The following is a 72,089-nucleotide window of genomic DNA, read 5'->3' on the forward strand; positions in this document are numbered from 1 at the left end:
CGCACAACTTGTAAGCTGCAGCTAGCATGCCTGCCAAACGATCGTTATGTCAGAAGGTTGAATAACTTGAGAAATATAGAGGTTCAAAGTTTCTCACTAAAGCGCCAAGAACGAAATAGTCACATAAACAAAGGACCAATCAAAGTAAACAGTCCCCAACCACACACTTCAGGAAACTCGTAGATGAAAAAGGCTAAAAAAGTAGTGCAGTAAAAAATGCTGCTTACTGCGATAGTGACAGTGCAAAATAAGGTACATGTTTCACAGGGGTGTTATTTGTCATTTCCGCCATATAAAGTTCAGCAGTATTATCGGAAAATAAAAGTTTATTCTCTTCTCTGTATGACTGAAGTAGTGAAGAAATAGAATGTACCTGTAGTTAAGGTATCAATTACAATGGATAGAGAAGACAGTCCATACAATCGTTTATAGGGAGCGTTGCTTTGATTTACGTCTTTATCTCCTTCAGTTTTGAATACCTGCTTCCACCACAAATTATAGACATACGTAATATTGGGGAAAAGGTGTTGGGAAAAGTGTCAAAAATTGCTTTTTGTAATATAAGAGAATGAGCTTTGTGGAGAAATTTTAGCAGGACGAATGGGTGCTATGATCAAAATTTATGTCTTGTATACAAATTTAGCATCTAAAAGATGTTTTATAAAATTTTTTATGCTGTAGCGGAATATATTTATCATATTTTTTATAAAAGCTAGTGGATTATCCTACTTCTATAGAAGATTTGTCAAAGAACTTCAACGCCGTACTATGTACATACAAAGTGTCTCTTTCTTCATAGCCTGTCGCTGTACGGAAACATCATAAATGAGAAGATAACTGTAGTTCACAACTTAGCCTCTGTCTCAGATTTCATTTCAAGAAAAGAGACTTAACTGCTTGCATCGGCAGTGCATTGTGAACTAATCCTTGTTATCAAATTTTGCATCCTTATTACACAGTGTTACACTGTTGCACAAAAAATGTAGTCTGTTGTACTGAAATGTATGAGCTATTCTTTTCCATTTGGTGTGTTTGGTATGCAATCCGACTTCATTTACGATACCTTCCATACAGACAAGCCATTGCAGTGCTCGTTACTCATCATTTAAACAACAAATCACTATACCTAAGCATAAATTGAATAATCGGAAGGTTTAGCCGCTGTAAAGCAACGGAACACTTTTCAATGAAAGAAACAAATTAGATATGCAGAGAAAGCAGTTATATTTATGTTTAGGAGGTTGCCTTAACAGGATCAGTTGCAGGAGAAGAGTTCGGTTCTAAGATTCAAATCAAGTTATTTATTTACTCTGATATCTTGACACATACAACATTAAGCTGACAGACAATAGGTTTCCAACGAAATGAAAATAACCTGTTTTAAAATTTTCTGTGAAACTTCTCCAAGAAAGTCGCCTAAAATGCAGGATCACAAAGCCCTCTAGGAGCTCAATTTAATCAAGTGAGAAAGTATATGTGCGTGGAAGACAGCCTGGGAAACTTTTCTAGGTTTCCTAATCTGTGCAGCTCGCAAATACAAAACGAACTATTCCAAAACAAACTAAACAATAATATTAATCGGGCATCACAGGTTTCTTGGCAAATCCTGTAAATTGTGAGTTACTCGGAAACTGGATAGCGGTAACCCAAAATCGACACTTTCTCCAATGTTGGCAAACGTGCGCTAGACCGCTCTTATCGTCACCAGTTAAAGATAATCCGAATCAGTGTCAGCAAGCGGAAGCCGCACTCTGCACTAGGAACAGAAGTCTCTCTCCCTTCACTCAGGATTGCAAGTCCGAAATTCTCCTCGTCTAAAATCAGCTCCCAACTTTATGGAAAACTCCGTGCGGAAGGGATAACACAGTGCTGCAGCCAACATTACCTACAGAATATTGCTTTATTTACACCAATGCAGGGAATATCAGCAGGTGTTTTCCATTCTTGGTTAACAGAACACATCTTAACGTGCAAGAGCTTGGTATCGGCTGCTACCGAAGTTTCACTTATTGGTCGATCCTTTCAGGCTGAGACCTGGTAGCGGGTAAGAGGCATTTGATAGCATAACGTAATGTGTAGTGCACAGTTACGAATTTTCTCATGGCGTCTGAGTAAAGCCGTGGATTTTCGATCTTACACCTGCATACAAGGGTGGGAATTTGACATGCTCAGTGTGTAAGGTGGCTATAATTTCGCACCTTACAAACACTCATCTACATACTTTGCCGTTATTTACAACCGGAATTAGGTATCATTTGATAGGTTGTACATCGTACATATGTACATTTAAAGAAGACTGACTTGTCACGTACACCTTGTATGAAAGGTGACAGAGTGTCTTTATTATCAAAATGGTGTAATGAATGATTGTCTATACTAGTAGAGGTTGGTCCGCCAGTGGAAATGAAATGGCAGGCGTAACTCAAGCCCTGGGTGGAAAAGCCCGCACAGGTGTGTTGATCCTGCTTAACACAGGAAGTATCTAAGACGGACGGTAGGGGCACCTCAGCACTGAAGCACAATACAGTGGCGGCTGGCCTGCATTGTAGCGAGGCTGGAAGGACAACTGGATAATACTTCGGAAACTCTGAAAATCTTGGACACAGTAGAGAAGAACGAGGAAGCGTTACCTCAGAAATCATGCACGCTGGGTTATTTCCGAGAATTTTTACTCTGAGAAGCTTACCATTGAAAATATTCCTAATTAACTAACGAGGGTAGGTATTTCCTCACAAACTTTCCGCGCTGGAGGACAAAACACTAAAATATGGTTGGTCGGAGGTCGGAAGACTCTGTAGAGAGAGAGAATATTCGGTGGTTTCGAGAACATGATTCGCTTTCTGCAGTTACAGGGGAGAAGAGCTGAGCTTTGCTAGGAAGACAGCGGTGGAGAGAAAGAGGTTTCTTCCGTTTCGAGCGCCGTTGTCTGGTTCAAAAATGGTTCAAATGGCTCTGAGCACTATGGGACTTAACTTCTGAGGTCATCAGTCCCCTACAACTTAGAACTACTTAAACCTAACGAACGTAAGGACATCACATACATCCATGCCCGAGGCAGGATTCGAACCTGCAACCGTAGCGGTCGCGCAGTTCCAGACTGTAGCGCCTAGAACCGCTCGGCCACTCCGGCCGGCACCGTTGTCTGACAGTCACTCAGAATCAGCTTTGTTGCTACAGATGGGCTTGTTGTATTTGATCTCAGGAGATTCTATTGCTAGAACGGTGAGACACTGTACTGTTGCGAATTTATACGATTCTGGATTTCGCCTCCAGGTAGGGAGTCGTCGTTGAGTACGCAGGGTTCAGCGATTGAGAGCACTTCTTCTGCCTATACTCACGTTGAGAGGTTATCTCAACTCCGTCCTTGTAGCTGGGAGTTCGCGTTTCTCGTCAGTAGAACACAGAGAAGACAATATTACATTACACTAGTCAGAGGACCCTCTTCTGCCATTCTAGTGTTTGAATGAGATTTTTTTTTTTTTTTTTTGTTACTGGAGTTCTTCTGTAGTTGCAGACGTGTATGAGAACAATCACTCCGACGCACTAGACGCAGTACATACGGTGATATTGGTAATTGCTACGGCTTATTAGGGCTATAATGCTAAACAGCTATGATCACTTAAATTTTACTTACCCTGAGGTTGCACACCACTGTAGATCATCTTTGGGAGATGTGTCTTCTACTGTTTGGTACGTAGGTGATGTCAGTCATCTCGCAGTATTTATATTTGATCGAGTAGCCATAAAATGGGGCAGATGTGGGCAATTGATCAATCATATTAGTTAGAAAATCCATTTGTATTTCTTTATGTCCATTGAACGTTGATATATAAACATTTATAATATTGAAAGGAGTTTTAATCCATAATAAATGTATAAGCAGAAACAGCATATATCATTTGTAGTTACTAGTTCCCTTAATAAATCATTTATGTTTATGTTGTAATTCATATGTTAAAGAGCAAGGATAAGGAGATAATATCACCATTAAGAGATTCTATGATCTGCTTCTGGGGGTAGTCAGGCAGGGCCAAATCTTCATTTTCGCGTTCAGTATTTTCCGTTGCGCACATTCATTTTACACTCGCCTGGAGTAGCATCTTGGAAGTGATACACTAGGGGCTTACAGTGGCTTGGCGGCACACTGCCTTCAAAGGAGAAAACAGCTTTTGCCAGCGAAGTGCGGAGTAGCAACTGAACGCAAGCAACGTTCGCAAACAGCAATGTGCTGTGGGCCCATGTCCCTTCTCTAAAGCGTCTGTGGCTGAAGTCCTATGGTCAAGCCAGATCACGGTACGAATGCCCGGGCACCCGGGAAAGCTCATTTCTAACGAGAAAATGAGAAGCCCTCTTCCTGTAGCATGACATCTCTTCTCCCCAGAAACACTCAAAAAATTATTATAATAATAACAAATATCTCACTGCGATATGTGGTTGCCATTATGCCCAGTCTCTGACACAGCAGACAAAAAAAGAAAAAAACCACGAACTGCAATATTTTTAATGGCCGTGTCAACAAATAAAGGTTGAGCAGCCGCATCAAATATAGGTAAGATATTGAGATATTGCCGTATCTGTCATGTTCATTGTCAGGAGTAGCTGTTGTTGTGGTGACCATTTATAGAGCACAACTGGCTTGCAATTGGTCGGCGTCATTCCTTCGATGATTATTTCAGTGCCCGTCCTGATGGAGCCATAGGTCTCGCAGGACGTGAACAATTCCGTGCATTTCTCTTTTTCTCAGACCTCGCTTCCACATTCAAATTCGTACTGTTTATTTAATAAGAAAATTCCCATATACAGAACCATGGGAAACAAGTTCAGTTTCATCAGGCATTGAAAAAGCATTGAAAATGGAGGAAAGGGGAGAAAACGCCATATGAAAACAGGGGGAGAAAAAATAGAGCAAATTAATAACTTCATTTACTTAGGAAGTGTAACAATGGATGATATTTACTACTCAACAGAAATTAGGAAAAGAATTGCAATGGCAGAAGAAGGATTCAAGAGGGAACAGAAATTACTTTGCGGACCACTAAACAAACATCTGAGGAAAATTCTTGGCAAATGCTGCATCTAGAGCGTTGCACTGTATGGTACGGATACCTGGACATTGATTAAGGAAGATGAAAGAAGATTGGAGGTACTAGAGGTGTGAATATGGAGAAGACTGAAAAAGTGAAATGGGAAGACCGAGTAAGGAATGAAGAAGCATAAAGAAGAGTTGGAGAAGAGAGAAACACGCTGAAAGTCATCACAAAGAGGATACTGAACTGGACTGGACATTGTTTGAGGAGGAGCTGTTTATTGCAGGAAGGAATGGTGGAGGGGAAAAGGGGAAGAGGAAAAAGAAGATATCAAATTCTGGACAATATCAAAGGAGACAAATGTTCACAAATGAAAAGACTGGCTATGGACAGACAAAAGCGGAAGAGGATTAACCCATGACAAGACCTGCCGTAAGGCAGAATACCATACTACTACTACTACTACTACACTCTGTCTTTGTCTATGAGACTGTGCTCAACAGGTGCCGATTATTACAGCGCCTTTGGAGATCTGCACACCAAACAGTAAACGGACGGATACACTGACCGGTTCTAAATTGCAGGGACCCTGAGACCGAAACTGCACTTAACTCGGCATAACACTTTCTCAGTCTTCTTAGCTTAGAAGACACAGAGACATTCGGAAAACTATTTACGTTCCTACGAGATCGTCTCCGACAGCAGTGCAGTCATGGGCACAATCCGTGAATGCATGACTTAGTCGTAAATGGTTAAAATGGCTCTGAGCACTATGGGACTTAACATCTGAGGTCATCAGTCTCCTAGACTTAGAACTAATTAAACCAAACTTACCTAAGGACATCACACACATCCATGCTCGAGGCAGGATTCGAACCTGCCACCGTATTAGCAGTTCGGTTCCGAACTGAAGCGCCTAGAACCGCTCGGCCACAACGGCCGACACTTAGTGATAATTACACCGACCGTCTCCTTGCTATACGTGGACACAACAACCTCTGCCACGACAGTCAGGTGTTCATAACAATGACAACGAAGAATTTCGTTTAAAGCTCGAAATTTTATCCAGATCAGACGCGGGAACTAATCCGAGAATCTTATATAGAAGGATTACGCCACAAGGAACTCTGATCACATGCCGACGTAAGATAAAATAATCTTTTTGTGGTGTCACCGCCAGACACCACACTTGCTAGGTGGTAGCCTCAGTATACGTCGGACCCGCGTGTCGCCACTGTCAGTGATTGCAGACCGAGCGCTGCCACACTCGCCCCAGTTGTACAGCCGACTTTGCTAGAGATGGTTCGCTGACAAATTACGCTCTCATTTGCCGAGACGATAGTTAGCATAGCCTTCAGCTACGTCATTTTCTATGACCTAGCAAGGCGCCATTATCATTTGCTATTTATCTTGTGATGCCTGTACCGTCAGACCGATGTTCACCAATTATGGATTAAAGTTAAGTATTCCAGCAGCAACGTACCTTATTGGCTATATTAATTACATTGTCCTGTTCCAGACCTCACGCCAGCCTGCGTGAGCTTAAACGCGTGCCTTTCGGCTACCGGTCATAGTGGCTTGGCTGTCTTGCCAAGTCACAACACTTTTCACCCTCCGATATCCTCAATTACGTAACAGGCAACTATTCCATCACCCAAATTGTAGATGATAAATCACTCACTTCATAAATAAGTAAAGCTGTAATTAAATGTCGACTATACATGAAATACTACAGGGCAGTGTGTTACAGTTCACTATATCCCAAACGCCCATTAATGTACTAATAACTGTTTTCTTCGACTCATGTAAGCAAGCGGAAAAAGTACAAAAATCAGCAAAACACATGCGCAATAGTTGTCAAAATTGTACATAGTGTACTGGAGTAATATCAACCAGTATCAACAAACAGTAATCCTGATGGTTAGCGTCTGCTACTTCATTTCCAGATGACGCTTGCAATCATTTGAGATTTATAGAGTATTGTTATTATCATATTTCCACTTAAATTATTTTGCAAACAACATGGAAAGATATGTAATATTCGTAAGCATCGTCAAGAAGTTAACAGGAATGATCACAGTCGAAGAAACAGAAACCATGAAATTCTTCATCCGCATCTCGATAGTTGAGCCATGTTATTTTCTCAAGCAATTACACAATACTCCTTCAGGTTTCAACTGAAAATATTGCATCTATAATTCGGGAATTGGAATCAATACGAGAGTATTTAAAATGTTATATCGGAGGGTTTTGGTCATTTGTATTGGTTCAAATGGTTCAATTGGCTCTGAGCACTATGGGACCTAACATCTGAGGTCATCAGTCGCCTCGAACTTAGAACTACTTAAACCTAACTAACCTAAGGACATCACACACATCAATTTGATCTGGACACGGAAAAGTAAAGTAAGTAATCACACACATCCACGCGCGAGGCAGGATTCGAACCTGCGACCGTAGCGGACGCGCGGTTCCAGACTGCAGCGCCTAGAACCGCTCGGCCACACCGGCCGGCGGTCATATGCATTGTTAGAAACTTAGAGTATCTTTGAGCATGTGGCTGCCAGTCATAGTGGCTTAAAATACTTACTTACAGGTTAGATTTATGGTTAAAACTTGACTGAAAGGAATTTAAACTGAGCAGTAATGAGTTTGGTACACGTCGACTGTTGAAAATACAAACCGTAAACATTTATTTACATGCAGAAGCTAAATTCCCACGGCACGAACATGCGAGAGCCTGAATTTCTGATATCTGTCCGTCACAGCTCGTATCGCTCATGCGACACAGCTGTAGTTCATGTTCAGTTAAGACAACGTGCTCGTCGGACCAATAGCTGGGCACAGGAATGCACCGGTAACAACTGTACCTTATTTGCCTATCCACTTCAGTCAAATTTCATAATTTGTACTCTTGATGGAGGGTATGTGGTTTTGTGCCTCAAGTAGCCATGGGTGTATATTTCCCACGGCAACACGCAACGAGGATGTAACTGCAGTGCAGGTGGAAATGAAACTGTTTCACTCCAAGACACCGAAGACATATGCACTGCATTTCACACATGCATCAACTTCCACGTATTCATTTCCATTTGTAACAGCAGAACAGCCCATTACTTTCTGCGACACCCTAAAACATGGTTCTGGCGCTGCAGTCCGGAACCGCGGGACTGCTACGGTCGCAGGTTCGAATCCTGCCTCGGGCATGGGTGTGTGTAATGTCCTTAGGTTAGTTCGGTTTAAGTAGTTCTAAGTTCTAGGGGACTTATGACCTAAGATGTTGAGTCCCATAGTGCTCAGAGCCATTTGAACCATTTTGAACCTAAACCATGTAACATATACTTCTATTTAATACCAGCAAATATTTCCCACCTAGTCCTCCATGACGGACTCTTTTTTTCTGTTGAATGTAAGGCACTCATAGAAACTATCACCCTAAACATAGAAATTTTTATTAAGTCTTATCGAGTTCAAATATTTATTTGTAGTTTTTCTCTGTTGTAAAGACTTTCTATGTTTGTTCAGTGTCATACCGTTTATCTAACATTTTTGTTTCATTATTTCTTCCATTTTTCACTATAATCTAGTATTTCCTTAAATATCAAATAAAATATATGTTTGTAACTCAGTCCTTACCATTTGCTCCAGTTTCATTGCTGTGTTATTTCTTGTAATAGTGCACTGATGGAGAGAACTTTTCTTAGTGAATATCCGACGGTCAGTGGGAAGAACGTTTCGATCTGAGGAGCCAAATAGTTATTGCCACCACCCTCTAACTGCTTTGGACGAGTTGCTTGTATCTTGGCGAATAAAAAAGTTTCAAGTTTTTACCATGGCAGGTGCTTGCTTCTTTGCGTGCTGTCATTTGCAAAGAAGACTCGTTTCGATATCTTGAACCGTATATTAAACATGAAGATTCTTATGACCACATGATTCCCGATGCACAAGGACAGAAACGTATCTATCTCACGTGACCGTCTGCCGGATATAAAAACCAGTAACTGGAGAACGATATGAGATATCGTTGTGCTATCAGTTTTAAATAAAATTTCGATATATCATCTACATTTCTTTCAGAGCAATGTATGGGCGAAAATTAACCATATGCAAAGTTCACAAAATGAGTTTTTTTCCTTTGCAAACCCTAAATGTTTGTAGAATGCTTTGCCTCATTTTATGCAGCACTGTAACTATAACGAAACATAAAAGAAATTCTGTCCTCTATCGAGCAAAGGTATCAAACTAAGAGATGCGCCAGAATCGTATTTTCCACCGAAAAAGTTTCTTATAAAACATGATCGTTCGGCACTGATGACTGGGAGGCCCCATCAACGGAAATTCGCCCGCCAGGTTGCAAGTCTTATTTCAAGTAACGTCACATTGGGTGACTTCGGTTTCTGTGATGAGATAATCATTAGGACAAGACAACACCCAGTTCACAAGCGGAGAAAAACTCCAACCCGCCGGGAATCGTACCCGGGGCCCCTGTATGGTAGGCAAACACGTTACCACTCTTTTTCGTTAATCTCATGTTGTTCGTTATTGTTTGTTGCGTTTGCTAGGGACTGTCGTTCCATAACACCCATTCAAGTTCGTCGTTGATACATTCATTTTTATTACAGAGGACCGAACACGCTCAGCTACCGTGCCGGCATTCTCTCAGCAAAGCAGGTGGACAGAGATTTCTTAAAATTGAGTGATAAATATTATATTTCATAGAAGCTGGCCAGTCTACACGGACAGAAGTAGGAGCACATTGCGTGACCATTTGATGGACAGAAAAGCCAATTGCTGAAGAACAACGTGAGATATCATCCTGCTCTCAGTTTTAAATAATAGTTCGATATCTTAACTACTTTGATACACCATAGTATATGGTATAACGACAACCTTAAGCAAATCTCAATTCATTATTACCTTTGTAAACTCCTTAAAAATTTCTTGCAATGCTTCATTTGATGCAGCACAGTCGCTATGATGAATAACGAAAATAAATTCAATCCTTTATTGACAGAGGAGGTCAAACTGCATATTTCTTGTGAATCTTCAGGTTTTGGCGCCGCAAAGACTGTTCCATTAAGTTTCGGATGTGCAGCCGCAAGAAATCTCCTTCTTCTAATATTTCGGCTGTATAACGTTCAGCCATCTTCAGAGTGAGCCGCAAGACTGCCGCTCCAGTGCTCGCTTCGTCCCTTAATACTGCTGCACCGAGCGACTGCGCATGCGGCCCACAGATGCAAATGCGCCAGAGACGTTGGTCGGCGGCAGAGACGTGCATAATGCGCGAGTTGTATCTATGACTCCGCAGTTGATCTGTGTTGGCATATCGATATATCATTGTGAGCTGCACTGTGACGACGTCGTTACTCAATAATTTGCTGCAAGTCGGGTGACAAGTAATTTATTGCGGCTATAGCGCGGTCTCTCAGTACAAGTAGCAGCATTAGGCGATCAGTACAGCGACAAGAAAGCCACACTCTCCACAGAATGTAGAGAGAACTTCCGTAGAAATAGAAAAGATAAATTTTGTATCTAATTAATAGTTGAACATTGCGGAAAATAAAAAAATGAAAAAAAAATAATGGTGTGAGGAATGAGCCTGACCTAACAAAGTACCGGTGGGTGCACTTGAAGGCTGGGCTATGGCATCGGTATTTCTAACATCCCTCATGCTCTATGCCTGCACAATAATTAACACGCAGTACCCCCCCCCCCCCCAAAAAAAAAAACTGACTTGGCACTGTGAGCATCGTAGGCACCCCCATTACTGGCAAGGATGACGTCACGTCAAAGAATGCATAGCCAAATACACACATCTACGTCATTTCTCAGAGTTGATCGTAGCGTGTTCAAAAATGGTTCAAATGGCTCTGAGTACTATGGGACTTAACTTCTGAGGTCATCAGTCCCCTAGACTTACAACTACTTAAACCTAACTAACCTAAGGACATCACACACATCCTTGCCCGAGGCAGGCTTCAAACCTGCAACCGTAGCGGTCGCGCGGTTCCAGACTGTAGCGCCTAGAATCGCTTGGCGACACCGGCCGGCTGATCGTTGCGTGGCTGACCATCATTTTAGCACTTGGCTCTGGTTTCTAGTTAAAGAACTATTAAAAATGTTGTCTTCCATTTTGTGTACGTGGAAGCACGCATTCGAAGAGAACTAGTCCCGGTTGGAAGAGAAATGGCATAACTTCAGTGCGATATTCACAATATGCCTAGCACATTAACGCACGATCACGGGCTGTCACTGAAAAAAGGCGTCGTATTCACTGACTTCACACTTAGAGGAGAGGCTATAAATGCAGCGGTCTACTGTCAGACTCCTCACCGACTACGACGCATCATTCAAAACAAATGGTTTGCATGGTTCTCTTGTGGCAGTGCTTCTTCACAATAACGCATGCCCGAATTCTGCTCCACTGATGAAGCACTTGCTTTGAAAGTTTAAGTGAGACGTTTTTGAACATCCTCTTAGTAGCCATACTTGGCCTCAGTTGATTACCTTCTTTTTCCCAATTTCGAAGATTTTATTTGGCGCGAAACATATGGAAATGGCAACGAACTGAATGAGGACGTTAGTGATTTGTTCAACGACTTGGTGGAACTGAGTATGCAGAAGGCATAGGAAAGCACGTGCAGTGCCAAAACAAATGTTCAAGTTGGAACGATAACTACGTAGAAAAATAGTTACGACCTGAAAGTATGTTTTAAAGTAAATTTTCTTTCACTGTCTTGAATAAACGCGCCTGAAGAAACAAACGTTCTCTAATTTTGCAATTATGCTGGTAATTCATTGTGCCACTTTCTTTTTCCATTCTAAATTACCTGTGAGACAAAAACTGTGTGCTAGATCAGAATTCCTAACTGGAGTCTTCCTCTTCGCAGGAAATGTTCTTATCAGTTAAGCCACGACACACGACCCGTCCGCCTCACGCTTCTGCCAGCCTCTGTCTACCACTTTTTCAACTTCTTTATTATGTTATTAATGAGAACTATGAATCATTGATATGATCTTCAACTGGAATAGTAATGTCGTATAATTTATTTGCTAAAGGAAGTGGAAAACAGAAAAATAAAATTCAATGGACATTCAATCAGACATAAGACCTTCCTCATTAATGTTCTTGAAGTGGCTGTGCTGAGAAAGAAAGGAAGAGGATGGCATAGGATGAAGTATTTTGAAGGCATCAGAAATAGGGGAGAACGACATGACAATTACAACAGCCGATGACAGAAGAAAGTGGTTGCATTGATGAGGCACTAGCATTAGAATGTATATGTATGCCACTACCACAGTTTATTTACACCTTTGCTGTTTGTAAGTATTACGTTGGACTGGTGGATGAACTTTTATTATGAGCTTGTGTGTGGTTGAGCGGCCCTAGTTAGCTAATTACATTTTCATACATAGTCTGAATAATTTTTTTAACAAATCTTTATGGACTGAGTGAGGGTAGAGGGTATGTATAGACGATTATTCTCAATGAATGGCTACATGCTGGCCATTTTTATATTCCTCAATGGTACACTGACCTAAATTTAACACTAACGAACATATTATTTTCCAGTTTTACTCACACAAATATATTAAAAACTAATGGCGGCTTTTTTCTGTCTCTTTTTTAGGCTGTAGGTTGTCGATTTTTAAATAAAAATTCTCCTACGTATTGGAAGGAGTTGATTTTAGGTTGGTTTTAAAAACTGCTTTACAGCCTGTTAAACATTTTGTGTTAGTCGGCAAATTGAAAAACATGTTTATTCGACCATACTGATCTCCACTCCCTTAAATTTTGGGTATGCAGCCGCATAAATTCGGTTCCTTCTTCTGATATTTGGACCGTATACCATTCGACCATCTTCAGAGAGAGCCGATAGACTGGCGCTAAAGCACCCGCTCCGTCCTTTTGAGCCCGCCACTGTGCATGAGGCAACAGAATCACGGACGCCGAAGAAGTTGATTGGCGGCAAAAAAGTGTTCTTCGAGAGCGTGACTCGATCCACGCTGGGAAGTAGATGTATCATTTTAAGCTACAATGAGGCAGTGCATTTATAAATTTCTTTAAAGAAGCGCAGGATTCCACGACTTGCACAAGCTGAAATCGCAATCTCTATTAAGGGGCTCCGGAAAGGCTCAAAATCATGAAAAGTTCAATTTTTACTTTTTTGCGTTTTCTGAATCTGCAGACTATTACCTTTTAATAGATATATAATTTATTCAATTCCGAAGACTACAACTATTTTTAAATTTTTTTTGAAATGTGTTCTACATGGGCGTGACCCACTGTGGCGCTGTTAAACTGCTTCAAATGGTGTTATTATTAACGTCCGTGTTCATTAGGTACATTTTAGTGATGTGAGATAAAGTATGTGTTGTGGCTAACCTGTGATGGTTCAATATATATCACTGGTGTGATTGTCGATTGTTTCATGTTTATTTACTCTGTCGTTATCTCGAAAATATTCGTAATTAATTCTGTTTCTTGAGTCTCTGATTTGTTGAAGTATAATAATGAGTAAAAGTAAAGTTATTAGAAATCCTCTGAAGGTTTTTAAGAAAAGGAGAAATGTTGGAAAGCCAAAGTTATGTGTTATTACTGTAAACAATAAAGACGATAACCAAGTGAGTGAACCTAACCTCTTAAGTACACCTGCCCATAGCAGTCAAAGTGGGAAAGAAAATACTTCACAGAAGAAGCTTGGTTCAATGAGTGAAAACTATGAATGTTTTATGGGCGAATCGGATGTGAATGAAATATTTGATATGTCGGTTCTCAAAGGAATTTTTTCAAACTGTGTAAGATGTATTCATTGTAGTGAAGTTGGTCTGGAACTCTCCATAATAAAGCACGTAGGACTTGCTAGTGAAATACAACTGAAATGTGATAAGTGTTCATACATGACCACCTTTTGGAACAGTGTTGCAGTAACTGCAACTGAAGAAAATGGTAGCAAAATCTACGAACACAACATTAGATTTGTTTATTCCTTGCGTTCAGTTGGTAAGGGTGCTACTGCAGGTGCAATTTTCTGTGGCATCATGAATCTTCCAAATCCCCCAACCAAGTTTACGACCTATAATAAATTAATAGGGTCTAAAGTAGAAGATGTCTGTATAGAATCTATGAAGAACGCTGTGGAAGAGGCTGTAATGGAAAATAATGGTAACAGAGATTTGACTGCAGCGTTCGATGGTACCTGGCATAAACGGGGACACACATCTCTTCATGGTGTAGTATCTGCCACCAGTATGTATACTGGGAAAGTTTTACATGTAGCAGTAATATCAAAGTATTGTAGATGTCCACAAAAATATAAAGGTACACATGAAAATAATTGCAAAGCTAACTATAGTGGCAGTAGTGGAGGAATGGAAGTGGCTGGTGTTGCCAGTATATTCCAGCGTTCTGAGGCGTGTGATAAAGTGCGATATGTTAATTACCTTGGTGACGGTGATTCTAAAAGTTTCAGACATGTTCAAGGACTGAAGCCCTATGGTGATGATGTTGTAGTGCAGAAATTTGAGTGTATTGAACACGTACAGAAGCGAATGGGAACAAGACTTCGGCGACTGAAAGCTTCGTACAAAAAACAAAAACTCAGTGATGGTAAAGGGTTGGATGGGAAGGGAAGGTTAACTGACAGTGTAATTGACAAAATATGGAACTATTATGGAATGGCTATTAGGCAAAATGCACAAAGTGTCGACGAAATGAAGAAGGCTGTTTGAGCTCATTTTTTCATACTTCTTCAACCGATGAAAATCCCCAACATAGCTTGTGTCCCAAAGAAGAAGACAGTTGGTGTAAATATAACAAAGGATTGCTAACTGGTGAAGTGTACACTCATAAGCATAGTCTGCCTCATGCAATAATGAAGGTGATAAAACCTATTTTCAGAGACTTAGCAGCACCTGAACTGTTGAAAAAGTGTATTCACGGAAAAACTCAAAACCCCAATGAAAGTGTGAATAGTGTTATATGGTCGAGAATCCCCAAGACTGTATTTGTTGGAATAGAAACACTTCACTTTGATGTGTATGATGCTGTTGCGACTTAAGATAGGTTCTAACATGGTACGAGCGATGCTTGCTTTAGACAAGGAACACCTTCGGGCTGCAGACAGGGCTGTAAAGAGTCTAGAAATACAAGCAAGAGTAAACAGGAGGAGGAACAAGAGGAAGCTGGAGGAGGAGTTTTGCAGAGGATGAAGATAATCCATCCTATGGACCTGGAATGCACTAAAAAGTTAATCCAATCTTTGTCGCTCAATTCCCAAAACTTTTATTTTCTCATACTAATTACATGTTTTCTAAGGATCTTCCAAACATATTTGTTTCAAACTTTCAGTAAATGTTACACAGTACCTTCTGCATAATTTAACACAGTATTTTTCCAAAAAACTGTATATTTTTGAATATATAAATAAAAAATTGCAAAAAAATGTTGTGAATTTTCATTACAATTGAAAAAAAATCATCTTTAATAACTGAACTAAAATTTTGTAAAATCCCTGTGTTAAGTTGTAGTCCATATTCCAATAAATAATCTGTAAAAAGTTCAACTTCCTACCTGAAATACTTTGTGAGGAAAGATGTCATTTATAAGCGTTATTTTAACACTGCAAGTATAGGGCGTTCCGGAGCCCCTTAATAAATTTATGGCCAAAAGAATTTAAGTAGCTACGGAGTTCTGTAGTTCTGTGTTCAGTGCATGATGGCCACGCTCGCAGGGGATCTTGTAAATCCTAACCCACAGTAGCTTCAAAGCAACTGAAACAGGAGTGCTACTGTTTTCAGTGAAGAGCGAAAAATGACTTTCACTTGGTGCTTGGTGAGGATCCATGATAGTTCTGACGACAGGATTGTTACATATAGTAGGAAAGTCATTGATTTCAATCTATGTCTTCTTCCGCGTTCTTTATGTCCTCTTTAGGTTTTATTCCTTAAGTCTTAAGTATCTCCTGTGGAAAATAGTCGTTGGCCCCGAAGCTCTTTTTAATTGTAAATGCCCATTCTACAGAATGTTGTAAACATGAACAATGGGTACTCTGCGAACCAAAGTACTGAGAACACTCATCATCTGGGAAGAATGGTGGCAGATATCTGCACGGAAATAAAATTCCGATATGTAGGAAAATCAAACAAAGTAAAATCTTTACAAATATCAAAATACTGGCTGTAATGGCGGTGTTGTGGTTGGAAGGATCCCAGTTGAGGGATGAAACCAAACCATCTGCGTACTAGACGCTCTGGAGCTATACCTGGTGTTATGATATGATGCACAATTTCGTATGACAAAGGAGTATTCTAGTGGTTATCACATGCAAGCTGACTGCAAATTTGTACATCAGACTGGTGATGAGACCTCTTGTGCGCCATTCATGAACAGCATTCGAGGAAGTATTTCCCAACAGGATAATACTCGCCCACACACCATTGTTGTAACCCAATATTCTCTACAGGGTGTCGACATGTTGCTTGATCACCATATCTCCATATCAGTCTCCTATCGAGCAAATATGGGACGTCAAAGGTACAATTGGTATGAGACTCCACCCCACAAAGTGACATCCATCATCTGTAGAACACAATGCATGCACATTGCATACTTGCATTCACCATTCTGACTGCTACACCTTTATTAATGCAGCAACATTTCACATTTGTAATGCTTATCTAGTGCCTGTATTAGCTTGTGATCTTGGGATTGCTAATCACTTAAATATGTTACCCAGAGAAATGTATTCCGGAAATTTCATTACTCTGCAAATTAATATCGACTGTAGAAGGTACCAGTCCTGATCCATGAATTTAAGTGCAAGGTCATCCTCGTTTACAGCATAACGAATACGAGCCTAGCCAAAATTGAGCCCTATGGAATTCTCTTTGTTGCTGCTCTCCAGTTGTGCAGAGGGTAGCAGTGGCCTTAAGATGAATCAGTAACTGCTCGTGTCAGTGATGGTGAGGCTGCCCACAGGGGTAATGGCTGCAGCACGAGCAGGGCAAGTGCTTGCAGTGCTGAAAGGTTGGAGCTGCATGTGGCTGGTGAGGCGCACACATCCGGCGCCGTTATTGGACTACTGAGGGTGGGTGGGCGCTGATGAATTGGCCAGTAACCGCGTTATGAGTCAAGTGAGGGGATGATCGCGGCACAGCCTGCTTAACATGGCGTAATTAGCCAAGAGCTGCGTTTGCTGCCCCAAATGACCTGATTTCATTGATTATCACTGACCAGAATGCTGCTTCTGAATCGCAGACGGTAGTAAACTCACCGTTTCAATCTAAAGTCACCCAGAATGTGTTTAGAGTCCTGGATATTGGATGAGAGGTCACGGGATCTAAGACTGTTTGGTTGCATCGTAAATGGAGACCTTGACATAGCAAAACATGTTATCCTTGTTATGCAGAAGAAACGATATCTCTTCACAGCATAAGAATGTGGTTAAAGGTAATTTTCATACTTAATTGTGTTTGAAATACAAACAAAGTCGGTTTTTGTTTCACTAATATTTGTTTGTTTCGAATCAGTTTTCAGCTTTTTGTCGCATCGTTAGGTAACAACTGACATATCCACAGAAAATATTACTGGCTAGGAAATCAAAAACACTATTAGAAAAAAAGATACTATGAACACACCCAAATCTTTAGTCATTACATGTCAAATCAAGCTCTTGCCACTCATGCTAGGCACCAAACATTTTACATCACAGTGTTAGATTACAATTTGCAAGATGATGAGTATCAAACACAGTACAAAAGGAAAATACGCAACACTAAAGGATAGAAGATGTATGAATATAATACTAAAGGTTGAAAAAAAAATTAGGATATGACAATTCTTTTATGGATATGAATGTTATCATTGGGATGGAGATGTGGCAGTTTCTGACTGGTTGACTAGCTCATGTGAAGATTCATGGAATGATGTGCCCAACTGTAACTCGGCATTCAGAAACGGGTAGAGGTTCTGAGCTAAATGCTTATTTATCTCAATAATCTATCTGCTATGTTGGCTATGACCCACGCCATCAGTCGTACACTCTTCGTGACTGGATGAAACAAAAAAAAAACCAGAGAAATGTTAATATAATGGTTCTAATGTTTCAGGCGCTCTATATTGTCTCCAACTGCCTCCGTACCACCCTCCTTCCCCCCCGCCCCACCACTCGAGTGCAGCTCACAGAAAGCTCATGAAATCATGTGCACCTGTGAGAAAAATGCTTCATTGGGATCTTATACAGCTCCCGCATTACATTTGCTTGAATGTCAGTTATGTTGTCATAACGTTTATCCTTCATGTGAATTTTTGCACTTTGTCGTTTCGTGGCATGTTCGTATTGATAACACCAAGTCTTTTTACCCACGACGATTTTTTCCAGGAAAGGATTATCAGCGTTTCGCATTTCGATCCAGTCGCGGCAATTGTCCACATGTCGATGTCTTTCATCGAGTGTCAGGTTTGCGGGACGAACTTTGCATACACTTTTCTCTTCTCCAAAACATTCTGAAGAATGTCTTGAACTCTTGGTTTAGAGATGTTGCTCCATTTGGTTTGTGACACAACAATGCCAGTACACTATGATCACACGTCCACGAACTAAGTGCCTACCAACAGTCGATTAGTCGAATGAACAACTGTTGTATATAAATGTTAGTTCAGTCTGCCACATAATTACTGCGTTAACGTCGCTTATACGCCAGGAATAAAATAAATCTCGGGAACGTTTGGACGAACGGTGCATAAAGCACTTCTTAACTTTGTACCTGTGACCTTCTTCAACACATGTTAAGCGAAAGAAAATGTTCTCTCAAACTAATAAGCAGACGCTTCAGGACTTGAAATTCATACTGAGTTTTGCAAAAAGAAGCTTAGCGAATTGAGGAGACTTTTTCTTTGGGGTAATTTACCATTTCTCGGCAAAGGGTTTACAGCAGTATGATAACTGACATGCGGCCAGCTGATTGCTTGGCTTGCTGATGGAAGGACTGGGCCATCAGGGACTGAATGTGGCACAAATAAATTTTAAGTACAATCATTGAAATAATGACAGTGTGAAATTAACAGTGCAATGAATAATTCCAGCTGAAATTGAAGTGAAAATCTTTAATCTCCGACATTTCCGGCTAATCGAGACGCTCCACAAGTTAGGCTCATTAAAGAGTTCACCCTTTCACTCTAAAACATACGCATTAAAAAACGTTGAAATGCATACAGTAACAATAGGTCTGTAATTGGTGACGAGACTCTTTTTAAAACTCAATTGACTTTTACCTTGAGTGTAATCAAGAAACAAAAATTAATAATACACTTTTTGTTCAAAACAATGAAGAAGATATACACCTTGACCCAATCCTAATAGATTCAGATTCAGAAGGTAAATCTGTTACGCAACGAGACCAATAACACAAAGGTCAAAATTTTGGCGAACGGACTTGCATTCAAACAAAAAGTATAACGCTCGCTTAAATCAATTAACAACTTTGACAGGCAAATTAATTACATACTTAAAATTGATCATAAACCCCAGTAATTTTAACGAAAATGCGTCACTCCCTCTATAAATAAAGTCACATAGTCATAGTTTTTTAAAAGTTCTCTAGAGACAACAGTTGAGTAATGACGCACAGGAGCCCAAGCTACCACCACAACAAATAACTTTAACCTAATAAGAATCAACTTCTTTAACAAATGAGATAAATCCAAATACAGCTTGCATGCCAAACCCGCAAATGAGGCGTGTTAAATCCACTTAAGGTATACGGTGCAGTGAGTCACAGTGCTAAGTGAGGATGGGAGCTCCCGCCAACACACACAGAGGGAGAAGAATTCACTTGCTCAATTTTTACAAGTTACGCTGAATAATTACGCCGCACGTTGTGGCTTTGGGGCAAGATAGTTTTCTACGGGTCCAGTCCTTTCGAGCTTTTCAGTGGTTTTCACCGACGATACTATGTGTTCCACTCCTCGAGTTACTGACTGTTATAAATTTGATTTTCCTGGGCCGAACTAGTGGGTTTAGAATAGTTAGAATTGTGTGCTGTGAACATTAGCCTCTCTATTTTTTAATGTTCCTGTTTCTGTATCTAACTAGTTTTTTTCAAAACCGTTCCTCTACAGTATTTGCTAGGAGATACACCCAGATAATCTGCGAAAGTGCTCAAAGCAAGTATGATACTGTTCAAGAGCTATACTTGCTTCGAACACTTTTGCTGGTTATCTGTGTGTATCTCCTAGCAACTTGGATAGTTTTTGTAACACATCGATGCTCTTTGTACTAACCATGTAGTGTATGAATGAGTCAGTTTCTGTAACAACTTATGCATCAACTGTTCATGTGCAAATACAGAAAGAATACCAGTAAGGCGTATACACATCTGAAAGAACTGTTTAAAAACTAATTTCCTGGAAGCCAAAATTAAGGAGAACACAATAAATCTCATACATTTAAATCATGTGGATCATTTCTGACTATTAAGCAAACCAAGAGCTTATGTAGTCATGATATTGGACACCTAAATCTTGAAATCCTCTTCATAATTTTTACTTGTATCTTTCTTAATAGGAAAAAATTGTTGTTTAGACATTCTGAAATATTTATAGAACGATTTCTCCATATCCCGCTCCTTGTGAAGAGTGTGAAACTCCCCTTCACTGTCTCGATTTCTTAATATTTTTCTAACCCAGACTATTTTTGCTCGCTGTTCCGTTCCTCATCTTCTAGTGCAACAGCAATTTGCAAGCAGCTTTAAATTTCGGCACTTTATGACAGTCTACAATGAACTACAATATAGCGTCTCTGACAGTATTTTATGAACCAGTTGTAAAGTCACGACTTTCTTTCGACGTTGACGTGCCGTGTAGTGCGAATGATCAGGAATTGCTCTGACGTCAACGCTCAAAACCGTGACGGTTATGTGACGCTGACGTTCCGGCGCGTGTGAATCCACCTCCAGCGCATGACGTTTGTAGCCGTAGCAGCTGTCTTCTCGATAGCCGCTAGCAGAGAGGGAGTCCTACGACTGGCGGAAAGCGGCCCTCACACCAACCTCTGTTGTCTAGCAGCTTGCCGGATATCTATTACGGGTGAGCACGTTTTCGGAGTTTTCCTGTGGTTAACTTCGTCATGTCGCGCGTTGTAGCCTTGAGGCAAGATAGTTTGCTATGTGTCCAGTCCGTGCAAGCTTTTCAGTAACTCTAACCGAGGATGTTATGTATTCCACAACTCGAGTTACGGACTTTTTCCTGGGCTGAACAAGTGGATTTGAAATTGTTAAACATACGAGCTGTGAATATTAGCCTCTTTTTTTTAATGTTTCTAGTTTCTTCTTTTTAAAACAATTCCTCTTCAGATTTTGTGGTTCATGAAAGAACTCTCTGCTTGTGCTTCCTCAGATCGCATCATCTGCAGTGATTTTTCAAATCTCAGGTACCTGAATGTTCATCCATTTATTTCCCCATAATATACATTCAGCTTAAATGACGCATTAATTTATTTAGCGAATTTATATGGCTTACAGGTCTGTAGCTTTTCGCATATGATTCCTTATTATCGACGAAATTAATATTTCTAAGGGAATGCCAATAGATACCACATTAGACACAAGGTAGCCTACTTTAGTTTCAGAGTCTTACGTGTAATATTAGAGCATGTTTGTCAGAAAATCCGATGAATTCTAACTCAGAAGAGTGAAAAAGTGCCCAGAGATATCTGGGATATGCTCATAACTACTGAACCGCATCCAGTTCGAATTGTACCAACACATTAATATGCGATTTATTTAATAGCACATTCAACATCTGCAACTGATCAGTATATTAACAGCTGTGTATTTATGAAATCTGGTGAACAGCTACATTTACTCCAAAGTGGATTCAAATATTCATCCTTCTGGCAAAATTTGTAAGCATATAGGCCTAAGAAAGGACTGATTATAGCCTAATAAAAATGAAATTGCCTTTCACTTAACTGGGCATTTCCTATTTCTCTCCATATCGTTTCCTTCCCTACAGTATCGTTGTAGTGACGGTCACTCATGTCGTACAGCTGTCGACTATTACGAACTAGCTCTATCAAGTAATCTTCGAATTACATTTCGTGTATATGCAATAAGAATAACAATAATAAAATATGCCACAAACTTGCTATAGTATAAGAAATGAGAAACAGAACTGAAACATATACACAATAGCAGACACAGGTGGTCTCAACCACAGATACACTAGCACAACTTCAGAACATGCTGGACTAAACAAAATAAATTTGGAGGTTCTACTTGATGAGAGCAACAGCGAAATATCGCGTGGCTTCGTCAATGGCCCGTCGAAACATTCTTTCCGAGAAAACTTTGATGTGACGTTGACGGCATGTGTTAATGCCACCATCTGAAGTGCAGATGACAATGTTTCCACGTGACAGACGTGACGGTGACTTTTCGACAAGTGTGAATCCACCTTCATTCCGCGAACCTGGCCCCATTCTGGTCCGTCCAAGTCGCCACTGCCAGCACGGGCCACGAGCATCAGGTAGGTCTTCGGCGACGATGCATGGACCCATAATGTGAGGCATACCTAATAGAGCTGGTTGCCAGTAGACAAGGACTATACGAGATGAGTGACTGTCACTACAGCGACGCTGGAAGGAAGGCAGCAATCTGGAGAGATATACGGGAGGAAATGGGACACCCAGTTAAGTGAAAGGCAATTTAAATTTCCTTTTTATAAGGCTATAATCAGTTCTGTCTTAGGCCTATATATGTACACATTTCGAGACAACAGAGAGTGACATTGTGACCCCACTGCCGGCTTTGCACCTCCGCAAACTTCTCTGTTCCACGAGTAAACTACAAGAGAGCGAGCCCTCCTGGAATACCAGGCCGCCATTCACGCCCTCTGACTAAAGGGAAATAAAATACACTGTAGAGCGCGGCGCGACCTAATGATTCGCGGCAAGGCTCAGTAACGATACGGAATTTCAATTTTTCGGGACTCTTGACAATCGTGTTAAAATGTCTAGATCAAAAAATAAAAGGGAGGGGAGTCAAAACCTTCAAAGGAAGTACAGTTAGTTTTGTTAACACAAATGGAAAGGCACGTACTAGGACGTCTAGTTCATCAAAGGTCATATTTCTCTTGCCCGCGTAAGGAAATTACTATTGATTGCCCAGAGCAACTAAGCTATCCTTAAACATATGCATGATGTAACATGCATTTCAGATAGCTCACCCAGAGTGAGAAGTAATCAACGGTTCAATCACCGGAATTTCAGAAAACACTTCATTGTCTCTGGTCAGAGACTTCTCCATTTTTAAGTGAAGTAGAAAGCTACTTTGGGACCAAAGAAGCTGAGATGCATGGATAAAAATTAACAAAGCTACAATAAGCAGGCCGGCCGCGGTGGTCTAGCGGTTCTGGCGCTGCAGTCCGGAACCGCGGGACTGCTACGGTCGCAGGTTCGAATCCTGCCTCGGGCATGGGTGTGTGTGGTCTCCTTAGGTTAGTTAGGTTTAAGTAGTTCTAAGTTCTAGGGGACTTATGACCTAAGATGTTGAGTCCCATAGTGCTCAGAGCCATTTTTTACAAAAAGCAGATAAAGCCACGAAACCCTGCGGATATGACAATAGTAAATCTCAAATGCCTTGTATTGGCACGCAGAAACTAATGTTCACAACAAAACAGTATGTTTTATGGCAGATGTTGTCCAAATACAATCTGTGCCTGTATGCTGATAATACTGGGCGATCAGTAATGTCCATGACGTATGAGAGTTACTTTGAAACAGATTCCGGTTGTTTCATTACGCTTTTATGTGACTGAAACACATTTTTAACATGCCCATAGTCCTTTTTTCACATCTTATGTAAACTTGCATACTTTTGCAAGTTCACATTTCAATTATTTAAAAAACTGCTGCAGTTAGTAGAACGTTCATGTTGACAGAATGGATTTCGTATGTTTGTGAGACTATGAAACTTAAACCTCTCTCTGCGTATCCTGTGTTCAAATAACTTACAGGAATGTAGCTCTATAACGTCCTCGACAACCGCCCGTATTTTGACAGGTGAACGCATCGTCATTTGAAGGCGCAAATGAAACCACCCTCGGATGTCGCTATGCATGGTAATTGAAACACTCTTTGGTCAGGGTTACGTCAAACGGGAACCAGAACACGGCACATACAGAAAGCCAATACATGCCGTAAAAAAACTAATCTCTTTAATCTAGCATTCAAGATATTCGAGACATACAGAATACCCTCTGACCTCAAGAAGAAAATAATAATTTTCCAAGGTAGACAGCGTCATATGGGTGTTAATATCACTGACACACCAGTTTAATACCCACTTAATGCACCCGTAAAATTATATTAGGGTACGACACATTGTTCGGGAAAGATGATATCATAATCATTGTGAGACATAAGAAAGTAGCTTTTCTTAAAACTAACTCATTTGTAATCAAACATCTGAAGCTGTTTTGTAGATGGCCGTTCGAATCTTGAGAGAATAGGGGAGATTCCACTCTTGATTCTGTTAGATCAATTTCCATAAATGTCGTTAGACCTCTCTTCGAAGAGTCATCATGGGGCCACAGAAGTATATAGCTCACCTTAAAAAATATGCCAGTATCGGTATTAGGCAGCAAATAAACGTTAAGAATTACTTCCGTACGTAACAAAATTCTCCACGCTGTCAGCTGTGTATTAGCGAAAACCATACCATGACGCATTTACTCACTCTGGACACATTTTAGGTGGCGTCTCTTAGGCACTTTATGCTGCACATGTGGGTGAATCACGTAATGAAAATATATAAAACTGTTTATTATTTCTATTAATGAACTCTAAATCACCGCTTAGGTCCTTCCAAGTAAAGCAATAATAAGAAGTCCGACATGGAAGCGTTTTTTCACCCCTGTTAATCAATTTTTACTGCAATTGGTGTCACAGAACAAGGCATACAGATTAATGGTGTCTTCGCCAACAACATTCGCTATCCTGATAATACAATATTTAGTACCGATCATTTAGATGACCTTCGACAACTTGTCAAAACGGTAGGGGATTACATCAGTAATCTGGGTATAAAGACACATACCAGAAAGAAGTGTTTTATTATTGTCACACGACAGCTCTATTCCTTTACAAATGCAAATCTCCGACTCGATTACTACTTATGACAAAGTGTAGGCAAGTTTAAGTTTTTGGAACGTGTTTCTGTGAATATTTGAAGTCACACATGGAGATTGAATGTCGCATAGAGAAGGTCAATAAAATTCTCAGAAGTACAGATCTAGACCTGAACCTTCAAGTTCGATTTTTAAGATGAGATATCTAGCCATTATTGATTATTCTGAAGGATGGAGACTAAATATGCCAACAGCGAGAGATAGAAAGTCCAGGATATAACACTGTGGACAGTAAGAATAATTAATACTGAAGTAACTGCGGTGTTGTGTGGCATTCGCAATACTTTACATAGTCGACTTACGGGTCGACCTGGTCCAGATGAGTGCCCTACAGTCTCTTACAAGGGCAGCCGAAGTAAAACCTGCTAATCCTGCGATGTCTCACTCGAGTAAAGGAGCTAGGTCAACAGGTTCATCTTCAATGGATACCGGGACAGGCTGGAAGTAGGGGCAACAAACTTGTAGATCAACTTGTGAAAATGACACAGCATCTGCTTCTCAGCGACATACCCGTACCATACAGTGATTTTCGTAATATATTCCCCACTAAAACAAAAACTGAATGGACGAAGTGAGTGGACACAGTATAAAATCAAAGGAACATGATATTGCGCGGTTCATCAACAAATTCTACCCCACCGTTGGTTTTTCAGCTTGGAGCTTACAAGAAGGGAAAAACTGATTAATAGACTAAGTGCAGATCATAATGAAGGCCAGTAAAATGAAGCATCCGTTAAATTTCATTCCTTCTTTGAGCTGTGATTCCTAACTCACTGAAGAGGACATTCTACATATGTTCGTAGAATGCGATAAATACTGTAATCCAAAAACAATTCCACTAGACAATATTTTAAAAGTGAAGGACTATTTTTGTCATAGGGTGAGTCTTAGTCCCACGAATAGGTCCGTTGACAAACGTGATTGGCATTTCATTCGCCTTTGTAAAATGGAACTTTAAAATTTGAGGATATCGTTAATGCTAAATTATGTACGTGTATAATTCGATTTGATGGTATTGCAATAATACTCATAAGGAGTCTTTTTGTGCAAAACTACACTTTTTTAAGTGGAACAATGTCTATTGATATTACCAAACTAAATGTAGGGTAAATTAGAGTGTCATTGGTGTTGGTTGCAGCATTCTAGAGCGATTCTTTTACACTGTTGGTCTACTGAAAAACAAGGTTGGCTTCGTCAGATGGGACGTCAGCGTCGATGCAACGTAAACGTGTGGTGTGGGGTAGCGAACCATCAGCTCATAGGCCCGAGTTTCATAGACGGAACACTGAAATTGCACAATTATCGCAGCCTCCCAACAGACCATCTTCTGCGAATGCTAGAAGACATTCCTCTGCAGACAAGGAACCAATGTAATGGCTGTCCTGCCCGTAGTGCACGATGTACTACAGCACGTCTTCACGAATTCTTTCCAAACCGTTGTATCGGATGGAGACAATCTGTACCTCGGCCTTCTCCCCTTTGGACGCCTGCAGACTTTTTTCTGTGGGAAAAGCTGAAAGACACCGTCCACAAAGAAATACCAACTATATTCGATGCTATGAAACGATATATTACTGCAGCCTGCTCGAACTTCTCTGATGAAATGCAGTACGTTGTAGAAGTCATTCGGTACTATACCTGAAGCTCGTATTGCCGCTGCTGGTGGTCATTTTGAACATAATGTGTGATGGTCAGCTGTGTCGCTACTGGTCAGGAGCCGCACACCTAGTCTACCCACTTGCCTTGTTCTTTAATGTTTACTGCCACAGGTTTTGTACAAGTGTCGGTGTGGGAACTTTTCAAAATATGAGATCTCGTAAACGACTCGCACTAGAAACCCGTGACACCGCTCACATTCTGATTCATCCTACTTTTAGTTTGTGAATGACAATATGCACTGTTCCATTTAAAAAATTGTATTTCTGCAAAAAAATACGAAATTTCTAAGTATTATTACAGGCTGTTGACTTGCTAAAAATACGAGCCCCTGACTACCAATCCATTCTGTGAAAACCGCACGTAAATAGCACTTTCAGTCTCCGCAATATCGTAGGCGATTCCCGCTGTATTTTCTAACAAAATAAAACCAATGTCCTGTTTCTACAGTTATGTGCAATAACTGTACCTGGTGAAACGGGCTCCATCTGAAATAAAATAATATAAAATAAAATAAAAGAAGAAAACACCGAAGTAAGGCGACGAATACATAAACTAGACACGAAAATCACCTTTAAATGAAGACAAACGTACTTTGGACATATCTTACGGTACACCACACGCTTCTGCATTTGATTATGGAGGGGAAAATCAAGGGTATAAGACGAAAAGGAGAAGAGGATTTTCCTAGTTAAACGGAATTAACATAAAGCAGTGGACAGGGTCATCAAGTGCAGATCATCTAGTGGGTGCAGTGGTTAACTGAATAAAGATGCATATTGCGCTCGGCAACACACATTAACAGATAGACAGAAAAATAGAAAGAGTAGTAAGCGCTTCTCATAAAGATGGCTTCCCCACTTTTCTCGATCGTAGGGAGGGAGACGCGCAGGCGATTTCCTGTCGCCAGGATCCACCAATCAAAAAGCGACCACAGCGGCAGAATTTCTTGCTGATTTCCCTTCCGCCTGATCCTCCCAGAACGCCTAAACAGACAAGAGGAGAATAATTTAACGCAATTTGCCAGCCGGATTCCTTGGAGCGAGGGAGATCGCAGCGTCGGAACTCCACAGAAAAAAAAGGCGCGGCCGTGCGCGCTCCCTCGCGCCTACACACACGGGCCAACAAACGCTGATAATTTCTGCGCTCGGAGTCCGCACTCTATGCTTCCCTAAAAAGGTGACTCACTCCCCTTCGGCCTTTCTTACTCCCCTCGTCGCGTCCGCCCCTCGACTCTAGTATTTTTCGCCCTCGTATAATATTATTTCTTTTTTCCATCGTGCCCCCCTTTCTTTTCCCTTCTTGCCGCTGCAAGCACTCTGCTCGCCCGGGCGGTAAGCAGAGTTTACCTTTTAAATATTGCGCGCCGCGCTACGGGGGTGGAGACGCGGGGGTGGGGTGGGGGTTTGAGCGCCTGAGTGCCGCCCCCAAGCCGCCGCTTAGTGTGTCCGCAATCCAATTACCGTCCGTTGCACGCGGGGATGGAGGTGCTGCAGCACTGCTGCAACCCCACAGAACTTCTAATGCTGTGGGGTCGCTGAACCGCCCGTGCAGGTTAGCTGCGTAACTGCAAGTGTCGGCTGCAGGTAATGCATAAAATGTACATCTGCATCTGTACCACAATCCCACATCCTTGTCTGTGGCGGAGGGTAGTTCTCGTTCCTCAAACATTTCCTCCTCTCCTCTTTCATCTGTGAATCGTGCACGGAATGAGTGATTGACGGCCAGTCTCCATATAGGTTCTAACTTCTGGAATTTACTCGTCGATGTACTTCCCGTGGAGTACGTGAGAGAAAGTAACCAGTTGACCGACAATTGTTGCGAAGAATACTCTTGAAATCTTAACAGCAAACTTATGCGCCGTACAAAACGCCTATGTTGTTGTGTCTGCCACAGGAATTTGTCGAGTATCTCCTTAACACACTTCTGCGTACTAACTGAACCCGTGTCGAAACGCTCCGCTCTTCACTGGGTATTTTCTGTATCTTCTACTACTCCCTCTAGCTGTCGGTCGCAGACTGACAAGGAAGCGATGCGTATGGTGTTTCAAGAGGCAGCGTGTTGAAGATTTACACCGAAGGTAGGACTAGCTAAAACATCATCTGCTAACTTACAACGCTGACGAATGTGTGTGTTTATTACGGTCGGTCGTCGAAGAGGAGTTTTACGAAAAGTTAGACGATGACTCTTCGACAACGAGCATATCGGTCTTGGCTCGCCAATACCATGGCCTCCCACAATCCTCGACTTGAGCCCGTTGCATTTTTTCTTTTTTTGGGGGGCAGGGGGTTGTCAAATACTTTTCTGTATTGTTGCTCTGTTGATATTGTTTATGAACTCCACGAATACACTGTTAATGGCTGGGGATTTTTGAATGTGTCTAGTTATCGACGACGAAATGCTTTGAACACTGCTTTCACGTGAACGGTGGCCATGTGGAACACTTCTGCTAATGTGTTTATCCTGAAGTGTATATCTGCAGTTTGGATCCTCGGGGACTCTTTTGGAAGGTGTCCATGTACTCAGTCGTAATATAACATATCTGCGAAGCCATTGGTTTCTGGATCTCTGTTTATTAGGATATTTTGCTTGTTTCATTGCCTTCTAGCAACGCCTTCTAGATTAGGGAGAACTATCCGCTGAGCAGCCCACATACCAGGAGTTATCATACAACTCTGATCAATCCACAGCAGCTTCTAGTGTTAGGCACTTCTAGAAACGCTTTTTCCTGGCTAATTTCTATATTTGTAGTGACATACATCACTATTTTAATAGCATCAAATTTATATAATTTGTTTCATGAACTCGCGTCTGTTGCAAACCATAAGCTGCACGTACCCCTGGGTGGTGCTAAACAAGTATCAGAGCTGGCAGCCAGACTTATCTGCTACAGATCTCCTGTCTTAAACATGAACGCGAAACTGCTTCACAATGGTTCTTCTCAGAATCAACAAACCAGACACCTAAGCCATAACATTCGGATTTTACAGCTCAACATCGAAAGGCTCAGTCGATCTAAATCACAACATCTCTCTCGTCTGCTACTCGAAAATAACGTAGATGTGGCTGTCATTCAAGCAACTCATATAGATAACGAGCAAAAACTGGCTATGAACTCCTGGAACATACATACCTCCAGAGCTATGGCTGTGCTACCTATATACGCAGTAACATTGAAAATGCGCATCTGATATCTGCAAACTCCGTGCAAAATATGGAGAGTGTCTCAGTTAAAGTTGAAGATGTTACTGTAACAAATGTCTACAAGCCTCCAGCAGATAACTGACCAGCTCATGTTCTTCCCGTTTCCTCGCAGCCAAGCGTATACGTTGGCGACTTCAACAGCCATCACAGCAATTGTAAATATAGCGATACTGACGGAAATGGCGAGAACCTGGCAAATTGGGCTGAACTTAACAACCTTAGCCTACTTTTTGACTCAAAGGACAAGGGAACATTTAAATCTGCACCCTGGAGCAAGGATTCCAACCCTGACCTATGTTTTGTAACACAAGGCTACCAGGGACAACCTCTACATACAGTAAAGACAGTCCTTGGAGGTTTCCCAAAAAGCCAAAACCGGCCACTAATTCTAGAAGTGAAATTCCTGTAATCACATCAATGCCTAGACCAAGATGGAACTTCAGAAAAGCAGACTGGACTAAATTCTCCAAAGAACTTGATAAAGCGATCAGATGGATCCATCACTAAGTGAAAATTATGAAACATTCGTCGCAGCAGTTCTAACAAGAGCAAAAAAAATGCGTGCCTAGAGTATTACGGAGAGAGTATACCCCAGGCTGGAGTAATGACTACGAAGATCTGTATCAGTCTTAGTTAACTACCAATGACAGCGGAACTGCTGCAGAACTCCTAAAACACCTTGATAAAGCTCGTAAAGAGCGCTGGGAGCGAAAAACAGAAATTCCGGATTTTAAGAGGTCAAGCAGTATGGCGTGTAACCTCTTGAGAAAACTAGGAGGAAGTCGACCACCCACCCGAAAACATCCTGAAGTAACACCAGACCAGACTGCGAACAGAATAAGTTCTTTCTCCAAAGCACCCCCACGTAAATGACACACAAGAATGGTTAACAAAAAGCTTAGAAACATGAAGCAGAAGGCACCCAGCAAATCAGTTCTCCAGAGACTTCACAAAGAAAAAGCCCCAGGATTTGATGGTATACACCCAGAGTTCCTCATTAATTGTGGAAACAGGATTTGTAGATGGCTTGCTAGTTTTTTCACTAATATTATGGTATCAGGGAACATTCCAAAAGCCTTCAAAAAAGCAAAGCTCATAGCAATACTGAAGCCGAGTAAACCAGCGAACAAAACTGCCATCTGTCACCCAATCGCCCTCCTGAGCTGTTCCTACAAGCTTTTGGAAAGAGTCATCCTCAACCGAATCGGTCCAGAGATCCATGAAGTTATTTCCATTGAAGAGGCAGTATTCACACCGAACAGAAACTGCGCAGACGGAGTGCTCAGCTTAACTACACACATAGTAGGTGGATTCCATCATCCCCTTAAAATGTCAGTGGCTTTTATTGATCTTACAGCTGCCTATGATACAGTATGGACACAAGGACTCTTGTACAAACTCGGCAGTGTCATACAGGCCAAACCATAAGCAGGCTCATAAACAACATGCTGTCTGAGAGATACTACCAAGTAGTCCTTGGCAACCAACTAACCAGACAGAAGAAACTTAATAATGGCCTTCCTCAAGGCTCAGTTTTGGCGCCAATTCTGTCCAACTTGTATACATCTGACCTCCCTGAAACAGAGTAAAGGAAGTTCATCTATGCAGACGATCTGGCCTTGGCCACCCAGCAGAGAATTCTTGAAGCTGGTAAGGAGATCCTATCCGCAGATCTAAGCACAATAGATGAATACTTCAAAAAGCGGAGACCGATACCTAATCCAACGAAGACTGAAGTCAGCTGCTTTCCCCTTAATAACAGAATGGCCAAAGCGAAGTTGAATGTCACCTATAATGGTCAGGTCTTTCACCACCAAGACTCTCCAAAATATCTAGGAGCGACTCTTGATAGAACCCTCTCTTACAGGAAGCGCTTAGAAAACACCGCAGCAAAGCTGAGATCACGCAATAACATTGTACCGATATTGAGTGGTACCTCATGAGGCGCAAGAGCTACGAACCTGCAATGCGCAGCCTTAGGGCTGGTCTATTGTGTTGCCAAATACTGTGCCACAGTGTGTCTCAATAGCACACTTGTGAGAAAAATTGACTTGGAGCTAAATGCAGCAATGACTATAACAGGCTGCATCAAATCTGCTCCTCTATACTGGTTACCACCTCTAAGCAACATTGCGCCACCAGACCTCCGAAAACAGAGTGCCCTCCTCAAGGAATACCAAAAATTACTCAAAAGCCCCGAGCTTCCAATGCACTCTGACGTTCCTGCACTCCGAATTAATTTAGAGACTTATTTTTTAAAATATAAATCATGAAATTAATATTTTTTTGTAAAAATTTGTAAAACTATCTAATCCGCAATTGCTAGTCGCCGTTCATGTGTATTGCCATACGCTCAATAAATAAAATTTCATATACTGATACACTAACACGTACCTGCTTCGACACTGGAAATGTAGAATTTACAAATTAACATGCGGTTTAATTAGCTACATACGTATATGTAAATGCTGAATATTACATTTTATTACTGTTTCTGGTAATTCTGGTATTTATGAAGTATTAGTTGAGTTATCTGAAGGGCCTCAGTCTCTGGCCATTCATATTGGAGGTTTCCCACGTCACATTATTCGAGAAACACTGTTGTTATTCTGAAACGCCCAAATAACAAAACAGCAAAATAGACTCCCTTCTCTAATCACTTGGCGACAACACGAAAACCTCTAGTCTTTCTACCTTCCTTTTAGCTGAGACTCGAGAACTTTACTGTTAGAGTGCTGCAACACTAATACAGCATGTGCTAAACGCAATGCTTTGTCAAATTTCTACCAGCAACTCAATTAACATGTTAGACTGGTGCAAAAGTGTGCAGCTTTTAAGTTTCTCGTGTTGGTATTCCGGTTGCTAAGGGTTTATTTATAGATTGTCATATTTTATTTGTAGTTTACTCTTGCTATTTGAATTTACACATTGTCCTTTTGTCATTTGGAGACAGTAAGTGGAGTTGTGCACACTAGAAAATGGAGTTTCAAGTGGAGAAGTCTGTACATTTCCGACATATTCCTCAGTTTGAATTCAATACATGGGTAACTGCAGCGGATGCAACCAGAAACGTTTTCACTGTGCATGGGGTAGTGTCATTGGTCAAAAGACGGCAATAAAATGGTTTTCTAGTTTCAAGGAGGATCGTTTTGACATTAGTGACTCTTCATTTTCAAGAAGACCTTCAGGTTTTAATGCAGCTCGTTTAAACGTATTAATCCATAATGATATGCATCAGTGCACTCGAGAGGTGTCAGATGTGATGAAATGTGATCATTCGGCCACTGAACTACATTGGTATGCAATGGCGAAGGTTCAGCAATCGAGTGTATGGGTACCGTAAGCCAAATCACAAAAGTCAGCGGGTGCATCTCTGCTTGCTCCCCATCAGCTGGCTCGTGAACAACACCGACCATCCTTATCCTGCACCGTTACTGTTGACGACAAATGGTGTCTTGACGCTATCATAAGGAAAAGAAAGGATTGGTTGTGCACAAACATAGCTGCAGTTCCTTATACAAAGACCTGTGTTCATCCACAGAAGATAATGTTACGCATCTGATGGAACAGAGCAGCTGCGGCGTACTATGAATTGCTTCCCCGAGGTATATCAACACTTGATATTTATTATGAACAACTGAGACGTCTTCAGACGCAGACCAAGAACAAGAACCAGAAAGACTCTGTGAAGGGATGCTACTCCACGATAACGCCCACCCGTATTCTGCTAGGCTAACAAGAAACACTGTACAAGAGGTGGGTTGGGAAGTGATTCCACATCCACCTTATCCACCTGATAGTGCGCCCTCAGATTTTCGCCTTTTTGCTCTCCACCGACTAACCTTCCAAGCAACTTCCTTTTCGGATGAAAATAAAGTCCGAACATGGCTAGACGAGTTCTTTGCCTCCAAACCAAGTGATTTTTACAGTCGCGAAGCTAGAAAGTTACTCCACAGTTGGCAGACTGTAATAAATAGTGAAGTGGAATGTATTATTGATGACTGAAGTCTCTGTTACGTGTATTGTTACGTTTATTGAACTTATGGAAAAATGCTACGAACTTGGGCACCAATGTGATGGTAATAACCTCCACTGCTCTAAATCAATGACAAAACTACCTCTCTAAACACGTTACGTGGAACACACAAAAGCATCGCATTACAAAATTTAAGGTATATCAATAACAACAATAATAATAACGCCAAAACAGTTACACAGTAAGTGCTAAGTTACGTGTAAATTTAAAGTTAAGCTTCACATTGTTAACTTCGTACTACAATATACACACAAAGGAACTGAAATAACTTACCTTTTTTATTTTTGTGATAGTTAAATCTTCCCTCGGGTAACCCGTTTTCATTTCTCTAATAACCGTTCTTCCTTCTAAAATGAAAGTCTTGCACTTTCAGTCCCGCCAAATAAAGTCCTTTACAAGTGGTCACACAACATCTGTTGGGTGGACTTTTTATTACTAACACAAATTTAAACTTTTCTTTTTATATGTGGTGTCCATTCTTTCGAACACGTCCGAAACAACAGATACCACACACATAGGGTAAAGATACATTCTCTCACTATTTCGTAAGCAATTTCGGAAAAGAATGTTATGATAAAGTAATTGTATTGGATCAACAAACAGTAGAAAGCATTGAGGTTCTGTCTTTAGGCCTGGTTTGATACGGTAGATGTGTCGCTAAGTCGTGCCAGTGGATGATCGATCAATCGATTAGACACCAACTAAATACTGTTTGTTGCAGCTGATCAGTGTGACGAAGAGAGCTAACCGTAAGTGGAAGCAGGACAATATGGATGGAGCATTACTGAAACGCTAGAATGGTGAAACTGCATTTAATGAAGCATGTAGTAGATAATGCACGAAAGCCTACAAAGTACTGTGATATCAATGGTTTACATACACCGTCAAAATTTGGAAGGTACAGTTATATGACAGCAGAGATGGAGATGAAATAGCATAGCATATAATTCAGAGAAACTATTAATTAATTAACGAAATTAGCCTACCAATTTGCTGAGAAATATCGTGGGTCCTACTGCTTCAACAAAGAAAGAAATATAGCCGGTAAAAAATGGTATTACAGATTTGTGAAAAATCATCCATCCCACTCTGTCCTTGCGAGTTCCCGAAGTAGTATCAATGGCACGAAGGAGAAAATACTGGATGATCATAAGTTTACCGCTGACCTAATATATAAGGTAGATGAAACCGCATTATTTGCAGTTCATAAACCGTCTGAGGTAATTGTCCAAAAATGCTAACACCAAGAGGGCCCAATCACAATCGGAGTGCAGTGAGCGGAGAAAGGGGTTTAGAAATACCTGTGTATGTACACTGAATGCAGAGGTCGAACTCATACCTTCGACGTTAAATTTTAAGCGCAGCGGAATGAAGGACGTCTTAAAATGTGAGCTTCACCAGACACACCATATGGATGCTCGACAAATTGGTGATAACATGAGAAATATTAGTCCGATGGCTGGAACTATTCATAAGACGTACAAAGGAAGAAAAACAGGTATCAGAAACTAATTTTGCTTTTACTAAGAGGACTGACCAAAAATTTAGAGGTATTTCAGCTGGCTCGTGATTATGGGATAATCATTATTTCCCGCTCACACGACTCATCTTCCACACCTATTGGACAGATCGTTCTTTTGAATACAAAAAACAGCTTCATTGAAGTGGCATCTTTGTGGCTACGGCAAATCCTGAGTAACGCATACCCCAGATCAGTTTGTATGGACACAGCAGTAAAAGGTTGTAAGAAACAGCTTATCATCATGTGATGGAAATTTCGCCACAGAAGAGGATTTTGTAGCTACTACTGTATAAATTGTTGATCAACCACACCATGACCAGCTGATGGAACTGAAGCAATAATGCGAAAATCTGGAAGCCACCTAATGTTGCAACACCACTGAATGATCGGTCTGGACTTTCTACGATGTCTAAAGAATGTGCACCCGAATACAATATTGCAACAGTTGCCGAAATTAATAATAAAAGAATAGTGACCTCTCAATTGAACACTTTATCTCCTACCCCCCGTATAGTAAGAGTTATTAATGAAAGTAGGCAATGACACAAACTAACAATTGAATTAACATCAAGTCATTACAGAAAGGAAACTGAAGGGAAAGAAAAAGAAAATGAAAAGAAGGAACTAGGACGCAAATCTATATAAAAGGTACAGATAGATGAGAAATTTAACAAAGATGAAAAAAATAAAGGACGGAGTAAATTGGTTTTGTCATCTGTGTACGAAGCATCGAAAAGAAGACGAGTTTCAGTGTACGAAAAATAAATTTTGGGTACATGACCTATGCGCTGACGTCTAAATTTAAGAAATACTTCTTTGTTCAAACTAACTGATTTGTGGTACAGCAATCAGAGCATTTTAATTCGTTAAGAATTTGTATTTTGTTTTCTTTACCTAATTTCACTACGAGTAAGAATGGAAGTAATATTACGCACGTAGTTTGTAATTTTTCTTTTCATGTATTTATCATGTAGTCACTGACCTCTTATCCTGAGTACGACTTAGGCTACATTGGTTACATATTAGAAAACTAGGCATCTTAATCGTACCGAAGGTACAGATTCCAAATAGATTGAAAACACATTTTGAGAAAAGATTTTTGTATTTTTGTGGATGCTCGTTGATAGCTGAAAAAACTAAAGATTCAGTGTACACAAAACAAATTGTACTGTTTAAATTGCAATACCAAACACAGCGATTCTCCCTTAAGGGATACGACTTGAGCAACCGCAACCTAAATACACGGTCCAGTCACATTAACGTGACAAGCGCGTATGTTCGACGTCAAGGTGCACTAACCACATACAATTGGCAGGTGACGGTACTAGTAGACGAGGGTCGCCTACACTGTATAAAGCGTGTCGGGATGTGGGTGTGTGTGTGTGTGTGTGTGTGGGGGGGGGGGGGGAACAGAGCAGTCGTTGTCGTAATGCAGAAATGATGCCACAAGGACATGGTCGTTGGTTTCGAGCTGATGGTGGAAACAATCTCAAAACAGTTCAGTAAACAATCCGCTTGCCGCTGTGGTTAAAGTATACCGCGCATGGCAAATTCACGTGGTCCAAAACCGGCGCCGAGGCAACCATGGTGCAACACGGGCCATAGATGACAAGGATGAACGACGGGTGTAGAGACGTGTAAGCATGAACAGGCGTCTAATGTTGAGGAGCTGACCGCCCACATGAACCAAGTGGTTAGTAACAGTGTCTCCTCAACGACCGTTTAGGGAACGTTGCTGCTTGTAAGGCCCCTGTTTATGCATACACGCTGACGGCTTTTCATCAATGACGAAGGCTGAAATCTGCATGCCAGTATCGCAACTGGACGTCCGTTGAGTGGCGACAGGTGACCTTTTCCGGGGAACCATGGTTTGTGGTCCATTGGACAGACGGCTGTTGACGTGTACGGAGAGAAACATCTGCAAACAAACAAACTTCAACGATCGTACAAACGGTACAGGCGGGATGCCAGTCCCTGGGTGATCTCGTCCTTCTGGAAGGCACAGTGGATCTATCCTTGGGGCCATGCTCAACATTACATCAGTTTGTTTTTACTTGGCAGAATGACATCTCCAGTAGGACAACGCAATGTGTCACACAGCTGACAGTGTACATGCATGGTTCCAAGTGCGTCAGGATGACTTGTTTTGTTCTGGCCACCAAACTCCCAGGATTTACAGAATGAGATTTTCAGAGTGTAGCGGAGTGTGCGCTGATGTGAAACTTCCTGGCAGATTAAAACTATGTGCCGGACCGAGACTCGAACTCAGGAACTTTGCCTTTCGCGGGCAAGTGCTCTACCAACTGAGCTTGGGTAGCTCAGTTGGTAGAGCACTTGCCCGCGAAAGGCAAAGTTCCCGAGTTCGAGTCTCGGTCCGGCACACAGTTTTAATCTGCTAGGAAGTTTCCCAGGATTTAGTCCCAATCAAGAATTTGTGGGACGACCTCTATCGGGCTGTACGCGCCATGGACCTTCGGCAGAGAAACCTAGCGCATCTGACCACGATATTCGAGTTGGCACAGTTCCACATCCCTGTCGGTATCTTTCAGAATCTCGCAGACTCTCTTCCTTCACGCCTCGCGGCGCAAAAGGTGGTTAATCAGGCTTCTGACAGTTTGTGACTGGACTTTGTATATATGTCCTGCCCGCGAAAAATGATACCTTCAGTGAGAATGAAGTCGACTTCTGGTGGGAAACAAGTGAGGCTGCGAGCAGTGCGGATAATGGACAGGCGCACTACGTACACTATGTGATCAAAAGTATTTGGACACCCCCAAAAACATACGTTTTTCATATTAAGTGCATTGTACTGCAACCTGCTTCCAGATACTCCATATCAGTCACCTCACTAGTCGTTAGACATCGTCAGAGAGGAGAATGGGGTGCTCCGTGGAACTAACGGACTTCGAACGTGGTCAGATGATTGGGTGTCACTTGTGTAACATGTCTGTACGTGAGATTTCCATAGTCCTAAACATTCTAGGTCCACTTTTTCCGATGTGATGGTGAATTGGAAACGTGAAGGGGCACGTACAGCACAAAAGCGTACAGGCCGACCTCGTCTGTTGACTGACACAGACGGCCGACAGTTGAAGAGGGTCGTAATGTGTAATAGGCAGACATCTATCAAGATCATCACGCAGGAATTCCAAACTGCATCAGGATCCCCTGCAAGTACTATGACAGATAGGCGGTAGGTGAGTAAATTTGGTTTTCATCGACGAGCGGCTGCTCATAAGCCACACGTCACACCGGTGAATGGCAAACAATTCCTCGCTTGGTGTAAGGAACGTAAACATTGGACGATTCGACAGTATAAAAACGTTGTGTGGAGTGACGATTCACGGTACACAATGTAGCGATCCGATGATAGGGTGTCGGTATGGCGAATGCCCGGTGTACGTCATCTGGCAGCATGTGTAGCGCCAACAGTAAAATTCGAAGGAGGGGGTTGTTATAATGTCGTCATCGTTTTCACGGAGGGCGTTGCACTCCTCGTTGTTTTGCTTGCCACTATCACAGCACAGGCCTACATTGATGTCTTAAGCACCTTCTTGCTTCCCACTGTTGAAGAGCAATTCGGGGATGGCGGTTGCATCTTTCAACACGATCGGGCACCTGTTCACAGAGCACGGCCTGTGGCGGAGTGGTTACACGACAGTAACATACCTGTAATGGATTGGCCTGCACAGAGTCCTGACCTAAATCATACATAACACCATTGGCCTGTTTTGGAACGCCAACTTCGTGCCAGGCCTCCCCGGCCGACATCGATACCTCAGTGCAGCACTTCGTGAAGAATGGGCTGCAATTCTCCAAGAAACCTTCCAGCACCTGATTGAACGTATGCCTGCGAGAGTGGAAGCTGTCATCAAGGCTAAGGGTGGGACAACGCCATATTGAACTCCAGCATTACCTACGGAGGGCGCCACGAACGTGTAAGTCATTTTGAGCCAGGTGTCCGGATACTCTTGATCACATAGTGTATGTAGTGTGCGATATATGAGAACTGGGATTGAATGGGAAGCCTGCTCGGATAGCAGAAGTGGTTAAGGCGACTGCTCGGGATAATTTGGATACCTGGGTTCGAGTCCGACTCAAATTTTCATTTGCCACCGTGAAGTTTATTTCAATGTGCGAGAGCAGCTGATGTTGGAATTTCTCTTGTGTTACGAATTTGAACTGCGCATCACATGAATTCCATTTAAAACATTGTAAAACAATCAAACTGTGGATCATTCCGTTATTCCAAAGGACATTACAGTACCACACGACACCAGTCGTTCGATGTTGTTATGACTACTCTTGGTATACCCATCACGTTGTGCACAAGCATCGTGGAAGCCTTCTTGATCTAGGTAGTGTTGTTTCTACTTGCTCTTTTCGTGTTCCTACAATAGGGGAACACTTTATATGTTGGGTGAGGAATTTAGAGCAGAAGAGTTAATCGGCAGCAAAGCTATGCCGAATCACATTTGCTTGAAAGAAGTGAATGACAAAATTGCCAACCGAGAGTATTTTCGGCTAAGTCGTGGCTTTTAGAAAAAGTACACTAAAATATTTACAGCACATTTTGCACTTTGGTTTTGGACAATCTCATTGTGCGAACTGTACTGGAAAACATAAACTTTCACTAGTGTGCTGGACTTATGGTCACATCGAATTCGAACGTTAAATAATTATGGTAGGCATATTCCTATATGCAACACTTTCGTATGCATTCCTTTCAGTACTGTAAAATCGAGTGGTACCGCTGATGGGTTTCCGTCAGTTGTGGCCACTGGTGTCTAAGGCGTGCTATGCTCTTTCACTATTTTTCATTTCTCAGCTCATAGGCTGCTAAGGTTTTGACAGCTTATTGGTAGGTTGTTTCTGGTAAGAAACTGCAGGAGTATATCGCCTATCGATCATAAACTGTCTGTCTGATTACAGACGTACATCGTTACCCGCAACCTGATCAACAAATTGTAGTGCATGCAAGGATGTTCTGCCTAGACATAATGTTCTTTTCCTTTTATTCCTGTGCCCTTTTTGTAACGTTCTTCGCACGCTAATGGGATGGTTGCAATTTAATTGGGAGATATATATCATTGGTGCGACTCTTTTTGACTATTGCTCGATTGTATGGGATCCGCATCAGGTCGGACTAAAGGAAGGCATTGAAGCAGTTCAGAGGCGGTTTGCTATCCATAGGTTCGAAAACATCTAAGTACACGGAGATCATTCGGGAAATCGAATGGGAATCCATGGAGGGAACGCGACGTTCTTTTCGAAGAACGCTGTTGAGAAAATTTAGAGAACAGACATTTAAACTGACTGCAGACCGTTTCCACCTATTCGCATATGGACCACGAAGATAAGACGACAGAATTAGAGCCCGTATGGAGGCATACAGATAGTCGTTTTTCCTTCCTTTTGAGATTGGAAAAGGAGAGAAAATGCCAGGTTAACCTCTGACACGCACCGTTTTGTGGCTTGAGGAGTATGTGTGTAGCGGTAGATGTAGAAGACGTTTTTCAACGAAAAGAACATAAATAATTTTTTGAACGAAAAGAACATACATAATAAGTCGTATATACCAGTAATACTGCCAACTGAAACAGGGTATCAATTTTATTGACATGGGACAATAATTTAACAGAAATGATGTGCTATGAAAGCTGAAGTGTGAATAAGGTGTATCGTAAGGAAAAATAAACATGTTAATTATCGTCGCCGAAATTTAATCTTGATAGTCACAAACAATTTAAAGTTAATACAGTCGCAGAGGCCTGGAAAAAATCACTTGTTTACGTGTACTTATGGTGACTGGTATCCGCTCCTCTCTCGCCAGCAACTCCGCCCAGCTAAGCCGACACCAAACGATTTCGGTTATTTTGCTACAATTGACGGCTCGCCAGCATGCATGTTACCTTCCGACGGCAGTCATTAATTGGCTGTTGGTGACATTCTAAGCTGAAAGCTAGTTCACAGAATAAAGAAGTGTTGTAGAATATCAACAGTACGAATAAAAAACTAGCGTTATTTTCCAAAAAATGTGTCCCGAGAAGTATAGGAATAAGTGACCAAGGAAAGGTCTCGCTGTGCGTAGTGGCCGCGCAATTTGACTCGGCATGTGACGGATTGCGAGGCCACTCCCGCCGGAGGTTCGAGTCCTTCCTTGGGCATGGGTGAGTGTGTTGTTCTTAGCATAAGTTATTGTAAGCAGAGTGTAAGTCTAGGGACCGATAATCTCAGCAGGAATCTGCACACATTTTAAAGGTGTGGAAATCAGTTTGACTCAAGAAGTTTGTGCGAAAGAACTTGCCCTTCTTATAATAGCAGTGAAGCATAGGTCTCTGGTGGAGCGAAATGCTTCTAGTGATGGCAAAAATGTACAAGTGACTCCAGTTTCCTGGAATAGAGGCACAAAATTATAGGCATATACTCTGACGTCAGTCTCTTCTAGAATCTTGGGAAAAAATCGGAGCATACAGAATAGCAGACCAACTGTGTGATTGGACCAAAGAGTTCCTAACAAGCAGAACAGGACATAGATTTATCAACTGAGAGGAGCGTTGAGACGTAAAAACAAATTCGGACGTGTCCCAACGGAATACTATAGGATCACTACTGTTCACAATAAATGTGAATAACCTCCCAGAGAACGTTGGACGTTACACTAGGTTTTCCGCGAATTTTTCTGTTGCATGCAGGGAAGTTGCAACCCTGGAAGCTTGTAGCGAAATGCAGAAAGTCCTGTTGAGGATAGGCACTTGGGTCTTGCAGTGGCAATTGACCCCCAACATCAAAAAGGTAACATATTGCTTATACATAATCTGAAAGACCATTTTAGGATTACACAACTGCAGAACAATCACTGGAGGCAGTTGCTTCCACGAATTGCCTAGGAGTGTGTGAACAGGGCGATTGGAATTGAAACGACCACATTATACTAATCGCGGGCAAGCACATGGCAAAGACTCACTGCAAGAATCCTCAGGAAGTGTACTCCGTCAACAAATGAAGTAACTTACAAAACACTCGATCGACCAATACATGAATATTGATCGCCAGTATGGGAACCGTACCAGACAGGACGGATAGAGGAAATAGAGAATATCCCAAGAAGAGCTGCACGCTACGTTACAGGTTCATTCAGTAAACACGAAAGCGTCCGGAGATGCTCAGCTGACTCCATTGGCAGACGTGCAAGAGGAGCGTTCTGCATCACGGTGTCGTCTACTGTCGAGAGTGTTCGTTGCTAGAGAAGTCGGCCAATATGTTGCCTCCTCCTGCGAACACCTGGAGAAAAGACCATGATGGTAAAATTAGAGAGATTTAAGTCCACACGGAGGCTCACCAGCAATCGTTTCTGCCGCAATTTACGTATTAGCAACTGGAACAGGAAAACGGGAAGTGACACTGCTGTACAAAGTACTCTCTGCCACATAATGTAAGATGGCTCGCAGAGTATCTCTTTGACTTGTGAATAAAATTGCCTCAAACATTGCATTTGTTTAAGGGGCTCCGGAACGCCCTATACTTGCAATGTTAAAACAACGCTTATAAATTACATCTTTCCTCACAAAGTATTTGAGGTAGGAAGTTGAACTTTTTACAGATTATTTATTGGAATATGGGCTACAACTTAACACAGGGAGTTTACAAAATTTTAGTTCAGTTATTAAAGATGATTTTTTTTGAATTGTAATGAAAATTCACAACATTTTTTTGCAATTTTTTATATATATATTCAAAAATATACAGCTTTTTGGAAAAAGGCTGTGTTAAATTATGCAGAAGGTACTGTGTAACATTTACTGGAAGTTTGAAACAAATATGTTTGGAAGATCCTTAGAAAACATGTAATTAGTATGAGAAAATAAAAGTTTTGGGAATCGAGCTACAAAGATTGGATTAACTTTTTAGTGCATTCCAGGTCCATAGGATGGATTATCTTCATCCTCTGCAAACTCCTCCTCCAGCTTCCTCTTGTTCCTCCTCCTGTTTACTCTTACTTGCATTTCTAGACTCTTTACAGCCCTGTCTGCAGCCCGAAAGCGTTCCTTGTCTAAAGCAAGCATCGCTCGTACCATGTTAGAACCTATCTTCATTCCCATATTTCTAAATACCTTGCACCTTACAATGTTGCCATCATTGAAAGTCGCAACAGCAACTTTACTTTTACTCATTATTATACTTCAACAAAACAGAGACTCAAGAAACAGAATTAATTACGAATATTTTCGAGATAACGACAGAGTAAATAAACATGAAACAATCGACAATCACACCAGCGATATATATTGAACCATCACAGGTTAGCCACAACACATACTTTATCTCACATCACTAAAATGTACCTGATGAACACGGACGTTAATAACAACACCATTTGACAGCAGCTTAACAGCGCCACAGTGGGTCACGCCCATGTAGAACATATTTCAAAAAAAATTTAAAAATAGTTGTAGTCTTCGGAATTGAATAAATTATATATCTATTAAAAGGTAATAGTCTGCAGATTCAGAAAACGCAAAAAGGTAAAAATTGAACTTTTCATGATTTTGAGCCTTTCCGGAGCCCCTTAAATTTTGTACGTTCATGAAAGTAAAGTTATCAAGCTTGCGAGCACCTGTAACTCTCGTGTAAAGGTCTTGAAGGAATAATGATCACCGCAGAGAGTAGAGGTAATCGGTGGCCTGTTAAAGGAGACTACATAAGGGTGACATACAAATGAGAAAAACTAGAAAGCTTAAATTCTTTTTGCATATAGTTTCAAACATCAAAAACAACTCAAATATTACGAAACAGTAATTATTCTGTTATTTTCTGACATATTCCTGTTTATTTCAATACGATTTCAGCCTGTTACGCTAGTACTATGCCGTTATCGTGGTATTGCTCAGTACTCGTTGTTTCTTTCCAAAATTTCAGTAATTTTATCGACATAGGCAGAGACATACCAACAGCGAGAAAGTATTCATGGACGTCTCTTGCCTTGCTTTCCTTTTTTAAGTTCATTTGCCTTTGTTGTTGGACCTTCAGTTTGTAATTAACGCAAATAATTTGAGGTTAGGAGTGTAGCTTTAAGAAAACTCATATTGTGTTCCTTCGGAGAGTCTGCTCCCTATATAAATGTCATTAGTTTTCAATTTAATATATTTTTTCTTTTTTAAGTAGCAAACTGAATACAGAAAATTGTGTTTTCTGATAATGTACGTGTTGGAAGAAAATAAAATTTTTCTTTGCGCAAATTAAGGTTGCATTCTAGTTAATATGCTTTAGATATTTAGCTGCTACGCTACTGTAAACTTTCACACTTGCACATGAGCTAGGAAACTGAGGACGGATTTTGGCGTTATTCTGTCAGCAAAATCTTACCGGAACGTTCTGCCGTTGATGGCTTCCGAAAGATCGATGTTGTGTCCGCAACTGTCGCATCGATAGCCAGTTGAACAGTCTCAAAAAAAGAAAGCTTATACTTCAGCACGATGCTGGTATCGGGATCATTAGAGACACTGAAACAGTTCAGATGGATTAAGATGCTGAGGGAACTCGTGAAGTGATTTTGGGAGCTAAGAATATCAAACATCTTGGCAGATTATAACTCTGTACCGGACCAGTATTCCAACCCGGAATCCTTGCCTTTCGTGTGCAATGCCCTCTCTCCCAGAAATGATAGCCCCGCAAGGTGATGTATCCGCTGCTGACGGGCATAAGTAAACTGCCCAGATTCAGGGAACAAACAAATGTTTATTGAACACAATTTTCCCGAAAATAAGCTGCACACTATAACAAAAGAAAGGATAGTTCCTCAACAAATGAAATAAAATGGCTAGTTGTCCTTCAGTAACTCAAATAAAATAAATGATGTTTCGCAAATAATGGAGCCACGTATACTTCGAACACGAAGTAAATAAGTATGTTGTGTGATACTTGGAAGATTTACGTACGCTTCAGCGAACACAAACTTAAGATCTTAACAGCTTTACGATGAAAACAATGAATTAAGTTTCTGTAGTCTCACACTCTTTAATGAGCAGGGTACTGAAGTCCTATTAACTTTAAATTAAAATAGAAAAAGTAGTTTCTCACTTCAGATTTAAAGTAAAAGCCCAAAATCAAGCTCCAGTCAAAAAGAATATATACTTAACAACTCTCATGGTGTACTTCACTGAATAAGTATTGAGAGCCAACAGTAATTAAATATCCAAGACCAACAAAGACTGAAATTTCCAGTCTGACACTAACTGTCGGCTAGAAGAACAACAGTACAATCATACCAAGTCTGAACGAGGATGCAGGCGATCACTTGGAGTCCCAGCTGAGGAGGCGGCACGCTGTCAGAAGCCGATGACCCAGTCCTTGGAACGCTGAAGTGGAGATCTTCAAGTTACAGTCGGCAACGGAAATGCTCTGCCGAGCTCATGCGCTGGAATAAATAGGCGCCTCGCAGCCAGATACTTGTGGGCCTACTATTGGCGCGTGGCATGGCGTACGCATGAAGAGGTGCGGGTTGCAGTGACTTCTACTGTCACTGTGTGTGCCACCAGGTCACTTGTCCGGAGTGCTGTTGATGCCTTCTGCCGGTCTGGCTCAGGAGTTCTGGGGATGCTGAGTTCCATGTTATATGCAGTGTATGGGCTGAGATCGCTGCAACCAGCATGACGAATAAAACGTGCGTGGTGGTGTTGGAGCCTGATGCCTAGGTCACCACGGTGCAAAGTACGCCGGAGGACATACATGAGGACTGGAAGTACAGGTGGAAGTAAGACATCGATGGCAGGTCGGCAGTCGCACCTGGATAGCTTAGTCGATTAAACATTTTCACACATGAAACGCAAAGATTCTGGATTTGAATCCAGCTGCTATACACAGTTTGAATCCACCAGGAAGTTTCAAATCAGCGCACACTGGCCTGCAGAGTGAAAAGTCATTCTCAAACCATGGATTACTTAAATTGCTTCAGCCTGTTGGGAATCTCAATTCAGTTACGACAGAATATTGAGCAGAGGTGACATTGCAATAGGTATTTGGGTTATAATGAACCAGGTAATCCGTAATCCTACCCCTTTCCTTCAAGAATCTAACCCTCACGTGTACCACTCGTCTCTATGTTTATGACATCATATAACCTGAACTACATGTCATGCAACGATGTAATCTGGCTGGTGCATCCATTGTTATACGTCAATACTGTTTGCAAATTGTGTTCCTTCTAAAGGAGTAATAAATTAATACATCTTATCTAACCGCTAAAATGTAGTAAGTAATAAACGTTTATTCCTTTCATTGTTACTTTTGGGTATATCAGGGAGAAGATGTTTGGAAAAGATATGAAATTACTTTTAAAAGTTTGCTAGAAACTGCTAAGTGCTTCCATAGGTAGAAGCTGTATGAATAAAATCTGCATACAGCCTCAAAACATATACAAAATTTTTAACTCTTAACATGTGACTTTTTGAGTTAATCCTTGAAAAGTGTGAATATTAGGAGTTTGTTTGTTACATTTGACAGTTTATTTGGAACGTTTAGACTATGAGCATCTTTGCATAGTTGAACACATTAGTAACAGATATTCTTTGGCTACCAAAGCTTGTAGTATTATTAAGTAAAGCTCCACCGAACTAACTAGTCAGAAGTAGGTATGCAGCTCCGCAGTTCGTGGTCTTCCGGTAGCATTTTCACTTCCCACGCTCGGGGTCCAGGATTCGATTCCCGGCGGGGTCAGGTATTTTCTCTGCCTTGAGGTTGCTAGGTGTTCTATGTTCTTCATCATTTCATCGTCATTGACTCGCAAGTCGCCGAAGTGGCGTCATCTAAAAAGGACTTGCAATACGGCGGCCGAACTCCCCCGCATGGGCCCTCTCGGCTAACAATGCTATGCGATCATTTTTTTTTTAGGCAGAAACAGTTGTCGGCCAGCGAGCGAGAGAGAGCACTGTATCACAGCAGAGTCTGAAGCTGGATAGAGAACGCACTGCACAGAGAATTGAGATGCTCTCTGACGTGTAATTGAAGATGGAGGATGACTTTGGAAGATTTTATAGAGAGTCACCTCATTTGGAAAGAAAGTAATCTGCATTGCGTTGATTTTGCTGCAAGTGTTAGCCGAATGGTTACTGTAGCGCAAAGATTTCGTCGTGCTTAACAATAGCTACGTGTTGGTATCCGTGCAGAATTATCAGTCATGTGCTCAGTATTCTAATTATCTTTCTCCTTATACTGTTATTGAAAGTATTTTGTTAAGAAAGGAAAAGAGTGCATCTTAAGTAATTTAAAGATTGTGTACAAAAGTAAATTTTATGGTGAGTGAAAAGGTAATAAGTTCATGTTAGGACTAGTCATTTCTTTCCTATCTCAGTAAAACCTTTGCATATAACTTCCAAATACTTTTGTCGTTTATAAATATTTCATGAAGCTTAATCCCACTTTTAAGTGGAAGACAGATTAGGCACAAACTGCACTGTCACATCTGGCACTACTGATAGATAGCAGACCACATCTTCGGAAAAGGAACAAAAGTTTAGTTTGCTGAAGGGCGACGATAAATAAAAAATTAGATAAGGCATTTTTCCAAGCAATGACTTATTTAAGGCCCTTGCAGTTCAGTACTAATTAGTTTCAACCTATAAAGCGCAGTATTATACCTCTTGACGAGAAGGTGATGACAGCGTTTCAGATTTTTAAATTTGGTCAATAATTAAATGAAAATACTAAAAATGAAATGAAATTAAATTGAATATAATTTTTGTTGCCCTTATAAGCCGATTGATAGGCTACCTGCAACCTGGAATGAGGGAATGGGCGACCGTTTCAGCCATTTAGCGATCTGTAATTAAAGGAAGATGACAGTCAAAGTCTGGTGCCGACATGTGATCAATACTCGTCAATAAACATCGAGAGGTCGCGCGAAATCTGTGGTTTTCTCGCCATGATTGATAGACAGCTGATACCGGTTTTGCGTTCCTGTTAACGAGTCTATATTTACAAGTCTCTGTTGTGTGGCGGAGGGTATATGATGTAGCAGCACCATTTACTCCCTATTCCAATCGCTGATGACAGGCATGAAGAAAGATTGTTGGTTATCCTTGAGTTGAGTCTGAATTTCCTTAATTTTAGCGTCGTGCTCATTACGCCAGATGGATGTTAGATGATAGCTGTATGTTTCTTGATTCGTTTTGCACGAGGGAGGAAGTTATATGCCGCTTGAAATTTTCGAACGTATTGTATCGGTATTACGAAAATTAAATTTTCGTCATTCACAATGCCTCTATAGCTACGTGTATGGTGTGGTCAGTGGTTCATAACAGGGTATCTGTTTTCTGAAAATCTTCATGAATAGATAGTTCCGTCAGTTTACGCTCATAAGACACTTTTTCTCCTGATAAAGTTCAGTATTTAAAAAAAGGGAAATGAAATTCAAACAATTTGAAAGCCCACTTAAACACTCCATTTGATCATGAGATGCCTCTGTCATCACTGGCTATCATGCTGCTTCTGCCATAAAGCTCATTCACAGTAGTGTCTAGTTAGGGAAAATGGATTATAAATGGTTTGTAGTTCAAATACTTCTGCAAAAACCCGTGAAAATTTTTTTGGGTGTTACAAAGATTGAAAAGGTGCGTAAAACGTCGTTGAAGCTCACTCGTACAGATCAAAATGAGTCAGCGGCGACTACGTTTGTCTACGGGTATTTTTGGGATCAGCATTTTGATGCAAACACACCATGTGGACACGTTATCGCCTGTATCGTCATAGGTGGCGTGTTGGATTCCTAATGCAAGATTGATCCCCAATTGGAATAATGTATTACTTTTGTTTATTTATTTTTCGGTTAATATTACTGTCTTCTTAAGTTCACAGTATTCGTAACGCAGTTACGAAAGAGCTTTAAATTCGATATCATGTTACATTTTAATATCTGTTTTAATTTATTAACTTCATTTTACAAACGAGCAGTTTGAGATGAATCATAAGGATGGTGTTAAGAGATTATATTTCATGGCTGATATAACTCTTATTCTCAAGAACTTGAGAAAAAAATTGACAGTATACAACTACATTATTCTTCACAAACAAGTCGTTGAAGACAACAATTTGCCACTTCCAGTTTTCTACATTTGGCCTGTTGTAAAGCTACATGATTTTGACAAGAGAATAATTGAACATTTCACTAGGTTTTTCAGTTGACGATCCATGGTGCGAAGAGACGGGTTGGGAGGTCCCAGAGGTTCTCGATTGGGTTTGAATCCGGCCAGTCGAGTACAACGAAATCATCCTTGTTCTTGAGACCATGCAAGCACACTGCCAGCTGTGTGACACGTTGCGTTGTCCTGTGGGTAAACCGAGGAAAAAGATTACATGTAGGGGTGGAAAATGTCCCCAAAGATATATGCATACTTGTTTTGATCTGATGTGCATCGTTTCCCAGACTATAACTTTGTTGCAAAGAGTTTGCTTTCAGACATTTGACGTCCTACAGGATAATGACCCTCTACCTGATGGAGTTTATAACGTGAGTCATATCAAAATATCATCGCCACTCAGTGGACGTCAGGTCGCGGTATTATCGTGCAAATTTCAGATTTTGTCACCGGTGAACTCGAGTCACCATGGGTGCATGAACCAGGCTCCTGCTGGAGGGGCGCATAAGCAGCAACGTTCGCTGAATGGTCGTTGAGGAGACACAGTTTGTAGGCCGTGGTTCATCTAGGTAGTCCCTTGCTCAACAGAATGAGATTTTCTCTCTGCAGCGGAGTGTGCGCTGATATGAAACTTCCTGATAGATTAAAACTATGTACCGGACCGGGACTCGAACTCGGAATCTTTTCCTTCGAAGGTAGGAGACGAGGTACTGGAAGAATTGAAGCTGTGAGGACGGGTCGCGAGTAGTGCTTGGATAGCTTAGATGGTAGAGCACTTGTCCGCGGAAGGCAAAGGTCCCGAGTTTGAGTTTCGGTCCGGCACACAGTTTTAATCTGCCAGGAACTTTCAATTGGCCAACAGTTGCACGTCTTTTATCGCTAGTACACACCTCTGCAGCTATTGTTCACCCTTGCTATCTATAATCCGTGGTGCACCACAGTTGCCTCGGGGCCGGTTTTGAACTGCACCATTTTGCCATGCAAGGTACACTTTAAACACAGCGGCTCCCGAACCAATTACAAACTTCACCGTTTCGGAAGGGCCCCCAACCGCAGTGCGAGAACTAATGATCATGCCCTTTTGCACCTCAGATAAATCATGTTCATGGTAAACAGATCCGCCGCAGATTGCTCCATTGGGGCAAGGCGGACAGGGAACGCCTGCCCAGAGCGGCATGGAAGTCCACATCGACTCCGGCAGGCGGCCCACCCTTCCTGTTCTTAAGGTACTTTATTGACCGAAGTCTTGCACTACAGAAGTCGCTATAGACCATCAGGGATTCGGGGTCTTATCCCCATCATCAGGGGTATCTGAAGTTTCTGATACACCTGGTGATGGGGCTAAGACCCGGAAATCGTGGTATTGTATAGTGATTTCTGTCGTGCAAGACTTCGCTTAATAAAGTACTTTACAACTATGACGAAGTTGTTTACCATGATCGTGTTGCAGAACACTTGTGGATGTCCGGAAAATAAAAATTTACTTGGATAACTCACTACGTTTCTCCACTACGACGACTGCACTGTTTCCCGCGTCCCCTGACAAGATTTGTGTACCCTCAGCTGCTAGTGCTGCAACCTGCAGTCCGTGAGTGGTTATTGCAAGTTAACGTCAACATCGGAGGTGGTCATATTAATGTGACTGGGCCATGTAGCATTCATTAGGGATTCATAAAAGTAGTCCCGTCACATTGGGCTCCATCACGTGATTTGAAGCTACACTACCGGCCATTATAATTGCTACACCAAGAAGAAACGCAGATGATAAACGGGTATTCATTGGACAAATATATTATACTAGAACTGACATGTGATTACGTCTTCACTCAATTTGTGTGCATAGATCGTGAGAAATCAGTACCCAGAACAACCACCTCTGGCCGTAATAACGTCCTTGATACGCCTGGGCATTGAGTCAAACAGAGCTTGGATGGCGTGTACAGGTACAGGTGCCCATGCAGCTTCAACGTGATACCACAGTTCATCAGGAGTAGTGACTGGCGTATTAGGACGAGCCAGTTGCTCGGTCACCATTGACCCCACGTTTTCAATTGGTGAGAGATCTGGAAAAATGTGCTGGCCAGGGCAGCAGTCGAACATTTTCAGTATCCAGAAACGCCCGCACAGTACCTGCAACATGCGGTCGTGCATTATCCTGCTGAAACGTAGGGTTTCGCAGGGATCGAATGAAGGGTAGAGCCACGGGTCGTAACACATCTGAAATGTAACGTCCACTGTTCAAAGTGCCGTCATTGCGAACCAGAGGTGACCTAGACGTGTAACCAATAGCACCCCGTACCATCACGCCGGATGATACTCCAGTATGGCGATAACGAATACACGCTTCCAATGTGCGTTCACCGCGATGTCGCCAAACACGGATGCGACCATCATGATGCTGTAAACAGAACCTGGATTCATCCGAAAAAATGACATTTTGCCATTCGTGCACCCAGGTTCGTTGTTGAGTACACCATCGCAGGCGCTCCTGTCTGTGATGCAGCGTAAAGGGTAACCGCAGCCATGGTCTCCGAGCTGGTAGTCCATGCTGCTGCAGACGTCGTCGAACTGTTCGTACAGATGGTTGTTGCCTTGCAAACGTCCCCATCTGTTGACTCAGGGATCGAGACGTGGCTGCTCGATCCGTTACAGCCATGCGGATATGCCGCCTGTCATCTCGACTGCTACTAGTGATACAAGGCAGTTGGGATCCAGCACGGCGTTCCGTATTACCCTCCTGAACCCACCAATTCCATAATCTGCTAACAGTCACTGGATCTCGGTCAACGCGAGCAGCAATGTCGCGATACGGTAAACTGGAATCGCGATAGGTACAATCCGACTTTTATCAAAGTCGGAAACGTGATGGTACGCATTTCTTTTCCTTACACGAGGCATCACAACAACGTTTCACCAGGCAACGGCGGTCAACTGCTGTTTGTGTATGAGAAATCGGTTGGGAACTTTTCTCATGTCAGCACGTTGTAGGTGTCGCTACCGGCGCCTATCTTGTGTGAATGCTCTGAAAAGCTAAACATTTGCATATCACAGAATCTTCTTCCCGCCGGTTAATTTTCACGTCTGTAGGACGTCCTCTTTGTGGTGTAGCAATTTTATTGGCCAGTAGTGAATATATGAAACAATTACAGGTATTATTAAAGTTCATAGCTTCTGGACGGAACGAGGAATCGTGTTAAGTGAGAATTTCACCTTAAGTGTCTAAGGCGAAACTATTATAGAACTATACTGAAGCCCAATATCATTTCATATAATGTAATTAGCGCCCGTACGATTTATAATAAGAGTTATGGTAACAGTAGTGGTGTTATTAGTAACATTGCTGTAGATAAATCGAGTTTTCAAAACAAATTGTGTAAATTCTTGTAGTTAACTGTAAGACTAATGAATGAAACAGGGAATTTTATTCGCACACTGGAGGAACGTACACCACCGATTGGCATCAGTGAAAAGTGTAATATATTGGCAACCTCCAGCTGCCAAGAAAAAAGTTTAAAAACGGTGTAATAAATGAAAGTTCCCGTTTCTTTAAATTCTTGCAAGTATACGGTCTGGAAGGGGGGAGGGTGTACACATTTCAACTGCCACTGCATTTCTCAATTTATTTTTCATTCATTAGTCTTACAGTTAACTGCAGAAATCTACACAGTCTGTATTGACATCTCGATGTGCCTCCAGAAAAGCTGTCAAATTACAGCACTCCTCATTACGATAACTCTAGTCATATATTGTATGGAGAAGAGGTAGAGTATATGAAGTACAAGGCAGTTGATTAAAACTACCTAGCATAGTTGCACATAGCGGTTCATTACCATAGGAGAACTTCTCGATACAGTGACGTCCGTCATACAGGTTTGAAACTGCTTGGGAAATGGCTCGTGTGTGTCGCGACCGAGTCGAATGACCGACTGCAGCGATATCGCTCGTATCGGATCAATGCGATCCGTCGCCCTTTAGAACGGAGTGCAAATTACCTAGAATAACCTCTTCCAGCGTTTGACAGTGAGGGCTTTTAGCGACTTGCATTTGAAACCTCTGTAAGCTTTATACCTAGGTGACAAAAGTCACCAGATAGCAATATGCACATTCACAGGTGGCTGTTGTGTCATGTATACAAGGTATAAAGGGGAAGTGCATTAGCGGAGCTCTCGGTACCCAGGTGATCCATGTGAATAGGTTTCCGACGTGATTACTTCCGCACGACGGGAATCAACTTTGAACGCAGAATGGTAGTTGGAGCTAGACGCGTGGGACGTTCAGTTTCAGATACCGTTATGGAATTCAGTGTTCCGAGATCCGCAGTGTCGAGAGTGTAACCAGAATACCACTTTACAGGCATTACCTCTCACCACGTACACTGCAGGGGCTACGGCCTTTGCTTAACTACCGGTAGCAGTGGCGTTTGCGTACAGATGTCAGAACGAACTGACACGTAACACTGCGTGAAGAACCAGCAGAAATAAATATGTGACGTGAAATGAATGTATCCGATAGGACGAATACATTTCTCTCAACTAAAGGCCAGTTTTCGCACGAAAAATTCGAAGGCATTGCTTTTTAGCACTCCCTCGTAGCTACAGCGTCACAGCATTTTTCTCGTGGAATGTGTTGTAAATAATCTGTCACGTCTTACATGGAATAATGACAGTATTAGAAAAAATGACCTTCATTTCTCCTCACTGAACCTGAATTTAGCTCACGGACCTCTGATCAGTTACCCATTGATATTAAATGTCTGCCATACAGAAAAGGCTTAATTTGAAAGTAATCAGGAAAAGGTCCTCCCGTGGAAATTCCCCTACTTCTTAGAAGAACTTCTACATAGATATTAATAGCTTAATTGTTCTAGTAGGTCACATCCCGTCAACCGTTCTTTCCGGGTGGGCCTCGAAGCCTGAGTTAATTTGATAAAGAGCATTATTCCTTCAGGCTGTGTTTAAATTATTTCATTTGCACTACTAGTTCCGGGCAATGTCCACGATAGTAACGGATATGGATACACAGTTGTTTCGTTAAAAAAAAACACTTAGCCATACATATTTGTGCACAGCAGTCGCCATCGGTCCTCACCTCGTAATGTCTGTAATGAATCACTCTACAATACCCTTGCTCATTCACATATGACAATTACATGAGCAAGTGTGTACACTGTGATTTGAAACAGATATAACAAGACGATGACTAGAACGAGATTTTCACTCTGCAGCGGTGTGCGCGCTGATATGAAACTTCCTGGCAGATTAAATCTGTGTGCCGGACCGAGACTCAAACTCGGGACTTTTGCCTTTCGCGGGCAAGTGCTCTACGAACTGAGCTACTGGAGTACAACTCACGACCCGTTACCACAACTTCAGTTCTAACAGTACCTCGTCTCCTACCTTCCTCACAGCAGCTCGTCTGTGAATCTTGCAGAATATCCTTTCTTCCAGGAGTGCTACTTCCGCAAGGTTCGCAGAAGAGCTTCTGTGAAGTTTGGAAGTTAGGAGACGAGGTACTGGCAGAACTGAAACTGTGAAAAGGGGTTGTGAGTCTTGCTTGGGAAGCTCAGTTCGAAGAGCACTTGCCCGCGAAAAACAAAGGTCCCGAGTTCGAGCTTCGGTCCGGTACGCAGTTTTAATTTGCCAGGAAGTTTCAAGACCAGGACTTTTGGCGACCGTCCTGTGCACAGATTTGTATGGGACGTGATGAACAGCGATGTGTCTACATTTGTCACTATAGGTGCACTTGAGAACGGGCAGTGCTCGAAACTAGTAGTACAAATTAAATATTTTAAACGAAGCCTGGTGGAAAAATGTCCTCCTTCAAGGACGCATACTGACTTGTGGATTAAACAAAATATTATGTTCTATGAAGCGAACTCATGTTTAGACGTACGTCTGCAACCGTATTCTAGTACCGATAACGTTAAATTTCGTAAATGACTCATTCCACATCATTATGTCAAACAGTGACCTATGGAACACGCAGCTGACTAAGAAGGTTATGATTTTCTAACCTATGGAAACCAGTTATAGCTAAAGCTCCGTCTACTGGCCCTGTTGGTCATTCAGCGCTGAATGGCCATCGGGTGTCCTATGCTAATGACGACATCTGGATGTGGTATTGAGGGGCATAGATTGTGGACACAGCTGTCACGGCTATGACCAGCTTTCCAGATCTTGGAGCCCCTATCGACGCTCAGTAAACTACACAATTGGCATCTCGAGGCTCAGTCTCTTGTGACCCAGCCCTCTCATCAAGGAAAAATACGTAACTGCACCAGGAATCGTCCTCCATAATGCAGTAAGACACGCTGATCACTTATCTACGTAGGCGGTCTATCAATGTCAGCGTTGCCTCTTAGCAACCGAGTAGTCATAAACATCTAATTATCAGTTCGAAAACATCAAGCTGCGGCCATGAAAGATGGACATGGTGTTCACTCCTCTTTACTTATTCGTCCTGCCGTGCGACTCACTTTTCCCAATAATGGGTGGCCGAGCAGTTCTAGGCGCTTCAGTCCGAAACCGCGTGACTGCTACGGTCGCAGGTTCGAATCCTGCCTCGGGCATGAGTAATTTTCAAGTGTGACCTCTAGTACTCGGAACGTCCCAATGGGCAGTAGGATCCTCGAATTAATGAGCCTAAGTAATTCGATAGTCGTGTGCGGTACAATGCATGGTGGCAGAACGCCTCGTGAGTTGTCAGATGGACCCACAAGTCCAGAACCGTTTTGGGCGCGGCTTGCAAAATGTAGGCCGGCCTAGTGGCCGAGCGGTTCTAGGCGCTACAGTCTGGAACCGCGCAACCGCTACGGTTGCAGGTTCGAATTCTGCCTCGGGCATGGACGTGTGTGATGTCCTTAGGTTAGTTAGGTTTAAGTAGTTCTAAGTTCTAGGGGACTGATGACCTCAGATGTTAAGTCCCATACTGCTCAGAGCCATTTGAATCAACAATGGGTGACTTGGCAAAGACCCTCGTTTCTGATGTCTCCACTTTTTTTGTTCAGGAAAAGTTTCACCTCGCGAATCACCTCCTAGTTACCGTAGAAATACTGGCTGTGCAATGATTTGTTTATCTGAGGTAAGCGGAACAAGCCTCTCGGAACAAGCCTCGCGGTGGTATATTAGGGCAATACGAAGCGTGAGGCTAAATTTGATTGCTGAAAGGAGAAGTTTGGAATACTGTGTCCCGTGCGGAATTAACTGGAGCATTGACATAGAACAAAAACGCCCACTTAGTCCCGTGGTCTTGTCAGGAGATTCCGGTAGTATTCTTCTGTGACAATTTCCCCCTTACCGAGCGAGGTGGCGCAGTGGTTAGCACACTGGACTCGCATTCGGGAGGACGACGGTTCAATCCCGCGTCCGGCCATCCTGATTTAGGTTTTCCGTGATTTCCCTAAATCGATCAAGGCAAATGCTGGGATGGTACCTTTCAAAGGGCACGGCCGACATCCTTCCCTAATCCGATGAGACCGATGACCTCGCTGTTTGGTCTCTTCCCCCCCCCCCCCCCAAACAAACAACAATAACAATTTCCTCCTTACGAGCGAGTTCGGTTAGCATAACATCATGACAATTCGCTAAAGCACTCAACCTCGTCTTGCTTTGTTCCTTTGTCTCGGGGTCATAAACTCATTGGACAAAAAGTCAGTCACCTCTAGAGAAATGTTACAGGCGTTATTTAATACCCTGTAATATCGCCCCTGGATAACTGTTTGGGTTCGCTTAGGAAGTGAGTGCACAAGGATGTGTAAGAACGTCGCATCCAGGTTAAGCCACTCGCTGATGATTTGATAGCGCACTTCTACCAAAACTGCAGCGATGATGGTGACGGCAACATTTCACTCGCTGCCCCAACATGTTCCACAGGTTTTCTGCGGGTTCAAGCCAAATGATTTTACAGACAAGGTCTAATAGGGAGGGAGTGTTCAGAAAACCAGTCACACAATCTTCCAGACCGATGAGCATTTGCTGTTGTATTTCTGTGACTGGTGAGTATTCCCTCTTGCGAGGTCAGGGACTCCAAATGTTCGTTACATGCAATTCCCCATGCAATTTTCTCTTTCTATAACAATCTGTGGAGGGCCTTCATTCACTGCCTGCAGCAATTCCTGTCGGGTTTGGAAGCGATGTTGATTAACTACCCGAGAGACCCGTCTCGAGTCCCTCTCAGTCATGATCTTTTTCTGACCTCAATTCTGACATGTTACACCCCTGCTTGTAGAGACCTTAGCACAATCCGACATAAACCACCAAATGATCCATCACCTCACGCACCGTATGACCATGGACGCGCCCAAACACCATTTCCCCTTTTTGCACGTCCTTACATTTACGTAAAATGACCGCTTTAAAAGAAATGTCTCACTGAACGCTACTACCTTATGCTCGCGTAGAGGCAGTTGCGCTTGCGGCTCAACACGTGACTCGACTGTTGCGCCATCTGTAAAGGCTTGACGATTCATATGTGAGTGGGTAACTAATTTTTTGCCTGCTGAGCTTATACACACACACGTAGCTCGTCCATAGCGATTATATAGCTACAGAAATAATTTGCATTGGCCTGACCACCTACAACACTCCAACATTTCCGCTGCTGCATTAGGTCAATTGGTGTGAGCAGTCACGGTACGCAACGGGTATCGATGTTTGTCAGTTTCAAAATGTCGCCTAAAATGTTGAAAACTGATTGGCTTCTAGGACTTCAGTGTGTACCAAGGCTGAAGATAGACTAAAAATAAGTTTTTCAAGATGGTACTTAAAACTTTATTACTACCTGTGGTTTGTTTTCTCTAGTAAACGTAAGTCTTTGATGTACAACAAATTTAACTTATCGTGTAAAATTTTGGCACTTAGGATTGTGGCACTATCCTTCCTGATCAAACACATTCCCATGTTCAATCCGGAAAAGGCCACCTGGCAATGTTCATATCTGCAAGTGTATCGAATGCGATGCTTCCAAGGCAACTAGAAACATAATCTCTATCACTGCTGTTGCATTTGTTTTGAGAGGCTGGTGTGCAGGTTAGTTGTAGTACCCCTTCTCAAGTGGCTGATTTCAACCAATGGAGTGTACATACTGGCGAAAGTGAACAAAACATCGTAAACTATTACTGAAGTGTACATAAACTCTTGTTTAGCAAACAACATTGCTTTTCCTGACTCTACAAAGTATCACACCAGAAAGTCATCTTCGGTATAAACAACATTTTCGCACTGCGTACACTTCTCATTCCGTGCGTTTGAGAATATATGAAACCAAATAGTTCTCCAGTTCAGCGAAAACTGTTCGTGTAGCAACCTTGCACAAGTAACTTTGATTGCAGAGGCGAGCAGCGCTAATAAAAGACGAGGTTCTTGCTCTCTGCTCCAGTGCTTATTCTAAAATTATTGCCACTTCAGATGAACCTCTCGTCGGAATCAAGTAAGAAGAAATATAGAGTTCCCTTCGAAAAACCGTGAACAGAAGAACAAAAGTGAAAACGGCAGCATTACTGCGCTTCAATTGTTTCTCAGTCCTCGCAGCAGGGAATTTTCCAGGGACTTGATCCCCAGGTCAGAGATATTACGTTTCTCTCCTGCGCCGCTGTTCTCTCCAACGCCGGTTCCTCGTCGCTGTACAAACGGCGCTTTTCCAATGTTTGCGTTCCTTTATAACATCTGCTATAACTTCACATGTGCGTACCTCCAGTGAAACAGCAAGGGCGTCATGAATTATTTATAAGAGACAGTTTTCTCATTTTAAACTGCCTTCTCTACGTCCCATCTTTTACTCTCTGACTGCCACAAAATTCTCTTGAAGATTTGTGATGCGATAATTTCACTTCTCAAATACCTAGTTCAGTTTACTTGAAATTGCTGTCCATTCCACATGACACTGCGAGATTTCTGAGTTAAATAAAAGTACGCTGTTCCAATACCGTATTTGTTTATAAAATTATACACATGAAATTAGGCATAAGAATCCTGAAATCTCCAAAAATCTGGTTCTGAATCAAAAATGTGAACCAGTAGAATCAGATCTAACAATGAGAATATACAAAACACAGCTCGATTTCTAAAGGTGTGTTCTGAAAATTATAAATCGAAACAATCCTGTACACTCCGTAATTGTGAAATTTAGGAAGGCTACGTCTCCGTTTTGTAACGATCTCTATAAAACAAAATAATTCCTGAGGGACAGGAGGAAGTGCTCGAAACTCATCTATCGATTCTCTACTTGGCATAAGACAATACACTATCCTTGATGAGGTGCCCCAACATGCCTTGGGCGCGGTCTCAGGAACTGTTATGTAACTGCCATTATTAATTTGTACATTAAGTACTGGATGAGGGTGCCGTTGGATATTCTTGCAATATATGCAATTTTATGTTGTTTTTTTCTCTCAGAAGCCGTAAAAAGTTTACAGACTAGGACAACGTGTGTTCTCTCAAAGGAGAACATACACAGGGTGACCAGAAACAGTGCAAGAAGCTTGTGAGAATGTTGCAGGATAGGTTGTGCTGTGAAGTAAGGGTTAAGAGAACAGTTCGATACGTTGAGCCGTTTCCGAGTTAATTAGCGTTGAAGTTAGCCAGTTAGCGCGCAATTTCAAGCCGCCTTCCAGAGACGGTGTCGCCAAACAAGTACTTCTTCTGGTTTCCTAAAACAACAGAAGAGAGCGATAAAAAACTGGACTGAGACGGTAATAAGGATAGAACCCGAGCCAAAGTTTGAGCAGTCTCGTACCCTATCATTTGTACTATGAGAGCAACGGACACAAATTGTATTTGGCAGGGTGCTTGACCTTTCGCGGGTAACGGTCTGATTGGCAAACTTCAATGCAAGTCAACGCGTAAAGGGCGTAACGTATCGGCTTGTTTCTTCACTTCTGTGTCTCACCACAACCTATCCTGCAACGGCCTTACAAGCTTTTAAGATTGTCTCTGGCTACCCTTTATAATGTGGAACAGTTGTAATTTTTAGACACCAAAAAAATTTCAGAAATGCCTTTAAAAGGAAATCCAGAAATGTGTTACTTCCCACTGCTTATGAGTGCTGTACAATGAATTAGCAACCACAAATGACTTGCTGAGGAGGGTGTTGTGGCTGATTCGTTAGAGTATCCGAATCAGCATAGGGGACCTAATTATGTGACAGTCGATTCTGAAGAGATCTGAGTAAACATTGAATGATAAATTAATCAGTTGTTGATGAAATGTGTGTAGGTAAGTGTGACACTTGCAATTACACGGTAAAGTCTGGGAATTAAGTCGCATAGTTATTTCATTTTACGACAAATATATCCTTAAACATCTACGTCTCATTAATGTAACTAGATTAGAGAGGTTCGATAATCCGACATTCATAGTAGAAAGATGAATAAAAGTGACTGATTACAGTTATTTGTGTACTTCAGCATATGTTCGTAAAAGTCATGCTTAGAGTTAACACGAACTGTTGGCATTTAGATTCGTGTGCAAGGTCCATTGTTATTATGATGTATTACTGGCATGGGCCAAATAATCAAAACGCGGGGAATGATAGTTCAATCCATTGTTGAAACTGATATATAGTTACCAATGCAGGTAACAATGACAGAAGAAATGGCGCCAGCATCTTCTTAAGACACCAGCGAATACAGTACTCATCTTTGGGAAGGCTATATATGGTCGCTGGATTGAATACCGACTGTGATCGCAGAAAGAGAAGTCACATACTATTACAAATGAAATAACTTTTGTTCTTTGGGGCCCGCAGTGCAAAATATGTCTTTTAATGACATGATTATGAATAATAGCTACACTGCTATGTAAATTGTTTATTTTTTATCTCATTCACGATGAGCCCCTTTGGGCAAATTGCCATCGTCAGGTGCTCTGTAAATACATAAATAAGCAATGGTCTTAATATAATGAACTATGATCTGAAAAGGTATAATATGTCATTAGGTGTTTTAGTTTACATGCAACATCATTGCTGTCATGTCTTGTCTGTTTTGGAATTATTACTTTCTCTCAGGTGTACACTGGAGATGTGTATCGCGTGTTACTTGTTTTCCATATATGCTACCTTCCTGACAGCCTGGATGACAGGGGGGCAACAATATTACATGTTTACATAGTTACCATTATAAATAAGTGATGTGTGAAATTCACTTGTCTTTCTTTCTTTTTTATTTTTATATTGGTTTGTTTCTAATTATGCTTTTGCCTAAAGCTTATTTTACTTTTGTTTGAGATTTTTATTTTACGTTTTTAATTTTTTCGTAATAATTGTTGTTGTCTATGATTTATGTTGGTGTTCTGTACCTGCGGACTGGGACTGCTGACCTCAGATGTTGAGTCCCATAGTCCTTAGAGCCATTTGAATTCGGCTTTACCAAGCTTTTCTCGCCTATAACCATTTGAGCTTCAGTACTTTCCATCAGCGCTTGGAGCCTCGGTTCTCCTGCAACCGTATTCTCTCTTTTAGTTGCCGCTACTGTGCTGTGCGCACAAGACAAGCTTGACGCTCAGTTATCGATAATAGATCCCCTGTGTATGTATCTGTCCTGTTGCTTGTAAGAGGGCGCTTGACCAGTGGCAGATGAGATATAGGGGCAAGCGGAATGAAAGGCACTTGCTGGCAACATGGTAGAGAGTTGAAGGTCCTGTTTTGGCTAGAACGTATGAGAACTCCATTGGGCGTAACGTAGCTGGAGGGCGACGGCGAAGGAGAAGACGACGGCCGCCATGGCGGCGACTGAAATTTAACTGTTGGCTACCTGACCCCAGGAAAGAGCGAGCTTGCCTAGGGAACCATTATATGCCTTTATTATGGACGTTTCGTGGGAAGAGACCAAACTGCGAAGTCATAGGTCTCGTCGGATCAGCGAAGGACGGGGAGGAAGTCGGCCGTGCCCTTTCAAAGGACCTAAATCAGGATGGCCGGACGCGGGATTGAACTGTCATCCTCCCGAATGCGAGTCCAGTGTGACGTTTTGGTGAGCCCTTTTCTGTAACGGGCAATAATTATGTTCCCAACTGATGCGTGACCCACTGCGCCCTGGCTCCTTTTTAACCAGACTGAGCCACAGCAACGTATGGCCGGGTACAGCTAACTGAGGGTAATACTTTACATAATTTAATTTTTATGATAATATAGAGTTTAATTAGAAACTTCTTTGCTCTAATCGAGTAACTCAACAAACATCCAGCTTTGAAAACTATGCTCACCCAACGAAATATTAGTCACCATCTTAAGAGTGCACGCTGATCGCTCTTCAGCGCTCTAGATGCTGTAGAGCTGTATCAGGCTGTCATGTGATCTTTCTTCGGTGTCGTAAGGCGTGGTTGTATAGCATCGATGTTGCGGGATGGGTCGATGTGTGGACGTTGCAGAATGGCAAAAAGGATTTCTAGTGTTAGGACCAGAACCGCAAATGAAGTTGCGAGGTTTGTTCGTGCTTGAACCCGCTCAGTAGAAAGTTTCTACTAGAAATGTCGTACCATTCGTAGCCATCAGGTACGAGGGACGTCTTGAAAAAAAGTTTCGTTACTGTTTTTTGACACAGAAACCTTATTGCAGAAACGAGTACACCATGAATTATTTATTTGGCACTATTTTTCGATATAGTCTCACTGCTGTGCGATACAGGGATTTGCGGCACAGCCTGCTCCAGCTCAGTACTGCTTTGAAAATGACATCCCGATAGTGCGGCTTTCAATGCAGAAAAAAGGTGAAAGTCCGAAGGGGCAAGACTAGGTATGTGGGCAGGGTGATCCACTCCCTCTCATCCGAAGCGACGAATCTGATACTGTGTGAGCCTCGCTGTTTTTGATTTTGGGTTATCATCCAAGAGGACAACATATTCACTCTACAGCCCTAGCCTCTTTCGTCAAATGCCGAGCCTAAGTGTCGTCAGTGTGATTCAGTAGTACGCCTGGTTGATAGTCCCTTACTGGAAGAAATCAAGGGTATTACACCCTTCATGTCTCAGAACGCTGAGGGCATAACCTTCCCAGCAGCAGATGGTGACACTTTGAATTTTTTCGTCACTGGTGAACTGGGATTCTTCCTCGTCATTGAGGCGGCCTTTGGTAACTCTGGACAGAAACTCATTTCCCTCGCCCACATACCACATGAAATGATCAAGACTGATACCCATTCCTGCACTCTTGTGATCTGCGCTCAGATTCCCCGGAATTTTCTTGCAGACACTTTTCTTTAACCCATCACATCATGGAGCATGTGATGGGCCTGGGCACAGCTAAAATGCAGTGTAGACGCCACGTCTGAAGCCTTTACGTGCCTGTCCACTGATACCGTGTCCTGTACTCTACCAATTCTATTTTCATTCGTAGATGTGGAAGGACGCCCATTTCGACCTTCATCCCCCATACTCCGCCTTCCTTCTCTGAACATGCAACACCAGTGCCCGTCATTTGAAGAGATAACTATCCACCATACACTGCCTGTAGGCGTTCATGGATGACGAACACAGTAGTCTCAAGTGCCCATTCATAGCGGTCAGCAGCACACACTCCTCTGGTGACTACGTTGTTAGCGCACGTCCGTCTGCAATCGTGGTGTTTTCTCAAATGTTTTCTCGAATAACCCCAGGCAGGCCGGTCTGTTGCTACTCTTTCTCCATTGGCGCTCTGCGTATGCATCATTCCTCTTCCCATGACGCCTCTTCCGTCGTTGAACCAGCAACGGGAGTTTATTTTTGTCACCTGGTAAACGAAATTCTTGAAGATGAATGATGAAACCTACTTTCTGAGTGTCCCTAGTGACAAGGTGTAAAAACATTGGTCGTAAAACGATCGTAACTGATAGAAACCAGAGACAACTGTCACATTTATTGACATTTCTTGTCCTTGCAGCATGGAGGTGTGGTCTCACGTGCCATTGTATATTCAAAAGCCGTTAAGTAGTGTGTAGTAAATTACGATTGTGTATTCGTTTCTATCCCTCCGATTATAAAGCTATCTGCGGCGAAACTAAGAAAATGCTTCAGACAGAACGTATGTAGTTTTTGTCGTAGAATCTAACCTTCAATAAAAGACGAGGGTTCTCACCGAAGATTTCAAAGTTGCCCACGCCACCAGCGTACGGGGTGGGGTGTCGGGTCGAGTGGCTGTAACGTTGGATGGCCCCTACGAGATAAACAAATTGGAATCATAATTTTTTTTTGATCGATGTTTAGTTTTCGAGATATTTCAGTGTCTCCAGTTAAAATGAACACCCCGTATGTACCGATATAAGCAGGATTTCAATTTTCTTCATGAACAGGTTTCTACAAGAAATCGAAACATGTCCAATGGAACGTATAGGAGATATTTTTGCTTTTTTTAGAGCCCAGCAACCTGATTAAAACTTCAGAATCGTAACTTTCTACGCTTGTAAAAAGTGTAATTGATAATTATGATGTAATGAGGTTTCTGAATGTTGCTCAAAAATGGTTCAAATGGCTCTGAGCACTATGGGACACAACTTCTGAGGTCATCAGTTCCCTAGACTTAGAACTACTTAAACCTAACTAACCTAAGGACATCACACACATCTACGCCCGAGGCAGGATTCGAACCTGCGACCGTAGCGGTCGCGCGGTTCCAGACTGTAGCGCCTAGAACCGCTCGGACACCGTGGCCGGCTTGATGTTGTATTCTTGCAGAATTTCAACACCTAAGAAGATTTCTGAAAGGTGTCGAAGTTCCAAAACGAGAACGTCTTGTTTTGATATCCTTAAAATTCTGACAGTTTGTGGTTGAATACAAACGTCCAGACTCTGTTTCCAGTTTTACTTCGGACTTACCTTGGTGCGTTTTTGTAGATTCACATGAAATTAAGAATTATCTTAAGTTGAATAAGAGTTGAGCACGACTCTGTAGTTTGTTACTTTTGTCAATGGGAAATAGTGTAGCTAAACATATAGATTTTTATGATTCAGTTTCAAAATTTGCATCGAAAGACGTTATAAAGAATCTTTGTTGATCCATTATGAACTGTGGAACAACGGCTGGCATGTATTTCTTGATGTAATCATTTACCAACAGCCGTATGTATTGTAGAAATTTATTTTATGAACTTCTTATATGCTACCAGTTTCGGCATTACATTGATGGCCTGAAGATGGCTGTTGGTAAATTATTGCATCAAGAAGTTATAAAGAATAGATTCTAAGCTACATATTTGAGGCCCCTATTACTAAGAAGATCTCTGAGAATTTGTAACACTTCATTAATAATCAATCAAACTGTGTTACTAATAAAATGCGTTTCATTAGTTTCTTTCATTCGTATTCGAAAGACTTCACATTGTATTTTACTCGCTATTCTTCTCGTATCAAAAAATTGCTTCTTAAAGTATGTTTTTATGGGTTGGCGGGAATAGATGGGCGGGGGGGGGGGGGGGGGGGCGCCGACAGTGTGCCAAGTTGTCTAGCTATGTCTCTGCCTCGACTAATCACCTGACCCTCATCCCATAGGAGCAGCAGGTGGAGCGCAGCAATCATCAGGCTCCCAACTTCGTAACTCTACGGGATCCAACTATCAATGAGTACAGCGTAACTTAAAAAAAAAAAAGAACTGTAGGGTCTGTTGTCGCCAAATGGTGCGCATTATCAAGGCTAGAGACTGTAGTGTGATGTCTCCAAAGAGTGGGTAATTGTTTGTCCGGCGCGATTATTTTCGGTGTACTCACACGTTCACGAGACTCGCTCTGGCTTTATTGGGCTCAGAACTTCAGTGTAGGGGAAGTTGAGCTGACAGGTGTCTGACCACACAATCACTTTCGCGGCCGGTGCGGCTAGCAGTGCAATTATGGGTCTGCAGATGACTTCATACGAGTGAAACTATTTCGCCACCGAAATTGTCGCACTGTAGTGCCACCTCTCGCCATTTATCTGTTCTCATGCCAGCGCTCCCGCGTATACAGGGAGGTTAAAATTAAACATTCGCTACTTGAGACTTGAGAGATCCCCCATAAAAAATGAGTGACCGTGGAACGATGAAACATTGTGGAAATAACGAATAAACCATTGAAAGAAACACGTTTTAATTGCCACATCAGAGGGTAATATTTGTTAACTGCGTGACGTGGTTACATTCCCTGTTACAAACGTTGCCCTAGGTGACAACCATTTGCATGACGATAGCCTACAACCGCACTACAAATCACATTTCACATCTGTTCGCAGCACTCTTCAAACGGTGGCCCATGTTATGCTCAGCTACGGTGCCACAGCTCATGCACCGTTTGAAGATGTTACATTCGTTAAGCATTATCATCCACGGCAACAGTAAGTTATTCAATAATCTGTGGTCCATTTAGCAGAAGGCCTCCCCCAAAAAACAATTCCCAAATCATCAGTTAGTTCGAAGATCCGAATCATGTTCTTCAAGAGGATCTCTGTAATTCACTTAATGCGGCGATAGTACTACTGCTGTTGTTTTGATAAAATAGCTTTACGAGCAAAGCCCTGCCAATCTTCTGCAGACCTAAGTTTATATTTCAACCCTACGTCGCCTACTAGTGTCGGCGCCCAATGGTAAGTCATCACATTAAAACTACAAACAACGCAAATCCTGCAGTACACAGTCTGAACATCATTCCTAGAAAGCTTGGTAAATAATTTTCCATCTAGACTGGCTCCTAGTAACGAAAGTTTAATTAAAACCATCATCTATTTGAGATGAGACGGAATCTGAAGAGATACGTGCCATGCCCGTTTATTTGAATCTCAGAAAGCACTAGCTAGTTATTAGACAGCTTTTTAATGTATAATTAAATAGTTATAAGACCCAGTGTATTTATGAGTGTTCTGTCGTGTTTCTGTTTCCGTTTTACGCACTATAACACTTTTCGTCCAACAGAAAATACGAGGGTTGGAACTTTAATAGTGGCATTTATTTATTCACAGCTCGTACAAAATAGATACGTATTTCAAAGTTTAACTGATCTTCAAAGTAGTCACCAGCATTGAGTATAACCCGTTGCCAGCGATGTGGAAGTTGTAGGATACTCTTAACAGTGCCAGTATTGTTGACAGTTCGAACGGCTCGGTCTATTGCCCGACGAATTTGTAGCAGTTCTGAAGCGAATTCAATGAAGTGTTTCCTTCAGTTGAGATATCGAGTTAAACTTACGAGGGCTTAAGTCAGGGGAGTGCAGTAGGTGGTATAGCACTTGGCAGCCTCATCAGTCAAACAAATCAGTAACAGCTTGCACTGTACCTGCTTGAGCATTGTCCTGCAAAATGATGGTCAGGTCCTGCAGAAAGTGTCATCACTTCTCTCTCTAAGCTGGTCGTAGGTTGTGTTCCAAAAAATGAACAGCATAAAGACAGATGTGATGACACTTTCTGCAGGACCTGACCATCATTTAGCAGGGCAATGCTCAAGCACGTACAGTGCAAGCTGTTACTGATTTGTTACACTGATGGGGCTACTAAGTGCTATACCACATACTGCACTCCCCTGACTTAAGCCCACGTAAATTCAACTCTATTTCTAAACTGAAGGAAAAACTTCACGGCATTCGCTTCATAACTGCTGCAAATTCGTCGGGCAGTAGATCGCGCTGATCGAACTACCAACACAACTGGCACTGCTAAGAGTGTCCTACGACTTCCACATCGCTGGCAACGGGCTATACACAATGCTGGTGACTATTTTGAGGGTCATTAAAACTTTGAAACACGTATCTACTTGGTACGGGCTGTAAATAAATAGTTGCCACTAATAAAGTTCCAACTCTCATAAGTTGCCGTTAGAACAGACGTAATATGTTCAGCGACACATCATCGAAGTTTTTGACGATTTGTTCCAGGCATTCAGGAAGTATGGCTCTAGTAAAGACTGGGATTATATTGAAACTGACACTAATATGCGTATCGGAGAGTCGCAGTTGACTGATGTGGTGTACAAATCGAGGAGAGCTGCGAATGTGGTGTTCGCACTTCCCCAACATATCCGCTGCAAATGCGTATTTTGCCAGCTGATACGTTGGTTGTACTGATACAAAATTTGATCCGTACCACAATGGATTTTTCCACCTCCACTATGTATGGTAAGGGTGCTGAATGATATATTATATACGAATGATTTTTATAGTAGCAACTATTTAATATAAAACTACAAAACGATCGGTTTTGTTTTCCATGGAGCACGAGCGACGTAGAGATTGGGCAAGTGCTGGCGGCACGCGAATTTCACGTCAGCAGATTAAATCTTCACCAGATCGATGGCAAGCTACCTCAAGAAGCCGTAGGTTGGCCTAAACAACCTGAAAGCTTACAAAATTGTAATGCTCATGTTAATGTTGTTACCGGATTTACTCTACTCACCAAACGTATATGTCATTACTTTAATTAAAGTTTTTGAATTCCTGGCAGTGTATTGTATTCTGTGTAGGTGAATAAGACAGATAAGTTATTGTAACGATCAAAATGAACTACAACGTTATGTATATACACGTTGATTCAGTTGCCCCTAACAATGGGTTTTATGCAACCCACAATGCCTTCAGATACAAAGCGCAAGGTTTTCATATTCTCGCAGTAGGTGCCTACGAATTACTAGGCCTACAAGAAAATTGGTTAAATTTTGTACTGGGATACGTTTACGCTAGAAGCTGTAGTTCTCGAATTATTCAAGAGCAATTTACGAAAGTGAACATCAAATGCTTCTTTCTTGAATATCTCGCAACCCGTGGCGTACAGCTAAACCATATCCCAATGCAAAACTTAACTATATTAAATTTCCTACAAAAAGGTCGTGTTAGCTTTTTCTGTGGTACTAATAGCTTCCATGCAGTAAGGAGAGAATATAAAAATTTCACATGCTATTTTCGAAGGTGTTTTGGGTTGTATAAAAACCATTAGTAGGAGCTGCTGAATCGCCCTGTACGTATATATTTTAAAATCTTAACTCATGAAGTGTAGTCTCACAGACCGCGCGAAAACTTTCGCACTCGCTCTCCAAACTAAATTGTTGCGGAGCGTTTCTATCCGCCACCTACCTTCCTTCGATCGCCAACTGCATAATGTTCTATTTTCGATTGCGTTATCGCCTTCTTTTTTGTTGCTGACACATGCTGCTTACACGTGTTGGAGTCTCCTAGGCCAGTCCTCTTGGCAAAGCACAGAATATGTTCGCAGGACACATCGGCCGGCTTACCCTTATTTGATTTTGTATATATAACCCTGTATTCACCTGACCAGAAGTCTTGCTCCTCCTGCCACCGAACTTCACTAATTCCACTATGTCTAACTTTAACCTATCCATTTCCGTTTTTAAATTTTCTAACCTACCTGCCCGATTAAGTGATCTGACATTCCACGCTCCGATCCGTAGAACGCCAGTTTTCTTTCTCCTGATAACAACGTTCTCCTGAGTAGTCCCCACCCAAAGATCCAAATGGGGGATAATTTTACAACCTGAATATTTTAGCGAAGAAGACGCCATCATCATTTTACCATACAGTAAAGCTGCATGCCCTCGGGAAAATTACGACTGTAGTTTCTTCCTGCTTTCAGCCGTTCACAGTACCAGCACAGCAAGGCCGTTTTGGTTAATGTTACAAGGCCAGATCAGTCAATCATCCAGACTGTTGCCCCTACAACTACTGAAAAGGCTGCTGCCCCTCTTCAGGAACCACGTGTTTGTCTAGCCTCTCAACAGATACCCCTCCGTTGTGGTTGCACCTACGGTACGGCTATGTGTATCGCTGAGGCATGCAAGCCTCCCACCAACGGCAAGGTCCATGGTTCATGGGGTTGAAATAAATGTTATACAACTTAAATCCCAGTTTAAACGTATGGATCCCAGATAAAACTTCTATTATACATTACACAATAGTCCCCTCATAGCTTTACACTTTATATGTTCCCAATAAGAAACAAAATGTGATTAATGCAATTGGCCAGGGTGACATATGTCAGGGGCTCACACATGAACAGGAATAGTGCACTTCCTACAAGAAAACAAACTTTGCTTTCGGTACAAATTTAAGTTTTATTTAAATGGTACCTGTATGCTTGTTCTACCAAAATGAAAACTAGAGGTACAGTTACTGATGGCAGACGTGTTTCACTGCTCTAAATCTTATACGTATTGGGTTACTTAGACTTTAAGTAATAGAAACGGGGACACAGCTACTGCCGTAACGCTATAGTGTCGCAATGCGGGTGGCCTGTACTGTACTGAGCCCTGTTGTAGGCAAACCTAGCTCTGGGCATTACTGCAGAAAAACGATGGCGTTGCAGTACTTTAAACCCCACATATTTCATAAGGTATAAAGTTAAAACACTGAAAACAAGTCTGCTATCACCAATTGCACCTCTTGCATTCATTTCCATAGGAAGAACCATACTGTGTTATCTGAAAAAGTTGTTGAAAGTAATGCTCGTCCACATTTATGGCTTGTGCATTCCTTTCCAATTTGTGGGCCCCTGACGTAGGTGCATCCCCGACCAATTTGATTTTTCACTTTTTTTTCCTTTTTAGTTTCAGATAAATGTGAGGTGTCTCTCCTAACAGCCGTTAGGCCCACTTTCTCTGGTATTTCGGTAGATATTTACAACTTCGTTTTTGTAAAGTTTATCTGTATTAAACTCAAACAAATACTTCCCATCACAGCTTTCAAGCAACTCCCAATGTCATCAGAGAGGGTCGTTTTGTTCTCCGTTAACAGAAAAATGATTTTTAAGGTGGAATTTTACGTGCCTATTCCATAAATCGAGCCCTATTAATGTAGTGCTATTTTCGTTTTGTTACAGTAGTTCAGCAGAGACTGAGCTGTGCTAAGGTCTGTGCTGCTTGCTACCACCATGCAGCAGCTCTGCTCAGTCGCTGCTGAAGGGCTGGCTATTCTTCGCGCTTTAATATCTCTGTTAATATATACCAAAGAGACGAATATGTCACCAGACTAATTTGCCACCACTCTATCAAATTTTCACGTCAAATTTCGCGTTAAAAATAAATTTGTTTGCTCTTGGATATGTATAAGGGATATAACAGGCGATAAAAAGTTTCTGTCTGAGAGTGTTGCCGCAGAGTATATGCAATATAATCGACAGTGATGCAGGTATATGAGTGCCTACATGTAGAAAAGGGATCAGTGTGACATTCGTGTCTTTCTGATCCATGTGCAGTAAATGTGACCGATGGCAACATTGTTATCAAATAAAACCAGAGAGGACCAACATGCTGTTTTTCTTATTTTGGCTGCCAAACACCAGTACACATGTATCATGGAATGAATTGGAAACATGGCTGTCAAAAACCACCATTGTGGGAAGGTGCACCAAGGGGAGTGGTGGAACAAGGGCGGTGGGGCCTCACTCTCCATTGTTGCC

This window comes from Schistocerca cancellata, chromosome 7 (assembly GCF_023864275.1).
Source record: "Schistocerca cancellata isolate TAMUIC-IGC-003103 chromosome 7, iqSchCanc2.1, whole genome shotgun sequence".
Classification (NCBI taxonomy): domain Eukaryota; kingdom Metazoa; phylum Arthropoda; class Insecta; order Orthoptera; family Acrididae; genus Schistocerca; species Schistocerca cancellata.